This window comes from Coptis chinensis, chromosome 3, assembly GCF_015680905.1.
Source record: "Coptis chinensis isolate HL-2020 chromosome 3, ASM1568090v1, whole genome shotgun sequence".
In the NCBI taxonomy this organism is placed as follows: domain Eukaryota; kingdom Viridiplantae; phylum Streptophyta; class Magnoliopsida; order Ranunculales; family Ranunculaceae; genus Coptis; species Coptis chinensis.
The window spans coordinates 23,190,584-23,262,672 of NC_141458.1; the positions used below are offsets into that span (position 1 = coordinate 23,190,584).

General features: G+C 38.7%; 4 protein-coding genes and 2 long non-coding RNA genes across 9 annotated transcripts in view; 4 read left to right on the top strand and 2 right to left on the bottom strand.

Moving 5' to 3' along the window:
- Positions 1-2,687: 2,687 nt before the first annotated feature.
- On the top strand, positions 2,688-9,417 carry LOC147508687 (glutamate receptor 2.3-like). Its single transcript, XM_086601080.1, has 6 exons — positions 2,688-2,978; positions 4,019-5,301; positions 5,528-5,837; positions 7,734-8,152; positions 8,235-8,582; positions 8,986-9,417. The coding sequence occupies exons 1-6, from the start codon at positions 2,699-2,701 to the stop codon at positions 9,037-9,039; spliced, it is 2,694 nt and encodes an 897-aa protein (XP_086457206.1). The 5' UTR covers positions 2,688-2,698; the 3' UTR covers positions 9,040-9,417.
- LOC147508688 (uncharacterized) lies at positions 8,426-12,110 on the bottom strand. Its single transcript, XR_015218146.1, has 5 exons — positions 11,939-12,110; positions 11,769-11,866; positions 11,258-11,400; positions 11,065-11,178; positions 8,426-8,562 (listed from the first exon to the last, which is right to left on the bottom strand). It is a non-coding gene; the product is annotated as an uncharacterized LOC147508688 (long non-coding RNA).
- A 13,176-nt stretch (positions 12,111-25,286) lies between these two features.
- On the top strand, positions 25,287-26,105 carry LOC147508689 (uncharacterized). Its single transcript, XM_086597530.1, has one exon. The coding sequence runs from the start codon at positions 25,287-25,289 to the stop codon at positions 26,103-26,105; it is 819 nt and encodes a 272-aa protein (XP_086453656.1).
- Positions 26,106-35,772: 9,667 nt separating this feature from the next.
- LOC147508690 (uncharacterized) lies at positions 35,773-41,934 on the bottom strand. 3 transcript variants are annotated; one of them, XR_015218148.1, is made up of 10 exons: positions 41,722-41,934; positions 41,412-41,515; positions 40,339-40,433; positions 39,494-39,592; positions 39,258-39,322; positions 39,001-39,099; positions 36,947-37,416; positions 36,648-36,714; positions 36,262-36,320; positions 35,813-36,120 (listed from the first exon to the last, which is right to left on the bottom strand). It is a non-coding gene; the product is annotated as an uncharacterized LOC147508690 (long non-coding RNA). The 3 variants fall into 3 exon arrangements; XR_015218149.1 differs by lacking the exon at positions 36,648-36,714 and having other exon boundaries at positions 35,773-36,120; XR_015218147.1 differs by lacking the exons at positions 35,813-36,120; positions 36,262-36,320 and having other exon boundaries at positions 36,704-37,416.
- A 2,564-nt stretch (positions 41,935-44,498) lies between these two features.
- On the top strand, positions 44,499-44,945 carry LOC147508691 (uncharacterized). The gene has a single exon (XM_086597531.1). The coding sequence runs from the start codon at positions 44,499-44,501 to the stop codon at positions 44,943-44,945; it is 447 nt and encodes a 148-aa protein (XP_086453657.1).
- A 23,081-nt stretch (positions 44,946-68,026) lies between these two features.
- The window catches only part of LOC147508692 (glutamate receptor 2.2-like), a 5,809-nt gene continuing 1,746 nt past the window's right edge, over positions 68,027-72,089 (top strand). Inside the window, exons 1-2 of one of the 2 annotated variants that reach the window (XM_086601081.1) lie at positions 68,027-68,329; positions 71,066-72,089. The exon at positions 71,066-72,089 is cut by the window's right edge and continues 307 nt beyond it. In XM_086601081.1, coding sequence (XP_086457207.1) covers positions 68,062-68,329; positions 71,066-72,089 — 1,292 coding nt within the window. In that variant the 5' untranslated portion in view covers positions 68,027-68,061. The remainder of the gene's footprint in view (positions 68,330-71,065) is intronic. The other variant, XM_086601082.1, reaches the window with a different exon arrangement.

Here is a 72,089-nt window from a genome sequence, read left to right on the forward strand (position 1 = left end):
TGGTTGTTTTCTTTTCACAATCTTCACCTCTGTCTATAAGTTCCACTGTCGCATCCTTTTTGAACCAGTTTTTGTTATTATTCTTCACCACAAAGAACTAGTTCCATCCGGCAAAGAGGGGGCGGTGTATGTGCCACTATATCTGCACCCTTATAAACAACCATCATTGGGTACCATTATAGTGTCACTCACTACTAGGCACGATGCCCAAAATTATGACATGTCAGCACTGCCCAAAATTATGGCGTGTCGGCCCTGCCCAAAATTATGGCGTGCCTGCGTTGTTCAAAATTATGGCGTGCCTGCGCTGCCCAAAATTATGGCGCCATAAGCTAGATATAGCAGGTTTAGATTTAGAAAACATATTTGTCAAGATATGCTTCCATATTAAGACTTTACATAATTATATAAGATTTTCTAGCAATTAAGGAAATGATATTTCTCATTATTATCCTATAAATACCTTGTTCCTTTGAAACAAAGAACTACGTTCATTTGAGAGACTTGATTTCAGAGAACGATTTGTATACGTAGGCAGTCATTGAAAGTACAGTCTCAACAATTCTACAACCATCTCCCTAACAAAATCATCAGTGTGTTCAGGTGAATTCTTACCCAAACAATGCCTGTATGCCAAACTGCCAAGAGGCAAGCCTCGCGCTCATGGAAGTGCAAGATATTAATTTCTATATCGAAACCCCAAAGGCCAAAGCAACGGTACTGCGTTTGCTCACAAATAAAACATCACTTGGTTAGTCTCTTTCCTTCGAACCGTGTGTTAGGCCTATTCTGAGGTCAGAACTTATAGGACACATGTCCCTACGGGTTTCTGAATGTCGTTTCAATATCTTCGATTTTGAATATCGTGATGTAGTGTTGTGATGTTATCAAGAGCAAGAAGTACATTTGACACTGTACGATCTATCACGTGCTAGAAATCCTTTGGACAAGATAGTTTCTGAATAGAGGAGTGAATAAACAAGCATCCCGAATGCAGGTTAATTTATGAAAAAAATACAAAAATAAGATTTTGCCAAAAGGAATTTGATGATCTCCGTGTTTTGTGAATAAAGACAAAAACAAAAACTGACTGTGTCTTCAAAATTTAAAAAAAAAAAATAGTAGTTGTGGGGTGTTTGTTAATCATTGTCAAGTTGCTTTCAGATATCTTCAACGCACACCATATCTGGAAATATAATTTCAAGGAGGTTGCTGATGTGTTGGTTACTTGGTTTCAGGCACAATCATGATTCCAACGTGGTGTTTTGGGCATATGGTTTTTCACATTCACTGCATAACATCTCTTGAAATTGATGAAGTTTAGAAGTTGTTTGGGCAAGTTTTCTTTCTTCTCAATCTCTTCATGATATCTGCACTATTTTTTTAAAAAAAGATAGAAGAAAAGTAAGAGAAAATCGAATTGCTGATGCAAGTGCAAAGACATTGCTAGGAAACTATAAGGTCTATTGGTTGTCGTACTCTACTAATCTTTCTATTCGATGACCATAGAATGTGTGATGAAATCATTTGATGCCTTATGGTGAATCTTCCAAATGTGCGTCAGAAAATCTCAAGAAGAAGTATATATTTTCATTAAGATAGGATTGATGGATGACCTTAACTACATTTTATTTTTCTTCTTTTTCCGCTCCGCACTTCGGGGGACATCTAGACTCTTTCAAGGTCAATCTGCATTACAGAGATACTGAATTACTTAGCAATGTGTTTTTTAAAGGCTTAATACTAGTATTTCTTTATGAACCGAAATGACTACCATGTTCAGTTGTACATGCATAAAATTCTTGAGCATCAACTTTTCTGACTCATTAAAGTTAATACCAAATTACCAATGACCATGTCCTCATCTGTAGTGGTAAAGGCACCGCATAATCTGCTACTTAAGTACCAACAAAACACCAAATTATGGTTGACCTTGCCTTGATTATATTACATAATTATTTATGTCTACTATAGTACTAAATGATATATTATTCTATTATTTACTAATACTCCGAGAATGTTCTTTGTGTGTGTTATGATCAGTATTATATTAGAACTCCTCTTGGTCAAGGCCTGCAGCTTCTGGGCAATGAGAAGCTGAGTTGCACCAGGGGACTGTAGACGTGTTGCTGTGTTTTTGTGTTCAGAGATTTTCTTAGTCCTTAGTTGGCATCTTTTGGCCTGCGGTGATGATGACCTTAAGTACTACTATTATTTTGCCCTTTAAACCATACATATATTTGGAAAATGTCGGGTCAGCACATTACGGCCTATACTGCGCTTCAAGTTGGTGATATTTAAAATTCGGAGTATTACCTGCTCTATGGCTCATCTAAGTTGAGGATATATTAACAAGCAAACAAAACACTTCAATAGGTAATCCACTGCATGACGATGTCTTCTGCTGTCATGATCAACCTGTGTGCTGCAATGGATCGGAAAAAATAAAAATAATTGACCTACATATCTGCGGTTGACTATGCTTTGATTAGACAGTTACATGTAGAATACTACTAAATTGATGTTTTCTATTGTTCACTGATATTCTGAGGATGTCACAGAATTTTATTTTAAACAACCTACTTGTTAGAACCCAACCTAGATGGTATATGGTCCAATTGTACTCTTATAAGAACTTCAGTGGTTATTCTGTCTTAGTTGTTCTATTTCGATTTTGTTTGGAGGTATAAGCTGAATCATGATTAAGAAAACTTGCGGTCCAAGTCTTAAACTTATGTTTTTCCTATCTTGTTTGCTTTGGATTATTTGCATATATACAGCAGCTCAAACCATTAGTATTACACCAACACCTTTTCAAGTTGGGGTGATGTTGGATTTGGACAGCAGGGTAGGAAAGACGAGCAACACTTGCATGTCCATGGCACTGTCGGACTTTTATGATGTCAACAACCATTACAGCACGAGGCTGACTCTGCATACCATAAATTCGACAGACGTTGTTACTGCTGTCATTTCAGGTTTATTCTATGCTCCTCTTTTTTATTCCGATTAATGGACCTAGACATTCATTCAATTGATCAAGCAATATGTGACATAGATAGTCTATAGTTCGTCCATTATACTTATCTGCAATATATGAAGTCGACTGTTGTTTGATGTACATTTAGTGTTGGCAACAAAACATGACCAAAGAAGATGGTTGCTCCAGTGTGGCCTTAAGGGGGACAGGGCGAAGTTCCTTATGAAGTGGGAGGGCTTTACAATTAGTTCAGGCTGCGCTGAAGAGACGAAAAATTATAATATGGGAAATAGGATCGATGCCTCTTTCAAACCCTTAGACACTAGGTTTTCATATTCCATTCTTATAAATATGGAAAGACGATCTAGTTTCTGTAAGCCCAAAAAAATGGAATACATGAACCCGTATAATTGGGAAATCTCTAGCATGATCAAATGGGCTTAGCTACCAATCTGACGACACTGAGCATATCATGTTCTGTATAAGGCTTTTATGGGAATGTGACGAAAGCAAGAGCCAAAATCCACCTTTATTTATTCAAAAGCTTGAACCATATTAGCTATTGGTACATCGAGCATTAAGAGTATAAGTTTATTGCTCACCAAAGATGATACAGAGGAGAAACCCATTAATAGGCTTTCTTTTGAAGTGGTAGCTCGTTGGGTTCCTTTTTTTTTTTTTTTTTTTTTGAAAGGATTAAAAGGGTTAGGCAGACCCTTACCTGCATTAGAAGATTATAATCTTACATAAACTTCTCCTCTTACATCATTTGCATTTATCTCAATTAGCACACTAGTGAGAGGAGGACCATTACAGATAAAACTCTCACCAACATGTAAAGAAAGCCTTGCTAAAATGATCAGCACTCTTGTTCACTTCTCGATACACGTGTGTATGTTACCTCCTGCAGCTGATCTGTTGTATGCTCGTTGGGTTCCTCCTTTTTGTAGAGCTTCATAACAGCTAGTCTTTCCAATTCATGTTGTTTTTGCCAGCACTTTTACACTATAACTCAGTTTCTTCATCTTATTATTTCAGCTTATGGATTGTTGAAAGATGTGAGGGTGCAAGTGATTGTTGGTCCTCAAAAATCGGAGCAGGCAGAATTCGTAGCAGGACTAGGAAACAAAACTCATGTGCCGGTTGTATCTTTCTCCGCATCCAGTCCTTCACTATCCCATAGTCAAATGCCTTATTTTGTTCGAATGACTCAGAATGACACGTATCAGTTGGAAGCTATTGCTTCCATCGTTCAACTCTTTGGATGGAAGGAAGTTGTTCTCATATATGAAGGAACAGACTATGGACACGGAATCATACCTTATTTCACTGATGCCTTTCAAAGGATTAATGTGCGTGTTCCTCACAGAAGTGTTATTGCTCCTTCTGCAAAGGATGATGAAATTCTCAAAGAACTTCACAAGCTGTCGACAATGAGTACTAGGGTATTCATAGTACACATATCTGCAACCTCTCTTGGTCTTCGCTTTTTTCAGAATGTAAAAGACGTTGAACTGATGAGTGAAGGCAATGCATGGATAATTACAGAAGAATTAACAAATATGTTGGGATCATTGAACAATTCTGTGATTGATTTGATGCGAGGCGTGTTGGGAGTAAAGCCTTATATTCCACGGTCAAGAGACCTTAACAATTTCAGAGCAAGATTGATGAGGATGAACACTTTCCAGGAAAATACAGCTACTGGTCATAATTTGGATTTATTTTGTCTACATGCTTACGATACCATTTGGGCACTTGCGATGGCTGCAGAAAAGGTTTGTGGAAATCACAGTTGCCGAGTGTCAAAAATGGACAAAACCGCAACGTACTTAGCTGAGATTGAAAAATCAGAAATGGGTTCAGAACTTCTGAAAGAAATCTTAAATAGTGAATTCGAAGGCCTGAGTGGAGATATACGCCTAGTTGATGGGCAATTGCAGCCTACAATTTTCCAAATACTGAATGTGGTTGGTACAGGAGAACGTGAAATTGGTTTTTGGATACCAAAGGTTGGAATTCCCCATCTACGACCAATTATGTGGCCAGGGGAAGTAATGGACGCGCCTAATGGTTCGGTGGTTCCAACTAAGAAACTTAAAATAGGTGTTCCGGTAAAATGTAGTTTTACTGAATTCGTAAAAGTTGAAGTGGATCTTAGCAACAATGGAACAAAAGTCACCGGGTATTGCATTGATGTTTTTGATGCAGTGATGAAGTTGTTACCATATGTTGTCCCATACGAATATGTCCCTTTCAGAAAGCCCAATGGTGATAGGGCAGGAAATTACACCAATCTTATCCACCAAGTCTTTCTCCAGGTTAGTCATATTCTAATCTCATTGTACAAAAACACCTAACTGGAAATTCCTCTCCATCATACCTGAAGAGTGATAAATAGGTAAATCCTTGTGTCTGTGTGTGTGTGTGTGGCCGGCCGTCTGTTTTTTCAGGGACGCACTTGTGAATATTATCGAGTGAATGAGCACTCCATACCTTTCTCTCCATGATTTCTACTAATTCCATTTTTTCATGTGGAACTTGCAGAAATATGATGCTGTTGTTGGGGATGTAACTATAACAGCCAAGCGATCGTTGTCAGTAGATTTTTCCCGTCCTTACACTAATGGAGGGATTGCAATGCTTGTCCCTAACGCATATGAGAAGAGCAACATGTTTATGATCTTCTTCGCACCTTTTACTTGGGGAGTATGGTTTACGTCAGGTGCACTATTCATATCCATGGTCTTACTACGTTGGTATTTTCAGGCTGTGATCATGTACGAGATACCTAAGGTTGGACGGATTATCTTCATTGTGACAACCTTTTTTTCATCATTACTACTCGAACCTTTTGGTAATCACTCTTAGTCCTATCTCTTTTTCATCATTTATCTTTCAGGCCTTCCTCTGGAAAATGTAAACTAGTAGCCATGGAACACAAACGTACATTGTTCAAAGCTGTGGGGGCGTGGCACTAGAACCTTGATAGACACTTAAGTATTATTTCACAGTACACAACATAATGATTATTAACTTTTCATCCATTTTTTTTCTTTTATATATTTATTTATTTTTTTGCTAGGCAAGTAAGTATTCTGGTAGTGTATAAAACAGGACATAAGAAAATACAATGGGAAAAATAAAATAATATATATATAGGAACCATACAGTGGCTCCTATTTAGCAGTTCCCAAGGGACCTCCTTACCACCAAAGCATGCACTACAACAGTAATCTCTGCTTCAATCCATAGGTTCAGACATCTCTCACGGCCTCTCTTTCTACACCTCTGAGAGTGGCCTGGCAATCCTGGTATTCAGCTATGAATCCTATAGCTGGTTATACGCCTATACTATGAGCCGCCAGTACTTGTGCATTATGCTCTCTAAAGATGGTATCAATGCCCACAGGCCCAGCATTCCCTTTTACTGACCCGTCTTTGTTCATCTTAGTAAATTGGTAGCCATTTACATTCCTGAATCCGTGGCGCTTTGGGTGGCCTTGGCCTCCGGTTCAGCTTCATAAGAGTTTGGGCATCAGTGTCACAGTTGAATCTAGTACCCTTCGAAAAAATGGAAGTGCAGTGAAGCCATTTGTATATGCCCTTCGCATTTCTGTACTGAGAAGTTTTGCTCTTCACAGACCATGCTATTGCATCCTTTCTCAATTTTTACCACTCCTAGGCATCTAGCATGCCTGCTCCCCACAAGTCCTTGATAACTGAACTTGAAGATGATCCTTTGATAAGAACCTGCTGCATGTTATTGATATTGTTTTGAAAGCTGAAAAACGACACAACCTTGCCCTAACTAACTTATTTGTTGAACAATCCCAGATTAGGTGATGCACATCTTCACTTTCTTTACGACAAAGGTAAGTACATTTGCTTGAGGCCAGTTTAACCTTCTCTGCTGCAAATTATCATCTTTCAATCACTTAATAAAGAACTGGGGAGCCGAGTAATTTCTAATTGTCCAAAATTGTTTGTGCTTGTTCTTTGGGGAGGGGGAGGTTGGGGTTATGATAAGGAAGCTCTTCTTCTTCTTTTATTACGGTTAGTTAGGGATGACCCCCCAGTACCAGTTGCAAATAGAGATCACCCCCTGTTTTCCAAAAATTAGGGATACCCCTACAGTTGCAAGATCCAACGTTAATGCTTCTTGACGTGAACAAATAAAAATTTCATCTTTTAGCCATTGGATCTTGCAACTGTGAGGCTATCCCTAATTATTTTGAAAACCGGTGGCCATTCCGAATTGCAACTAATAATGGGGGATCATCCCTAACTAACCCTTTTCATTATATCTAATATAAGTATGTTTTCCAATCTTATTCAGATTGAGTTCTAGATTTTAAGCATGACATTGATATATTTGTTACTAGATCCATTAAGAACGAAACTCCCACGCTCTCATGCATGATGTTTATTTACAGTATCCCTCATGCATATGTGATGTTTATTTGTAGAAGTATAACCTTGGCTCAAGCATAACCTTGAAAGGACGTGTGGAGTCCAAAGTATTCCTAGGGGTAGAGCACTGAGCACTCTGTATGCTCATTTATAACACTCGAGAATTGAAACAGTAAATTTTTGTAATTTTTCTGTGTATTCCATTTATTCAAATCGAGTTGAAAGTCTATCATCTTGATAGTGTTTCATTCACTGTTGGAATCTTGTAACCATTTAGTTTTTAAGTAAAATCACATATAATACTGCATCTACGACATTTGATGTTTTTACGTTGTTGTAGGTACTAAAGTTGTTGATGGATTGAAGACTGCGCCGAATTTCATTCTGAAAATATTTTTAGCACCCTTTTGCTTTTTTATGATTTGGATCTACTGTGATCTCTATATGAAAAACTTAAATGATGATAGTGGCCAACTTATGGCCGTGGATGTAAAAGATCTTATAAGGAATGGGGATTATGTGGGTTACCAGAAGGATTCCTTGGTGGAAAAAGTCCTAATGGAATTGAACTTTGACGAGTCTAAGCTCAGGATCTATGATTCTCTGGAAGAATATGAAGAGGCGCTAGATAAAGGAAGTAAAAATGGTGGTGTTGCAGCAATTTTCGATGAGATGCCATATATAAAGCTTCTCTTGACAAAATTTGGCTACAAATACAGAACGGTTGGACCGATCTACCAATTAGACGGATTTGGATTTGTTAGTCTTCCTTCCTGAATTTTTAGCTTTGGTTTATTTCGATGATATAGCAAGTGTTCTTAATACTAAAACTTTTTTTCAGGTTTTCCCAAGAGGATCCCATTTGACCGCTGATGTATCAAGGGCAATATTACCAGTACTAGAAGAAAAGTTGGTGCAGATCGAGACGGCGTGGTTGGGAAGTGAAAAGGCTTGGTCGGATCAAAACAAGGATCTTCCACCCAATACTATTCCTTTAAAAAAAATGTGGGGGATATTTGCTATCGTTGGAGTATTGTTAGTTATTGTACTTGTGTTGTTTTTGCTAGCTTCCATAGACAAGCTTTCTGCTACAAATCCACCAGTACCACCAAATGTCGACAATGTTGAAGCTTTGGAAGAGAATGTTATGGCAGTCGATGCACCACAAGCTGAAAGACAGAGACAATACGTAAGTGACAATGATTCAGAAACTCTATATGGAGCCTCATTACCAGCTTTCCTAGAATTGGCCATCGTCTAGGTGCTTAATATATATAGTTCCTTGTCTGGGTAACTAGCTACTAACTAGGAATGTGCTGATATGATGGAAAGATAAAAAGATTTCAGGGATGACAAAAATGACGGGCTTACTTTTCGCCAGAAACTTTAAACACATCCACTGATACTTCTTGCAGTTAATTGACTTTTTAAACCAATGTGTCAAAAAATAGTATATATATATATATTTTTAAAATAACATAAATTTAAAGTAGAGGAATATGAGAAAGTGACTATCATATATTTCTGGTTTCTATATTCTTCTCCAAAGTACTAAAGATATGATCTAAAGCTCATATACATTGTTTTTGCAGTTGAATGCAATGTTAGTGCTGAGACAGCAAGTAGTAGCAGGGCATGGAAATTGAGCTAGCAATGAAGTATCATCAACATACTATATGTTTGATCATCTGTGCTCTGGAGTATTGATGAACAGCCTAAAGATTGCCGACTTGAGTTGTGCTTATATATTTATTGTCTTTAATGACAACATTTTGGAACTCCGAAGCCAACACAAGCTAGGTCGTAGATTTGTTTGGTAACTTTAGTCAATAAAAGAAGTCATCTTTTATTGTCTTATTAGTTGTTATGGACCTACTGTACGGCGTTTTTTGTATAGACTATAGAGTCAGGCAGGGCCGATGGCTGTATACTCATTTGTTACTGGTGCCAACATTCAGACATCACCTGTTTATTTGGGTACTTGTATCAAAGAATTTGTTACTAATATTGTTTACCCGTACAAATTTCCATGTAAATTTGAAGTAGAACGAGAGATTGGTTTGAACCCCTTTAACTAGACTAAAGACGTTTCGAGTTGGTCGATATATATGGTCTCTCCGCTTCTGAATGTTTTGGAAAACATAAGACGAACGGCAGAAAGTCCTTCGCAGTTTTAGCGTGGCAGCTAAGTTTTCAGTTGCTAATTCTTTGTAGTGAACAGTGAGGGACCGACGGAAGTCAATTCTGGGTACTCAATTTATAATCTACACTAGTTTTCGAACCCGTCCTACAAACGGGTGACGGCATAGTAGCGAAAAGGTTTCCTCTTTCCAAGGTATATGTGACAATGGGTAAACACGACAATGGATACCATCTATGTGGGAATTAACATTGATGAAACATTTCTAGCCATACCTGGTTTTAAAACTGAAAAACTCATGACCATGCATGTACACCATTCGATATATTGTACCACAATTGGCTACCAGATTGTTGGTATGATAAAATTATCCTGATATTCTTTCTAGAATAGAGGATTTTATCAACTGATTCCAAAAAGGAATACAAAACAATTGATTTCATATCTATCAAATTTTCGTTGCTACTTTTCTCCAACATACATTATATCTTAAGAAACATGCAACAGGCATCGACACCCACTATATGCACGCTAAAGACAATGCATCATGTAAGAACCAATTATTGATTAAGGGTAGACTACACTAAATGGATAATGTTTCTTGAAAACTATAATGTCATAGCGTGAATTGTTAGTATATTGAAATTGTTAGGATGATGGTGAATGTCTATGCTATTAAGCTATCGATACATTGCTACAAAAAGATCAGAAACCGCTTACACAAATTGCATAAGAATTGCTCTTTTGAAACATCTAGAAAACCAAGTATAAGCAAATGTTCGTAAAAAAAATAACACACAAAAATTGTGATAGTTTCAAATGTATATCCTAACTTTTGGAATTCGCAACTATTTTCATGGTGAGAAATCAATGTTCAAATCCATCTTAACTGTAGATGTAACTAATAGGCCATTGCAAGTAAAATTGCATTCCAAACTTTGGGGCCTTTAAATGCGTCAATTTTAATTGAAACCCCATACAAAAATTAACTAAAAAGTAAACCCCAATCTAGGCCAGGTAGCATTCAAGAATTAAAAGCCCAATCAACGTTGATATGATTCATGGAAAAAAAAAGATTAGAAAATAAATGAGAAAATGGTAGTGAAACATTCCAATTCAATTGCAAGTGATTCTTGCTCTCAACTTGCAATTAGGCTAAAAGAACATCCGATGATATTAAAACTTGTTTGTTTATTGTTGATGATGGTAAATGAAAAGCTCTAAAAGAAGGCTATGTGCCAAGAACTAAAACCTAAAGAATATGGATTAAGAATTGGCTTGAACCAATGCATTTGTACAATCAAAATGGTCACTGATTCTAAGTAAGCTGCTAGAGCTACTATATGACTTAAGGAACCACTGTAGTGTTCTTTGAGTGAAGCAACAAATATGAAAATATAAGTAAAGAACATAGACAAAATAGTTTTCTTGAAACTTTGACACAAAAAATTCAAAAATGATTTCTTACTTGCGCTATTCTAGGGTGTAAGCACTTGAGCTACAATTCCTAAAGTGGGATATCATAACAAACCTTTTAAGAGCACGACTCGTGGTTTCTTCAACTTTTCCATGAGTTTACCAAGACTTTCTGATCCATAGACTCTAACGCCGATATCGATGGCTAATTTTTTATCATTAGTGAAGCCTGCGAAGTCGATACTTGAATACTAAATGCACTTTAAAGAAAAAAATAAATGAACAAAAGCATTAAGCTAGACACTCACATGAAACTATACCACCATAGCACGCCAGTCCTGAGTTTGAGCAGATCTACACATATGAAGAGTTTCATTGTTTGCTTCATGCTCACAAAGGTGGAATTGAATGCAATAGTGCAAACTAAGCTCCCTTTTCACTTACATACAGACTAAAAAACACCACTTATTAGACCTAAAGTTCAAAACTTTATCTAATGTTTGCAAGAAAGGAAAACGAAAAACAAAGAATAGATTAAATGAGTCAAATTGGTTACTTTTGATTTGCCTAAGGTGCTTAGTATCTTGGAATGAACTTATTTATCGATAGCCTTCAAAGGGTCTCTATTTAACAATTACTAATTTAGTTGTGTGACATTAATATGATTTAATATAGTATCCGTTCTTACTCCATCTAACTCGAAAGGGCGATTAAGACATCCATTGTGCTACATGGAATTCCATTATGAGATATGCTGAAACAATTTGTAAGTTCTCTTCAGAGGGAAAATGTATTAAATAAATCAAACAATTAACTAACCTTAGTTTGAAGTTAGCAAAGTTTCATAACGATTCATGTCATGAATATGGCTTTGGCAAAATCTCATATTGACCACAAAACCAATAGCGAAACCAATCCTTCATCACAATATATAAAAAATGAGAATAAATCAAGTGGCGGTTTTAAACTTTGAATAATAGGATGCATACCTGGTTGCTAGTTGCCAGGAAGCTTGTTGAGGATACTAAAAGAGGAGTCCTAAAGAAGGCAAAAGGTGGTGAATTATCATTTGATAAAACAATATTTGTAGATTTATTGTTGAATAAGAAGATGGAGTGATCATTAGGGAGGGAGAGAGAAGAGCATTTTTGGGGTTCTAAAATATCCTTCGTGGAGACAGTTTAAAGTATCAATAATAGAATCCGACATAAATAAAAATTCTTTGTAGGTTGGGTTTTTTGGTGGGGCAAACTTCCTTTTTTGTCTCCTGTTTTTTCATAATCCCCCCGTCGACGTGGACATCCTCACAGCACTCCAAAATGGATTGCTATTATATATATATAAAAATACTTACAAATTGGATGAGGACCTCATTCCACTACGTCAAAAGAGAGAATTTATGACAGGCATGACGTCCCACAGTAGGACGGCTTCTAACTGTCTAAATATAAACCACGGCTAATTTCTTGTATTAGACAGCTGTTACCAGTCGGTTCATATTCGTCGGTCTTTGTCTGTCTACTTCCTCCTTTTAACCCATTGTTGACACTTCTACTTTGAGCCCTAGAAACCATTTCCCACCAAAAAAATTGGGAAACCATTTCCCACCAAAAAAATTGACGAATTTTGTGTTTCCCCCTCAAATTTCATAGCTTACCCAAATACTATTATCTCATCACACTATTTTTTTTCTCACTTGTTTGTTTCTGCAAAGGTATGTACTTTATCTCTCTTAGGTTTTTATTTATTTCTGTTCACTGAAATTGATACTGAAAATCCGTTTTGTAGATTGGGTCGCTTAATCCAGGAATTTAAGGTTTAGGGTTGAAGGGGTATACAAAATTTAATACACTCTCAGTTAAATTGAGGTGATTTTTTATGGGTTTTACTAGTTTGTTCTTCACTTTTTGAGTTTCCATTTTGTGCAAAGTATTCATATGTTGTTCAATGGCCTGATTATGCTGTATTATATCCTCATTATTTCATTAATTAATTAATAATTAATTTGTATGTTAAAACATGAAAAAGATAACTAAAGTTTGTAACGCTTTTTAGCTTTAGGCGTTACAAACTATAATGATAACTTTTGAGCTTGTTACTATATAAATAGAACGTTACCTTGGGCACCTTTGATATATCTGTGCTGCACACAATTCTCTGCTTATCATTTTTAAAACTTCTTAAACTGAAATGGCTACTCTAGTTGTTTCTGATTCTGTTCCTACTCCTCTTGAGGATACTGGCAAGATTAGAAAGGCTGTTCAAGGTTCTTCTTTCTTTGTTGTCTTCACTTTTGTTTGTCATTTTTCCTTTTTTCATCGGGTTTGTAATTTAGCGCCCGATCGACAAACAAGGTATAGTGATCATGTGCTAATGAAAGCTGTTACGATGGTATGATTTTTAGAGTTGTTTGATATAGATCATTAAGAAGTTGAAATTTTTATTTTCATGTAGAACTAGAACCTTATGAAATGATGTTCTTCTTTGTTTCGTAGAAGTTTTGTAAACATTATCAAATTTACATTTACAATTTCTTTTTATCATTTTTCCTTTGATAAACACTGTCTTGGATTTGCCAAAAAGTACAAGGGAAAATCATTTCAATGAGAACTCTATGCAAAATCTAATGTTATTTTGGCTGGTCTGCCTGAGACCCTAAGTTGAATGAGAACTCTGTACCACATATTTTCCCTAAAAAACAGACCGATGATATAGGCATATATCCAATATGCATGAAATGCTCATTCAAGATCCACTATACAAGCAGTCGGGCAGACTTGCCTAATGCGGTTAAAATGGATAGGTATATAACCATGATCTTACAAACTAGTTAAATGCAGTCCAAGCAAATCAATAGCAAGACCAATCCTAAACTATCCAAATTGGTGGTCCAGATACTGTTATAGAACTTATTTTTCAGTTTAACAAGTTTGGGAGATGTTTTGATTTGATAGGTTCTTCTCCAGCTGGAATTTTTCTTCAAGGAAAGGTGAATCTTTCTCACTGCTTCTCCAAGGCAAGGTATAAACGGTTTAACTTTATTTATACTTTACTTATAATAGATGATGATGATTTGGTAAAAGTTGCTATTTTTTTATGTGGTACTTGAAGAAAATGTTATTAAGTGATGATAGAAGTAGATGTAACTTGGAATATATTATTTGGTCTAGGTTGTTGCTGTATTCATTTGTTTATAGTCTCCATTGAGATGAGCTAACTTTATGGGGTGATAATTAATGGTTCATTGTCAAGTTGAATTTTGATATTTCATCATGTATAACAATGATTTTTGTGTTTATTACTTGGTCCTGTTGTTTTTTGACTGTGTGGCATGGTGATGGTTTCTCCCTTCACGAGTGTTTATGTTATATAAGAGTTTTCTGATGCCCTCTTTATATCATGAATTTTTATAATTTTTTCGATAAGGCTCTTTATGTCATGGCATTAGTGGTTGCATTGGGACTGTCTTATTACTATAATAAAACTCACATACATTTGGAACTTGGAAAATTGGTGTGTCGACACCATAAGTGTTATATGCATACTATAACGATACTAATGTTGGGCCTTGTGACTAGCCATGTGCATTTCAGTTTCTTTGTGCTTTGCTCAAAATAGTAACAAGAATTCTCTATCTAAGAACCGGTTTTTGCATGACTTAATTAGCTTGATTTAGAATATATATCTATAGATTTTAGTTTGAGTTGGATTAGTTTATTTCAAACTTTATATTTTCAAGTAACCTGGTTTCTTGTTTGTAAATGATATGACTTCTTTGGCATTAATTAGTCTTGGCTATAGAGAATAAGGAAGTTGCTATTAACATGAAATCACCAAGTGTCCTATATATATATATATATATATATATATATATATATATATATATATTGTTTGCATTGTTACTGTAATTGTTCCAATCTTGAGCAAACCATTTAGACTTGGTAGGTGGGTTGTTGGGGTGCTAAGTGTGTTAGGAGGTAGAAAAGAATTTGAGTGCCACTTTCTATGATATATACCTTTTCTAGGTTTCAAGTTGAATACTCTTTTTGAAATCGTACTAATATTATATATGTTGATGTATTTATCTAGAAAATGTCTTCAATACTTCCAAGCAAAAACTGGATGAAAGCACCGACTTCGTCTACTGAATACCTTCGAGGTGTTAAATCATTCATCCAGTTCACACAAGAGAAATTAGGAAAGGAACTTGACTGGTATTGTTGTCATTGTGCTAATTGTCGTAATTTAGGGGGGAAGTCAACAGCAAAAGATATTGCTGAGCATCTTATCTGTGATGGTATAGACGAGACATATACATCATGGAGAGTCATCTTCCAGAAGTAGTAACTATATTGAAGCTCCCACTAGTTCTTCTACTAGGGGTCCTGAAAATATGTTGCCAAGGATGGAAGAGATGGTCAATGACACATTTGGACGAAGTCATCCTGTTGACTTAGATGCATGTCTTAACGAAGTTGATGATGGAGATTCACCCAATGCCATACCGCATGATGTTCAATACGACAAGTTGATGGAGGATGCTTTAAAACCAATATATCCATTATGTCGGGGTGAAGATTCGAAATTATCGACGACGATTAAGTTGTTGAGCATGAAGGCTAGACACAAGTGGTCTAATAGTAGCTTCACAGAGTTGTTGCAATTCCTTAAAAAGACTTTACCAGAAGAGAATACACTACCTGAGAAGACCTATGCTGCTAAGAACTTGATCAAACCTCTTCGCATGAAGTGCGAAATTATTGATGCATGCCCAAATGATTGTATTACATACTGGGGTGACAAATATAAGGATTTGATTAGTTGTCCCACTTGTGGTGAAAACAGATGGCAACCGTTAAAACCGAAGGCTAAGATTAAACCATGGAAGAAGCTAAGGTATTTTCCTTTGGCTGAGAGATTGCAAAAGATGTATAGCATACCATGGATTGCAGAGAATATGAAATGGAATGCAAATGTAGTTTCTGACCAACGCTATATGCGTTATCCTGTTGATTCTTCCATGTGGAACTCAATTAATCTTAAATGGCCTGAGTTTGCTACGGAGCCATGTAATGTTAGATTAGGGATTGCAACAGATGGATTTAATCCATTTGGGAACAAAAATAGCATTTATAGTTGCTGGCCTGTTAAGATTACTCCATACAATCTGCCTCCATCATTGTGCATGCAGAAAGAGTTTACTTTGTTGACACTTCTAATTCCTGGTCCAAGTAGCCCAGGGGATAACATCGACGCCTTCTTGCAGCCTTTAATCGAAGAGCTAAAACAGTTATGGGGTGCTGGAGTTGAATCATATGACTCCCATGCTAAAGAGACATTCACTATGAAGGCAATTTGCTTGTGGGCGATACACGATTTTCCTGCGTTTCACCATCTTTCTAGACGTAAAACGGCGGGAAGGTATGCATGTCCTATTTGTAGTGAAGATATAGATTCTACTTGGCTGAAGCATGGAAAAAAGTTTGTTTATATAGGTCATCGAAAGTTCCTAGCAGACCCGAATCATCGCTTTAGAGTCCAGAAAGCACAATTTAATGGAAAAGAAGAACATGGTAAGCGTCTTATTTGTTTAAAGGGTTCTCAAGTAAAAATTAAAATGAGCCAAATTCAGAATAAGTTTGGCAAGGTGCCGGATACACCGAAAGGAAGGAAGAAGAAGAGAAAAAGGACTAAAGAACTAGAAAATTCAGCATTTTCAAAGGATTCTATCTTCTTTACATTGCCGTATTGGGAGGTATTTTTAACATTTGTGTAGTAGTATATCATGTAACTTTATGTATACATATCCATATATTCACTTATATATTTAATTCCTACAGTATCTGCCTATTTGCCACAATCTAGATGTGATGCACGTGGAAAAAAATGTTGCGGAGAATCTGTTTGCAACAATCATGGGTACAGGTAAGAGTAAGGATGGACTCGAAGCCCATCTGGACCTTAAAGCTAGGAAGATAAAGAAACACTTGTGGCCGGTAATGAAGAATGACAAGTGGTTTTATCCAATACGTGCTCTTTCTCTTTCACGTGCAGAGAGAGTTTTGCTTTGTAGAATTTTGCACCAATTGAAGGTTCCTATTGGATATAGTGGAAATTGGAAACATAATGTGGACTTGGAGGATTTTTATCTCAAGAACCTAAAATCCCATGACTATCACATCCTTTTACAACATTTATTACCCGTGTTATTGATGCATCTATTCAAAAAACACAAGCCATTGTGTGAAGCTATTCGCCAGTTGTCTATATTCTTTAACGTCCTATGCTCCAAAGTCATTTGTCGTGCGAACCTTTCGAACATGAGAAAATGCATTGTGGAAACTTTGTGTGTCTTTGAAAAATACGTCCCGCCTTCGTTTTTTGTTTCAATGATACACCTTGTTGTGCACTTAGCAGAAGAGGCAAAAATTTGTGGACCTGTTAGATATAGGTGGATGTATCCTTTTGAGAGGTGAGTAAAGTTCTTTATATATATATCTTTCTTGTGATTAGTATGTAGTCATTTTGTATTAATTAATGGCACATGCACAGGATGATGAAAACTTATAAAAGGTATGTGACCAATCAGACTTTTGTCGAGGGTTGCATCCAAGAGCAATACCTTGTGGAAGAGGCAATGATGTACTGTATGGAGTACATTCATGATGGCAACTTAGGAAGCCATAAGAATGGGAGAAGGGTGATCATGAATGAGGGTATTGAAAGTGCACACCCTATGGATAAAAAGGGAAAGCAATATGTTCTTCCAAATATAGAGTATCAACAAGTTTGCAAGTGGGTTTTGACGCATTCTTCGGAAAATGCCGAGTGGGAAGAGTAAGTCATGCATTTACCATTGTTTTGGTAGTCAATACTTGAGTTATGCATGTCAACTGTCCTGAATTTTTATTATTTTCATAGGAAGTACCAAGTATACCTCCAAAGTCAGAAATCAAGGGGTAAAAATTGTTGGGGCAGTCAAGCAAAATAGTTGGACTACATTCCTTGGTTAAGACTACAACTACAAAATGAAAAAGTGTCTCCTTTCAAGAGGATTGTTGATGGTCCATCTTTTACAGCGGTGTCATATAACAGATACACAACAAATGGGTATGTTTTTTATATGTCGGATTCCGAATCAACGACTATAACACAGAATAGTGGGGTTTCCATGAAGGTTGTGACTAGTTTTAGGGCAGGCGCCAAGGATAGGAACCTTGTTGATGACGAAGTCACTTACTATGGAGTTGTCAAAAGAATTCTTGAACTTGATTATGTAGAATTTAAACAAACTGTGTTCTACTTTGATTGGGTGCGCATTGAGGATAAAACAAATGGTTGCACAGTTGATCCTGATACGAACTTGGTATTTGTAAATCTTGGGAGGTTAATGAGGAATACAAGTGAGGTTGACGAGCCCTTTATTCTCGCTTCTGAAGCTAAACAAATCTTTTACTGCCGGGATTTGAGTAGAGATAATTGGCATGTTGTCTTGGATGCTCCAAAGAGGTTGAGTCAAGAGATAGATGCTTATGAAGACCCATTGGTCTTCGAGGCCAGAACAAGTGCTAATGATCTTCATCAACAACTCTATTTGAAAACGTTCTAGAAGTTGCAGAATACTGGATTTAATCTTAATGAATAATCTTTTTTTTTTTTTTTTTTTTTTTTTTTTTTTTTTTTTTTTTTTAATGTTGATGAATAATCTTAATTGAGGACGTTCTTAGGAAACTTATCAATGAATAATCTTTTTTTTTTGTATGGTTGCTGTTTCTGGGAAAGCTTTTTTGAGTTGGGTATCTTTTGTTTCTGTTCATCTTTTCCAATTCTCAACATGGTACAGGTGAGTTAAACAGTATGGCTTGAACATCTTGGGTGTTCTCAGTCTAGTGGGTTTTTCTGTTTTTAGTTTTTTCTTCGAGTGGTGCAACATATGATACATGCTACATCTATTCCATGTTTTGTTTAATTTCGTTGCCTTAGATTTTAACCATTTTGTTGAACTTTATATTTAGGTAAAAAGAAGTCATGTCAGAAGCATTTGAAGCAAGTGGATTTGAAGCAAATGAATCTGAAGCAAGTGAGACGACGACAAAACCAAAAGGTAAAGTAACATTTTTTATTTGATTATTAATTTTTTATTTAATAACGTAAGTTTGGCAGCATGCGAAAAATGAATAGATCCGTGTGTCAGATACATCTCACAAAATGTTTTGAAGTATGGAGTGTCAATGCTACATAGTTCCCAGTCCTTCGAACTGCCCTCCTTGAAAATCAAGAAAACTTTGTCTTGCTCCCCTATCTGGAATCCACTCCATTGAGGTCAAACATCCTGAGGTAACACAGTTGTGGACTGATCCCTCTGAAACCAAACTAAAATTTTCCAGATTCAGGTCCTCCTCCATATGTGTGGCAAGGATTGTTATAATGTTATCTCGACCTCATTAAATGATTCTTTCATGGCAGAATTAGCCTATAGGTCCATCTTACACTCATAGAAACTCACTTGAGAGGAATTCCTTTTGCACTGGCCCTGTGTCTGCAGCTTTCACTATTTCTGGTGACATGCATCTTCTCCAGCAGGAACTAGCATGATGTAGTATGCTAAGAAACACCACCTTGTCCCTCAAACTTTCCACTCTGACCCATTTATTCTCTGATAGATCCAACTTAAAACAGTAATGGGCTTATTTACAGGTACAAAGACTAACAAAATTTCACTTGAGCAGTGCAGAGTTAACTTGAATGCTATGGAGGAAGATAAGAATGCAACAGAATTACAGAACTCAAAATTCTTAATCAAATACTACAGAACACAAAACTATAGGTAGTTGACTTTAGCCCAGCACCGAAGTTTAAGTAGAAAAATAAAAGACCCAATAGAAAGTCAAAATACAACCAGAGGAGTTCAGGTTTCAAGTATTATGTAAAGAATTACAGCAACATCACGTAGAAACATTTGCAGCTAAGACAAAAGTGCAGTCGAAAATTTCACTTGAGTCAATCCACTTTGCACAAGGATCTCTGCTCCCAAAATAACTATAGCTGCCTGACGCCAAAGAATAATACACATTGTCTTGCCCATGTAGTTTCAGAAGATAAATTCTGTTCTCTATCCCTTTCAATCTTGCAGGTACAAGCACAGATGTAGTGTGGCTAAGAAACATCACTTTGTCCCCCAAACTTATGTAGTGTGCCTTTTGTGAAAAAAACCTTAGCAATCCTGGCAATTCACGGCATCCCTGATTAGAACATCTTTATTACAATGCCCACACTTGTAGTAATCAGATAGCTTCGTTAGACATTTTGGACTACAAGTAGCTAGAGTTTATAGCTATCTATTGTCATTTTTCTAGTAGTGAAGCTTTTCTACATCCTATTTGTACTTAATCGGTTGCTAATTAATCCACTTAGGTTCAAGATTCCAAGTGGAGTTTATTGATGATGGACAAGCTACTGGACAATATCGAGCAAAGTATGCCACTATAGTCGGGCAGGTGGCTAGGACACACTGCCCACCTATGTACAAGGACTGGGCAGAGGTTCCAAAATTAACAAAGGATGCTTTGTGGAAGAATGTATTGGTAAGTGCAAGTCACTCCACCTGATTTTATTTCAGTAAACATTTTAATTTGTATTGTATCCAAATTTGTTTAATTACTAATGATTTTGACATGTCCAATTTACAGGAAGAAATTGATCTTCCACTCATCCGAAAAGAATGCACTTTTCGTAAGCTTAATACAGCTTGGAAGCAGAAAAAATATTAACTTCGTCAGGTGTATGATAAATTTCCGACAGATGCAGAGCGAAAAAGAAATGTTCCTGTCAAGGTGAAAAAGGAAGAATGGAGGCATTCGTCGACATCTGCTCAATAGAAGAGGATAAAACCAAGCGATTCAATGGAAAGTTAGCAAGGGAACAAATGAAGAACCCACATACAACTGGTAGAATGGGAGCAGTTCCAGTTATTGAGCAGTTGGTAAACATCTATTTAATGCTATAAAATTATCGTATGCACTCAACTATTATTACTCTTTATCTACACATTCGTTTAATATGTTACAGAAAAAAAAATAGCCCAACTAGTGAGGTTTCAAGGACAGAAGGATATGTGGCCATCCATACGAGGAGAGATGGGAGTTGCATCAATTTTGAAACGAAGCAATCTCTTGTAAGAGACAACGAGACATTTATATAGTAATTGCTTATGTTTGTATGACTAGGTATTACGTACTTAAGAAATGGTGACTTTGATTTCTTTTGTAGGAGGAAATTAACAAACTTGTTAGCAATGAGCCTGACATAGTGGAAAGGGATCTAAACAATGACCCCGTTGCAATGGTGTGATGCTTCTCATCTTGTTTTGGTTTTGCAAATGGGTTTTGTTCAAAGTTCTACCTAAACTTTTGTTTGCTTAATAGGTTATTGGTCGTGATGGAAGGGGACGTGTTCGTGCTCTAGGTGGTGGTGTCACAAAGACTATTTACCATGCTTCAACTCCTTATAAGGAGATTGCTCAAAGAGAGAAGAGAGCGCATGAAAGCAGTGAGTCAGGTTATGAGGCAGTCATGGCAAGACTTGATGAAGCAGACAAGGCTCGCAAGATACTTGAGGATGAAGTTGCAGACCTTAAGCGACAATCTTCAGGGCTTGGAAATGCATCTCAGGTAATAATTTGTTAATTTAATTATGTCTAGACTAAGAATATGAACATAGCATATGTCCCTTATTAAGTTAGGAGGAAGTGGATGTGGTTTCACCAAGTTCTCTCGCATTGATTATGTTAGATGGAAGGCAGAGAACGTGATTGTGCCTGGTGTTAATGCCAAGCTTCTTGGATGCCAAGAGCCATGATATTTTTACTTAGGCACTTTATTTGTTTTGGCATTAACAAACCTAATATCAGGAGGACGCCATCTGACTTCCATTATACAACTTGTGTCCATCGACCAAATGAAGTTTGTTATATTTGGGTCTGGCTTTCGTTAGTGGGAGTTGTTCCTGTTACAGCAAGTCAGAACAGTCTTCTTCGATCTTCTAATGTGAATAACACAATAGATTCTCCTGACTAAATCACATGACTATAACATTGAAGCCCATATAACATCACTGTTTGTCGGCATACTTTTCTTTTCATCCTTTGGTGTCTTTTCTGGATCTTTCCCTTGGATGCTAGTTGGAGTATGGGACTCAACTCTAGTTAGACTCTTATCATTTGTCCAACTACAGTACACAACGATTCTAATTCTCTTGTTTTGATAGGGTCTATTTAGTCGAAGGAATACTTACAACATAGTTCTGTATGGCCTGAGCTTGAACATAGTTTATTATGATTTAGGACTAACTTAAGAAAATAAACTGAGCTTTAACGCAACGAAACTTGGCTGTTTGAACTCAATCAATACCATCTCTTAATGCATAGAGATTTCTTTCTGCTCTGACATGAAGAACTGCTTGTTTGCATGCACCAAACTTTACTTTGTTTGTATCGTGTTCCCTTTCTTTGCTTTAGCCTTTCATTCTTTGCTCGAGAGCGTACTGTCCCCAACTCTTTGCTCACAAAAGAAGCAACATACATCTTATTTGACTAAAGTGATTTTGACTAAAGAGAAATGGCCATAGAAAGGGTATCTCAAAAGAGCTATTGTTACTCTAAGAGATCACTCTTAGGAATAGAAATGCTTCCACACCCTTTCGATTGGCTTAGAAGTGAATTTCCCTTGGGCAACCAGTTGCTAGTCATGTTCCTATTTTGAGTGTCGGGCATTGAGTCTATCCGAAAGCCCAAATTTGAAAGCTGACATTGAACTCAGAAAAAAGCAAGCTAAGCTACTCTGATTTGAAATATGCATTTGCTTAACACATCGATATTGACTCTCTAAGTATATCATTACTCCTACTATTTTATGCCTAAGAGTAAATAACCTAAGTCAAGTACAATAGAATTAAGAAAGCCGAAGGTCAAGAACTCATGTATATTTCTGAAAGTTAAAACACATTGGTTCACTCGGTCACAACCTCTCAATGTATTCCTTCCTTCGCCTTTTTGGGGCTATGGAAGGAATACTTGGAGTCAGTTCCCTCATTCGCTAGAATCGATGTGTCAATGCTCCCCGTTCTGCACCTTTTTTGAAGGGTACCTCACTAGATTAAGCAAGGTCAAGTAATTTCATATAAGATGAAAACAGTTTATCATTGAGGAGAAAGAGCAACATGTCATAGCCCCACAAGGGCGAGTCTAGACGCTTGCTAGATACAACATATGCTTCTTTCTCTAAAACAGGCTAGTGTTGGAGGTTTTCCTAACTAGATGTGCTTCTGGTGCTTTCGTTCCCTTCTTCTTTTCCTCCTTTTGTCAAGTTCTTGGTCCGTGCGCACCTTGGCAGAGACTAATTTTGAAAATAGCATTCATCTTGAGAATGATCTCAAGTAGTCATTTTTATATTATGTTCCTTCATTCCAAATATAATCTATTATGTATCCGACCTACTATTCCGAACTCACTCAAGAAAGAATACGGGGCTGGATCAGCTATTCTTGCAGCTTTTCTTGCTTTGGTAGGAGCAACATGGTCTTTGGATTTGCCTGACATTCTTTGTTTTAATCTTTTTGGTGCTCTTTATTGGTTATTCATTTATCTATCTATCTATATAGAGATTAGGTGGGGGGTATATGATAGAACGAAAGAATGGATTAAGAAAACATGGCTTTATTGGTTATTCATTTCTAGGCCATTTACCCGAGCAGGGTATAGATGGCCATTTACCCTTTGAATGACGATTGTAGCTCAAGGAGGAAAAGTAGGGAACAAATATGACATCAACCTCACTTGAGTTGAGGACTCTTACGACACTAGAACCACTATTCTGGTCACGAAAACTCGAAGAGAGAAGATCCAATGTGAGCCAATATTCAATACCGTGCTGCAAATTTAGACCCCCGGGGTAATCAGGGATTTTTTTTTTTTTTTTATATCAGGCCACACACTGTCTCCTTGGGCTTTCTAATCTAGGAAAGCGAAATGGAACTCGGGAGGCATATCATACATAAACACTTTCAAAGACACCTTAGTCGATTTACATATCACCCCTGGGCTTTCTTGAGGATCAACTTCTCTATCATCTACTTTGTAATAGTCTGTTGTTTGTTTTCAGCCATCTATACCCTCAAACAGATTTTCCCACCTACTACATCCAAAGGTGAGTTAGCTTTGGAAAACAATTGGGGGAACAATAAACAATAACCAACACCCTTCGACACATTGTCTGCTCTGAGAATTTTGTGGACTATACTCTACAACAAGAACCTTGAAAGTATGTATAATATGCAGGTGCTAACACAAAATGAGCACTTTCTTGTCTGAACCTGCCTACGAATTATAAAAGACAGTCACATGCTTGTAAGGAAAAATACTTGCTCAAAGAAGATTAACAAATTTGGCTCACATTGGATCTTCTCTCTTCGAGTTTTCGTGACCAGAATAGTGGTTCTAGTGCCGTAAGAGTTCTCAACTCAAGTGAGGCTGATGCCATATTTGTTCCCTACTTTTCCTCCTTGAGCTACAATCGTCATTCAAAGGTGAAGCCACCCGAAAAGATGAGCCAAAATAAAATGTTACAAGAGAAGCTTGTAAGGTATTTGACTTCTCAAGAGGAGTGGAAAAGGTTAGGCGAGACCATGTAGTCATGGCGCATCATCCAAATAGCATGTTAGATGCAAGAGTAAAATTATGGCTTGCCATGTTCATACTTTCAGACTTTGGAAGGTATCCTCCAATTGTTGCTAATGTTGAGAAGGATGTGATTTCTCCTTACAAGCATGTAATTAGAACCTTTGTCCACGATTTGTCAGGTTTTGAGAACCGTCCAACTTTGTTGAATTTCCAGGGAGCCATATATAGAAAAGATGTAAGTAAATTCTTCTTTCTCCATGCAGTTCAACCTTTATTTATGCTTGTTGTCTTGCATGTTTCTCTGCTTGTTTCCATGTCAGGATAAAGACGTCTGAATTGTTTAACGGCATGATTGAACTTAAATCGTAATAGGAATTATTAATATATCTGTACACTCCAACAAACTAGGAAAATACTTTATAAGAGTTGGACTCTGTACTCTTTCATTCAGTTCTCGTTAGATAAGTAGAGATATAGATAAGTAGAGAGAATATCTCAACTCAGTTGTAATCTCCTATTCCTATTTAAATACCTATAAATCAATAAAGGAAAAAAGATCTTTGAGGAACTTAACCTACGTGTTTTCACATGGTATCGGAGCAACAATTTTATTCAAGTTAAAACACTTTTTTTTCTAGCTTCCTCCCTATTTACTTTGTTCAATGGATGTACCACCAACTCCTGGAACACCAGTGTCTAATGCAACTCAGGTTTCCTCAAATGGTCCTTTTTTTGTGCATCACTCAGACAATCCATCCACTGTGTTGGTTGCTCCTTCTTTATCAGGTGACAATTACAACACATGGATTCGTGCCATAACTATGGCCTTACAAGCGAAGAACAAATTTGGTTTTGTTAATGGTACGATTGACAAACCAACTGATGCTGCTGAAATTCTTCAATGGCAACGATGTAATGATCTTGTTTCCTGCTGGATACTCAATTTTGTGAATCCTAAAATTCATGGAAGCATTGCATACTCTGAATCTGCAAGAGAAATCTGGAAGGACCTTGCGGAACGCTACTCTCAATCAAATGCTCCATTAGTCTTTCAACTTAAGGAATATATTAAAGACACAAAACAAGATGACTTGTCTATCTCTGGTTATTTTACCAAGCTCAAGTCCTTGTGGAATGAACTTGATTCTCTCGCTATAATTCAGCCATGTACTTGTGGTTATGGCAAGCTTCTTGCAGTTCAAATCCTTGACGATCGAGTAATGAAATTTCTTCAAGGTCTCCATGATAGGTACAAACCACTTCGCAGCCAAATACTTCTCATGGAGCCCTTTCCTGCCATTACCAAGATTTACTCTCTTGTTCGTCAAGAAGAAAAACAGCAAGAGATACATTCTTTTCATCTCCTATTCCGTATAAATGACTTGCTGCAAAGCCCGCGCATCGTGGAAACCATTTCAATCATGGCAATCAAAAACCACGTTTTCATTGCGATCATTGTGGAAGAGATAACCACACTATAGATCGTTGTTTCAAGCTCCATGGCTATCCTCCAAAGAAATCTGATGTACACCAGAACGCAACAAAGAACAAAGAACAAGAAATGGTCACAACTCCTAGCGTCACTAAGGAACAGTATAACAAATTACTTGCCATGCTTTCTTCAGGTAGTGCAGATTTCAATGCAAATCTAGCAGGCATTGCCCTTACCGTTCCCACCAATTCAGTGTGGATTATTGATACAGGAGCCTCTAATCACATGTGTTATAGTTTATCACTTTTTTCCTCTTACAAACCATGTCCACATCCTTTTTCCGGTGGTCTTCCTGATGGCTCAAATGCATTTGTAACTCATGTTGGTACTGTACAGTTGTCCCAATTCATTAAACTTGAAAATGTTTTCTTTATTTCATCTTTCAAGTTTAACCTTTTATCAGTCAGCCAACTTACCAAATCAAATGATTGTGTATTAACATTTTTTCCTCACGAATGTGTTTTTCAGGACCAATCAATGAAGAGGACGATTGGGAAGGGTAACATTCATGAAGGTTTGTATTATTTTCAAGCAGCTTCAGCAATGGCCGTCATCAAACCACCTACCATTGATTTATGGCATTGGCGCCTTGGCCATGTTTCTTATCGCACTCTCCATCGTCTAGTTAACAAGGTTCCATTTATTTCTTGTTCTGAAAATAAAACTTGTAATATTTGCCCTCAAGCAAAACAAGCTCGTTTATCTTTTCCTTTGAGTTCAATTAATACTACTAGACCTTTTGCTTTGATTCATTGCAATATATGGGGCCCCTTTTCTCAACCTTCATTAAATGGTTCTCGTTATTTTTTAACCATTGTAGATGATTTTAGCCGTTACACTTGGCTCTATCTTATGCATTTTAAATCTGACACAAAACAAGTTTTGCAATATTTTTTTTTCCATGGTTCACACTCAATTTCAGCATCACATACATCGTATTTTTTCTAACAACGGTGCTGAAAATTTTCCAACAATACAAGGTGTACGTTCCGATAATGGAACTGAATTTTTATCTAAAGATATGCAAATATTTTTTTTAGACAATGGTGTCATTCACCAACGAAGTTGCGTTAAACTCCCCAACAAAACGGGGTTGTAGAACGGAAACACCGTCATCTTCTTGAAGTAGCTAGAGCTCTTCGATTTCAGGCACATTTACCTTTAAAATTCTGGGGTGAATGCGTTCTCACAGCCACATACATCATTAACAAACTGCCAACTCCTCTTTTATCACACAAATCCCCACAAGAAATTTTGTTTGGTTCAAAACCTGATTATTCTCGCTTACGAGTTTTCGGCAGCTTATGTTTTATGCACAATAATAACATTCAACATAAATTTGATCAGAGGGCTAAACCTGTGGTGTTTATTGGCTATCCACATGCACAAAAAGGTTATCGCATTTTTGACATTACAACTAATGCTATATCTACTTCTCGCCATGTTACTTTTCATGAAGGTATTTTCCCCTTTCGTGACATACCCATATCACCAATACAATCCTCTCCTGTTTTACCATTATCCTTAGATGACAATCCTTCATATGATGATAGTCCAACAGATATTCCACATTCCCTCCCAAGTAATTATGGAATCACAATTCCTTTACTCAATGAATCCTACCCCACACCTCCTTCACAAAATACACGTGTCACTGAAACTTCCAATACCAGTCCATCCTTGGCTGCTCCACCAACAACTATACCATCTAATTCCACACAAACTTCTCCATCTACCAGTACACCACCTCCTGATAAGATAGAAAGAATTCGGCGCCCTCCTCCTTATTTGGTTAAGCACTACATATGCTCTACAGCTAGTCATGAATGTTCCCCTTCTTCATCTAACTCCAAGTTGAAAGGTACACCATATCCTCTTAACCAATATACTTCTAATGTTAATTTTTCCGCTGCACACAAGTCGTTTCTTTCCACTATTTGTTCTACAGATGAACCAAAATCATATTCCCAAGCTGTTACAATACCTCAATGGAAAGATGCTATGACAAAGGAAATTGAAGCCCTGGAAAAGAACAACACATGGACACTTATATCTCTCCCTCCCAACAAACAGGCAATCCCTTGCAAATGGGTTTTCAGAAACAAGTATCAATCTGACGGTACTCTTGAGCGTCCTAAAGCACGATTAGTTGCTAAGGGCTTTACTAAGATTCATGGGCTAGATTACCATGATACTTTCGCACCAGTTGCCAAATTGGTCACCGTTCGTGTTTTACTATCTATTGCAGCTGTTAAACGTTGGTCTCTACACCAACTTGATGTTAACAATGCTTTTCTACAAGGTGATCTACATGAAGAGGTTTATATGACACTTCCACCCGGTTTTGCTCGAAAGGGGGACACTCGTGTTTGTAAGCTCAACAAATCAATTTATGGTTTGAAACAAGCTTCTCGCCAATGGTTTGCCAAGTTCTCTTCTACACTACTTGCTGCAGGCTTTTCTCAATCCAAGTCTGATTATTCTCTTTTCATTTATCATAAAGGCAGTTCTTCGATTTTTCTTCTCGTCTATGTGGATGATATTATTATCACTGGCAATGATGACTATGCTATTAAACAATTCAAACAATTTCTCGAAGCAAAGTTTTACATCAAAGACTTGGGGAAATTGAAATATTTCCTTGGCATTGAGGTAGCTCACTCACACAAGGGCCTTTTCATCTCTCAAAGGAAATATATTTTAGACATTCTCAAAGATACCGGTTTTCTTGGTGGACGGGTTGCTGATTTTCCTATGGAGCAGAAACTCAGATTATCTAAAGAGAGTGGTACATTGCTTCCTGAACCGACTACATATCGTCGCTTAGTGGGCCGCCTTATTTATCTAACGGTGACACGCCCAAATATTAATTATTCAGTTAACATTCTAAGCCAGTTTATGCAATCCCCTCGCTACTACATCTTGATGCACGCTCACCGAAAGTGATTAAGCTATTTGAAAGGCTCTCTTGATAAAGGGATATTTTTATCCTCTTCTAGCAAACTTCAATTACGTGGTTACTGTGACTCTGATTGGGCAGGATGCCCAGATACTAGACGATCAACCACTGGTTATTGTACTTTTTTGGGATCTAATATTGTTTCATGGAAAACTAAGAAACAAGTCACAATATCCCGTTCTTCTGCCGAAGCTGAGTATAGGGCTATGGCAACTCTCACTTGTGAATTACAGTGGTTACAATACTTGTTACGTGATTTTGGAATTTCTCATCCATCTCCCATCAGTATGTTCTTCTTGATAACAAAGTCGCGACCGCATATTGCCAACAACCCTGTTTTTCACGAGTGCAGTAAACACATAGAACTTGATTGTCACTTCATTAGAGAGAAGATTCAGTCCAAACTTTTAGCTCCTCAATTTATATCTTCGATTCCAAAGGTGCTTCATGACATTTTACAAAACCATTGGGCAGAGATCAATTTGACAATTTGATTGGCAAGCTGTGCGTTCAGTCCTTGAACGCTCCACCTTGAGGGGGACTATTAATATATCTGTACACTCCAACAAATCAGGAAAATACTTGATAAGAGTTGGACTCTGTACTCTTTCATTCAGTTCTCGTTAGATAAGTAGAGATATAGATAAGTAGAGAGAATCTCTCAACTCAGTTGTAATCTCCTATTCCTATTTAAATACCTCTAAATCAATAAAGGAAAAAAGATCTTTGAGGAACTTAACCTACGTGTTTTCACAGGAATTCACCCTTTTTTGTATGACAAGAACTTAATGTTCGTCTTCTTGTGTCTCAAAATTATGAGTTAGCTAGAAGCCTAGAAGTGCACACAAATATCAAGCTATACAATTATGATGATACTATCTTTGCTGAGACTTATACTAGCCTTTACTCATTGGAAATCGCATTTATGGATTTAATGGATGGATTGGTCAAAATCTTAAATGACTTCTATTATTGTATTAGTTTCTGTTCCTTTTTTACTTTTAACAATATTTCTTTGTTGAACTAGCTATACTGTAGTTCTTTTGCACTAAATTATCAGATGTGTTCGTTACAGGTTCCTAATGTTTAGCCACTTAATCACTTCACCGATACAACTATATTTGTTGAGTTTTCTCGCATGCTTCGTAACTCTAATTACTCAATTGAGACGTCCTAGTGTCCTACCAAACTACCAAGTATGTAATTTGTAATGTCGGCGAGAGATTTCCACTAGGAAAGTAGAGACATTGTCAATTTTTTTGAATTTCCATAGTTATGAACTGCCAACAGCTCAATCCTAACTGTTATATTCCTGATAACATTTCTTACCATGTATTATAGTGAACATTAAGTGACAAACTTTCGGAAATGCATACTGAAGATCATTTCAACAATGATTGAACTCTAAAAAGTGAGACAAATCTATGCATGCTTGTGCTTATAATGCTATTGGTCAAACTTGAGTGCTTTTGGTTCTTGTGTTCAGTAAGCTATTTAAAGTCTCTAACGCTACATTAATTTCATTGTTTTTTTTAGGAAATACAACAATCACCAGTTCGTGATGATTCCCGTAATATCCGACCTCAATCTACAACTTGTCACTTGAAGAGTTTCATAACAAAGACTGTGGTTGCACTTGGAGAAGTCTGCACCAATTTAACGACACCTCCAAGTTCGTATAATGTCTGAATCGATGAGATACTTGATGATTTTGCACCGTTGTATGAAGGAGATGGAAGACTTGGAGATATCGTGCTTGGTGACGTGATTACTTGGCCAAAAAATTACGTGGTTTTTCATTGATCGGTGAAGCTTTTAAATCGACAAAAACTTATCTTCTTTTGACATGCCTTGTAAATCCAAGTACATAGTTGTTTTTTGGTCTTTGGATAGTGTTTCTAGCTAATTATTGAATACTTGAGCAACAAGATCGAGTTCAAATATTTTGGTATTTTGTCAGACTTCAAGTTTTATAGTATATGGAATTGCAATGTAAATATTTTGGATGGAATGATAAATATAAAGATGTTTTGGTATTTAAGTTTGATTATGGTTTCTTAATTATAGTGTAGTTTGAATTTAAATTATTTGGGTAGCCAATCATATTGAAGCAGCAGGTGCATCCGATAAATTAGATTTTCAAATACTCTACTGTCATTAGCCGTCTGCAATAAGGGATTGAAACTATTCAGTTTCGTGTTTTGATCGAGCAGGACGCAGCTCTAGACAGTGCGAAGCTGTTGTTTTAAACCCTAAACCACGGCTATTAGCCGTCCACAAAACTAATTTCTCGACGGCTAGTAGCTGTCTTTGTATTTCAAATAATGGACAACCACTAACCGTCGAGAATAAATACCACGACATTTTTAACAATGGCTTATGAGATAGTTAGTAGCCATCGAGATTGACCAATCTCGACAGATCTAAGCCATCCTAAATCAGCTGTTTTGACATAGTGTTTCTACGAATTGGCTCTTTTCGGAAGATTCAATTTTCATAGACTTGATAGTAATATCTTTTCTAAACTTCAAACACTACAGATAAAAATTAAATTAATGACATAAAGGCATACCTACAAACACTTGGAGAACTGTCAATATGGCCCATAATCACCACCAATTCAATTGATCATCTACCACACTTACAATAAATGAAACAAAGAGCTCCCATTTGTTCCTAATATAATAATCTATTGTAGATTGGAAAAACGGTCAATATGGAAAAGTAGACCTTCATCTCAATCAATTCCAAAAATATTTTGTCCGCTTTCTACCTGATACCTTACTGTGGCGCTTCATGGTATAATCTGAAGAACAATTGAAGGATAGGAACTTACCTTGGGTGTTAAGGTAGTGTTGAAAAGACTATCTCGTATAGTTGCAATCCCATTAACCCCCGTTCAGATTTCGAGAGACCTAGATTGCATGTCTAGAATTTTCATGTCGCGGGTGTTCCGCTTATTTGTTTTTGAATATGAGATTGAACCCATTGAAATTATTATTATCCCTTTTTAAATAAATATAACTCTACCACAAACTTAATAATTCCTCAAACATAGTGAAAAAGATAAACACAATTCAATGTTTTGTAAGGAAATTTTTCGTACCTAAACTCGGGTATTGAGGTTTGCAACTTATTAGGCTGATGATTGTGATGAAAATCTGTATCAGATTTATAGAAGTGACGAAGGTTTTGGACGGGGAAAAAAGGGTTTTTTATGCGATTTTCTTTTGGGTTTGGGTTTAAGTGTTTAACTTTATGAGGTCTACGTAAAATCCCATTTTTCTCCCTACTTTTTTCGTAATCCCCCTAGTGACATGGATAGCTTTAGAGAGCAGGAAAAGGGACTGCTATTATATATAAAGATATAAAGATAAATCCTAGAATAACTTACGGTGACATTCCCCAACATTATTGCAAGTTCAGTTGCTGGCAATCATGTTTGTGGAGGAGGTACCATAAGTATAAAACTTCAGATATAAACAACAACAGATTCAATTCAATTGAAAAACATGGATGATAAACCAAAACCCTCATGGATGATGTCATTTCTTGCGAAATTCATGAAGAAGACCCTCGCTTGAATCAAAACCCTAACTTCTTAAACCCAAACCTCGTTTTTCAATTGGGAACTTGCAAAAAACCAAAACTTCTAAATATTTGTGTGATTGACTGTCCCTAATATTTGTGTTGATAGTTTCTTTATCGACAGAGAAGATGAGTGTTGAGACAATAGGGTAGATTAGGTAGTGTTGCAGTTGCGGGTTTTTTGTTTCCAAAATAAGTAAAATACATCAAAGTTGGGGTCTCTTTTCAAAGGGTTTGCACCTAAACCCCCTGTCCATGTGGACAGCCTCAATGAGCTTGAAAAGGGACTGTTACTATATATATCTACACTAAACAATCAATTATTAGCATAAACTAAAGCACATTTTAAATATTTAAATAGGAGAAAAAAAAGGTTGTTTCATATGTTTTTAAGCTGTGGCCTGGGTAAAGTAATATGAATGAAGGAGCACTAAGTAAACTAATTAATATGTAGACAATTACTATAGGGCATACGAAAGAAAAACAAATGTGGGAAAGTATGTAGAAGGAGCACTGTTTCCTTTGAAAAGAATATGGTGAAAACTGATAATAACATTCCTTTTAGCAGCAAAAGTAAGAATACGTTGGTGAGAGCGACCTTCCTCATCCACACCCATTACACTGTTGATCAGATCTATGGCCACGTTGTTTTGGACCATATATTGTTGGTGATTGTTATCTTGATTGAAACGAAATCCAAAACCAACTATTATAACATGACACAACAGATATAAAGCAATCACAAAAAAAATGGTGTTCATAATGCTCAAATATTTGAATGGAATGGAAGATGCAGAAATCTAATTAGAAAAGGAACATGTGTGGAGAGGTGGCATCACGACTTTCAATAGAACTTTGTTGAATAAATTCTTAAAACTAAAGTGCATAATATGCTCAACTAATCAAATTTATGCATAAATATCTTAATATTGGTGAGAATTTATGGGATGAGAGAGGACGAAAGATGATGGGTTTTGGGAAGAGGTATGGTGGGTTATAGAATAGGGTTTGTTTGGGTTTTCTTTGTGAAGAAGAAAGTCGGGTTTTGTGGAGTCAAGTTAAACTTCCTTTTTTTTCTCCAACTTTTTCGTACCCCTATGACGTGGATAGCCTCAGAGCGTTGGAAAAGGGACTGCTATTATATATATTCACATCTCATAGTTGTACATAATCACTATGTAGAGCTATGAGTTATGAATATTATATTTATCATTCATCTAAATTTTATCCAACTTGAAATCCCCACTATCCATAAAAAGAAAAAACCCCCATTTGATAAATCTCTTGGATTTATTTTTGTTGTTTAATAATAGAATTTTGATTGAAGTCATGTGAAAATGTTCAACGAAGCGAAGATGATATTGCCACTATTTTCAATACAAAACTATACTTGGCGAGACATCCCCACTACATTTAATACATTTATGTATATATTTTATGAAAGCCCAAACTTTGGCCCATAGTCTATTAATTCATTAGGCTTTTGTGATGGTGTAGTCGTCTAAACATCGAATTATCCATAAAACCGTTTGGGCCTCATTATTTATTTTTTTAAAAAGCCCAACACTACGTGTTTTGTACTCTTGTCTATTGAGTGTTGACACATGTTATGAAGTAGATAAAGTTCAGTTGACTTGAGGAAATGTTATCTTTTTTTTTTTTTTCTTACTACGTCAACATTATCCAGTTTTTTGTCCTGGATTCATGTGAAAACAATACTCACGGGCATCAAACTACACCGCCCATAAAAAGATGAAATTCATTTCTAATTCGATCTAGCAGCAGACGTATAGACGTATAGTTGGTTTCATGATTCCAAATGTACGTCCTTTTGGCCATGGGTTAACCTAGATTACGCATACATTGAACTATAATTGCTTAAAATACAGTATTCATAATCAGTTTAAACTTTTACAACATATATTGTACTACAAAAAGTCATACACGGGATTATCATTCCATTTATGACAGAGTAGTATATTTGGTTATGGAAATAAGTTAATCTATCTAGTTATGCTTGATTAATAAAAATGCATATGTATAGAATTAATGAAGAGTAAGTTGATTTTATGTATTTTTTTTTATTGTTTTATAGGTATTCTTGAAATATTTTTCATGGAAGAGTAAGTTGATTTTTTTTTATCAAAGTATACTGAAGTAAATTTTTAATTTTTAGTAATGTATTTGTCTCGATTTTTTTTTTTGTTTTGTAGGGATTGTTCTTGTAAATTTATGATGTTTTTTAATTGTCCAAAAGATATGTGGTTGGCAAATAAGTATGTTTTTGATAACAGAGAAAGGATTTATGTGTTTGATTATTTTGAATATATGATTAAAAGAGTGAAGCAGAAGAGGTGTTGTAGACACCGTGGTGGCAGTAACCGATATATAAATAATGAAACTCAAAAGTTGGTTCTAAGTATGAGAAGCCAATTGAATGAGTATGTATTTTTTTTTTAAATCTAATTTTATAATTTAATTTTTTTTTAATTATAATGTTACTATTTTTTTTTTCTTAAAGTGATTGTGTTGGCTGGATTCCTGCTGTAATGTTGTTTTCCAAAAAAGTTCAAGTGGAGAATATACAAAAGTATTATGATAAGAACTTTGATAGAATCAATTTTCTGGAGTGTGAATTTTTTGGTTGAAGTTATTAGGAAAGAAGAACATCATTTTAAAACAAAAAGCATTGAAGAATTTTATGATAAAGAAAGTTGTAGTGGTCGGAATGTGAAGACTAAAAAAAGATAAAGAAGTTGTTGATATGTAATTTTGTTTTATCACATATTTTTTGCTTTGTTTACAGTTTAATTAATATGTTATCATTTTTTTATTATTATGTTGCTCTTTCACTTGATTCTGACATGAACCCTATGTGCCAAAGCAACCCATCATCATGCTGCCTCATGCATGTACTGAAGTACGGTATAGTGACACCACCCCATGTGCCCATGAAACCTCCCGTGGTGAAGCCACAATATATGTGCCAAAACATCCTTTAGTGAAGTTGTGTCCACTACCTCTAGTATATCTAGTATATAAGACACTTCAAATAGTGAAGCCGTCGAACGTGGGCAAGCTTTAGGGGTACCCTCAAGTGTACCCAATCTTCTGGCAATACTCATCCTATTGCATCTGACATATTCATATATGAAATTTTTATCCTTGCTTCTTAGACGTCCTCTTAAAATTACATCTTAACAGTCAACCCAAAAATAGCTGAAGTGATGCAAACTTTCAACTTTCTGTCGGCCTAAATTCTAAATACTTGTAGTAGTTGCTTTCTTGTTATTGTATGGGCTGCAGTCCCCCATTCTTTCAGCTCGTATATTGCTCCTGGTGCTGAACTCTGTTTAAGCTCATTTTTGACTTTGACCAAAGGCACCTTAACTGCTTTTTCTTCTTAATATCAATCCATTCATTATATAATATTCCCCGAGCATAAGCATAGTAGTTCCTTCACAACTCAGAGTAGGAAAACTTGTTAGTTCCATACTCTCGCTAGATGCAGTACAAATAATATCAAACACAATATCAGTACACTTAGATATTGAAATAGTGAAATTGTTTGAAGTCTTAAAAGAATTTAAACACGAACCGGCTTGATTGCCATCCTTATAAATTTTGTCAGACATATATTTCCTTTGGTATATTGGCCTGCAAAGGTGACCATCACATAAGCATACATATAAAAGTTTCAAGCCTAAAAGTCAATATTAAGCTTTCATATCCCCCATTCAATTTTCTAATAATACAAAGTACTAAAAGGTCACATACCATTATCATCAAATTGAAATAACAAAGTAACCAACAATGATCATCACAAAGTTGCTTCAATACTATAACAGAAATACCCCCAAACTTGGTGGTGTTGACGAATATCAGAAATGCATAAAAAAAACAAAGAAAACTTATACCAGAACTTAGCAATGGAAAATTTTCAACCAATCATGAAGCTGATCAGTTAAAATTTAAGCAACCAACCTTTAAGCGAGGTTACTTTTGAAGAAGTTTTCTACTCTTGAAGTGAACCCATGCCATTGCAGAAAGGCTGATCCGTTGCAAGTTTCATATTATAAATCAGTCAGAATTTGGAGAAGTTGGTACAATCTTAGAATGAAAGGAAACGATATAGAAGGCAATACATAAAACACCCTAAAGTTTCGTAAACAACAAATTGATGTAAAAGAACGATATCTATAAACAAAATCCTATAACCTCTTTCGTACATTGCTCGAAATTTATGCACTTAAACTAAGAATATGTGCTAGCTAGCATCCTACCTTCCTATCTTGACTGGTAGGCACAATCCCTTGAGTCTAGTTCTTGAGCGAAGGAATCGTTTTCAATGACAATTTCTCTTTAGAAATCAGCCCTCTTCAAGCTGTCGAATATAGATAGGAGATCCACTTCAAGTTCAATGCTGGCAGCAAGCGTAAGTGCAATCCTTATGAATATCATTAATCAATATCTCTCCAGCCCTTTAGCACTCTGTTATGGCGCAATCACTTACTCTAGTTTTGGAATTCTAGGTCCCCTAGCTAATAGTGCTGGTATATAGCTCTCTCGTCTGGTAATGCATTATAGGTTGTCTTCCTTCCACCTCACTCTATCGCCTTGGCTGCTGTTGAAATTGAAAACATCCTTTTAGCGCCATCTTTCTTAAGAAAAAACACGTGACTTTCATAGGCCTTAATATTTCAAGCAGCATCATATCCCACTATTCTAGCTTCTAGATAGACCATCTTCCCATCTTCAACATAACACGGTGAACATATGATCATAAATTGTATTAGTATAATAAGCTAGTTCATAAAAAAAATGTCTATAACATAATGATTAAATACATCTAGAAATTCAAAAATGTATCTTGTGAAGTCTAGTTCACAAAAATAACACAAATATGCATTCAAATTGGAATGAGCATTTTCTTACACCATGAAGTGTTGTCCATACAATATTAGTATTTAGTAATGATTTTTTTTTTTAATACATCCTATATGTTGTTCACACACTCAAGAACCATGAGTTATCGATTGCATTGTTACCAACATTATCACAGTGGCGTATCATTTAAAAAAGATATGAAACACTACTCATGTATAAGTAACACAGAGATGGGAATCTATTGAAGGCCTTTGACACGAAAAAGTGGAAGAACCTTTTGCTTATGTTGAAGAAAATGTACAAAAGTGGAACTTGTAAATATGTCGCAGAGATTGGGAGACTTTCAACCAAGAGTCAGAAAATTTTCACCAAAAATTGAAAATAATTTAATTAAAATTTGTCTAATTAATAAGTTCTTCAAATAATGTTTTCTGTAATTACTATAATCAATCAATAACTTAAGACTTCCACTATATAACCTATAATTAAAGATTTAAGAAAAACAGTAACTTTCATAAGTCTGTTTCCTTAGTTGTTGAACAATTTCATAGTGCTCCATATTCAAAGCATTGGGGGACATTAGATAATATATGCCTCAAGTCAACTTCTTAGCATCTTACTACTTTGAAAGGGATAGATATTTTTTGCATGCTAGTAAAGAGATAGATAAGTGTTGCTTCACCTCACCTCATCCTAAAAATAAGACACTAATGCACCTATTACTAACTTATTTTCCAAGACTCATCCTTGGGGATTTGTTTTCAAGTCACGTTATGAAATTCAGCCATTCACTCATTTAGTGGCACCAACATTCAAAGACAAAATTACAGCCATGTATCCTAGCACAAATGCATTGAGTAGAATTTAGGCAACAGTAAGTGGCTAAGCTTTGCCTTTGTAAACTTGTTTGAAAGAGGTGGGCTAAACCTCATAATTGAAGCAATGGAAGTAGTATATCCTTAGGCAGGACTGGATACAGGCAAATGTGCGCAGTGATGGATTCACGGGGGGTAATCAAAATTAACCAATGCTCAAAGACAAAATTAGTTTTATTAGTACTTTATATCTAATTACTTTGAATTAATTCCTCTCTGTATGAAGTTAGTGAAAACAAACCCAAGCGTAAAGTAAGTAGTTCTCATGTAGCATATAAACTTTAACATTTCAGGAATTTGAAATCAACATTTATGTTAAAATTGCTAGGACGGTTTGAAAGCAGGTTTTAGTTTGAAAATCAAATTGAGTGAAAGTTGTTGTATGTGAAAAGTTGTCTTTCAAAAGTTCGGATGGCGAAAATGAGCAAACCAAACTACCATTGGTTGATATTTAATAGTCGAAAAGCTTAAAGTGAAATTCTACATTGTTTTCTACAACCAAAAAAAAAACATAATGAACAGTCCCAAAAATCAAAACCATGATAAAACTATAAAGTGGTACATATAAAATTTACCTATAAACAGGAATTTCTCAATGAAACTTGTATAAAGAAATTAAATTGAGTTGAAGCAGTCACACGAAGTCCTCTATTATCATCCTCTTCTTTTTACACCTAAAAAAACCATCAAAACAAATCAACATCAATCTGATCAACACGTCTAAACACCTTTATAAACGTTCCACACCTATTTCATCACATATCTTCATAGCAAATTAAACTATAAGCACTGGGAAATCAAAAAATAAAAGATTGAAGTTGTAAAGTCTCACCTTATTTCTTCTTCTTTTTTAAGGAAATCCAAGAATGAGTCAAAAAGCAAGAAAGCTCCACTTAACTATAGTCCAGCGAGATGTAGAACCGAAAAAAAAAAACAGTTGGCGGTCAATCCATTAGCAATGGAGAGATTAGGAAGTCGGAGGAGTTCAAATAAGTAGTGTGAATAAAGGATTCCATGAATATGCTTCATACATATATAAGCAACATAGAGAGAAGAAATTTTACGCACTTATGAAAGTGTAGCACAAAACTATCTCAAATCTTAAAATTGCGGGTTATATCTGCTCTAAGAAGAGTGGATGTTGATGCTAAAACTTTCCGTAATGGCCTGATCCAAAAGAAAAACACAATCACAATTATATAATTGATCTAAAGGCATTCAAAATGACATTGTTAATACAATCTATTTTCACTATTGATTAAAAGTGGTGCATGAATAGAGTTTTGAGGAGGCTTTGTATCGCACCCCAAGTATCAAAGTTGAAGACTCGATACAAATTGTAAGCTCGCAATATTAATTAGCTCACTGAAGCAGAACATTGGTTTTAGCCAATTCTCAAACAAAACGATTTTACAAAGCTGAAGCTTACATCATCAGCAAAAGTACTTATTTAACGAAAAGAGAGATACACAATTTTTCTACATTTTATAGTCTTACAGGGTGATATATGAAATTAGAACTTGATTTTAGCATTCAACGTACATATAAGTAATGAAAAAAAGATTACAAAATTTTAGAAGAACCTAGTTTTTGTTTCTCATGTACACATCTAATTCATTTTAGTGGATATACTAAAAACATATGAAAACCGGAAAAAAAAAAAAAAAAAAAAAAAAAAAAAAGATTAATATCTAAAAGCATATAGTATTGTAAGTGAGAAGACGTCTTTCAAAAGTTCAATATCTGGATGGTGAAAATGAGCAAACCAAACAACTAGTGGTTGATATTTAATAATAGTCTAAAAGCTTAAAGTGATATTCTACAATGTCATCTACAACTAAAAAAAAACATAATGAAAATTCCCAAAAATCAAAACCATGATAACACTGTAAAGTGGTATATAGAAAATTTACCTACAAGCAGGAAATTCTCGATGAAACTTTTATCAAGAAAATTGAGCTGGAATAGTTACACGAAGTCCTCTATTATCATCTTCTTCCTTTTACACCTACAGAAACCATAAAAAACAAGTCAACATCAATCTGATCTACGCATCTAAACACCTTCATAAACGTTCCACACCCATTATCACATATTTTGATAGCAAATTACCATTTCTTTTTTGTTGTTAAGTGTTAGAGAGAGAGAGGAGGAGGAGGAATGAATTGATTTTTAAGTATTTGGAAGAATGGAGGCTTTTGCTTGTGGAGAGGCAAACTCATGAGAGTTTTGTGTGTGTGTGTGTGTGTGTGTGTGTGTGTGTGTGTGTGTCTTATGTTTTTTTTTTTTTTTTTTTTTTTTTTTCGTGAAGGTATAAACCCTTTTCTTTCTTGGGAAGAAAGATTTTTTTTATGCGAGGAATTGTTTTTTCTTCTATGTAAAATTATATTTTTCTCTCCTCTTTTTTCGTAATCCCCCTGCTGACTTTGTTAAAGATCCTTTTGGGATATATAGAACCATAAGATAGATCAAGTCCAACAAAAAGCCTTTTCTACAAACAAAAAGTACTAATAAAGTAAAGTCTAGGTACGTTATTTCTTATAAACTTGCTACTTTTCAAACCCAGTGTTGAGTAGCTTATCTAGACCACACACTAAAAAATGTATATTGTGGTTTTCCTTAGTTCTACTTCTTTAGTCAATCTGCTCCAAAACTTAAAATATCTAAATGATATTTTAATCCAAAAATATTTTAAACTATCAAGAACTATAACTCTTATCAAACTATTTGAGTGAAGATAAACCTGTAAGCATTGATTTTGTAGTAAGTCAAAGTTATTAACTTTGCATAGTACTAAATCAAAAAGATATTTGTTAACCTGATTATCAGCATACATATTCGAAGTATTAAGCATAGAATTTGGTATTCAGTAATTCTTCAAGATAGGGCCAATGGTATTCATTTAACATTGACCATCTTTATTTAAAGTATGTGATTCTAACCAAATATACACATTTAGAAAAAACAGGAAGAAGAAGAGAAATACCTTATTAATTGGAGAATGTTAAATCAATGATTGTGGCTTGTGCAGAAATCCCAAAAAGATGGAGGTACCCGTTCATAATTGCTAATCACCGTGAGATTGAAGCCCTACAATTGCATAAAAGATCATATTCAAACAATTCATATATCTAAGATCAAATCAAAAAGTTTGGTAATGGCATCTCAAATTTGTAGAATACCGTTCTAGGACCAAGTTACATACTGTGACCTTAAGCATAAATGCATAATGCAATAGCTAAAAACCATAGTAGAACTCAGCTATATTCCAACTTAAAAATAAAATATACACCTACCTTTCATTTGTTTAAGGTCACCAGTAACAAAAGAAACATGATTGTAAACATCCTTCCGCTATTGTTTTACGTCACACGAAATCCTATAAAAAAATGGAATCATAGAAAACTTCCCAATTTTACAAAGTTATTGGAGAAATAGGGAGCGCCAATCAATAAAGCTCTATGATTGGAGGGAGTTAAGAGTGTGTGAATGAAGAATCAAGAGATGGTATTCATTTTGTACTTGTGAAGGGAATATATGAAAGGTGAAAGGTGTGGGTCATGCAAGGAATCTCATTTTTGTGTGAGTGTGAAAGATTTTTTCTCATTTAGTTTTTATTAGTCTTTATCCGACAGAGAGATAGATAGATAGGTGTATGGAACAGAATTAAGATAGGGGGCGGTGTTTGTTTGGACTAAAGGAATATTGAACAAAGTGAATTTGCTTTGGGATGGATGGCCTTCTATAATTGAGATGTGTTTATATATGTAAACTGTGAAGTGAGAATATCCATAGTAGGCCAAATATTTTTTTTGAAGTGACAGTATGATTATATAATCCCCTTAGTAAAAAAAAAATCAAAGTAGCTTTTGGTGAAGGTTATCCACTGTCAAAACATCCTTTGGTTGCACGAAATCTAAATAATTCAAAAAAAATGTGGCTCTTGTTTCTAATGAAATTAAGCAAGGGTGATATTACAAATGTTTCAATGGTGGATGCTTTCTTCAGTTTATGTTAATAAGGAGTGATGGATACTGGTTGCTTTTACATATTGAAATGGTCTAAAGAGCTGATGCAATAAGAGAACTGTAGTGGTGGTTTCTAGGATGAAAGGGGGGCCATGGGCAGAGTGATCCGATGCACACTGTGGTAAGGCAGCCGCGGAGTAGGGGATCGGTGCCAATCTGGGTCCGAGGCAAAATACGGGGATAACTCATGAGCACATACAGTATCAGATCGCGGTCATGTGGTGCATGAACAAAACCCTACACGTGGATGAAGGGAGAGCGAGAGATGAAGTAACAGGTGGACGGTTGGGATGGAAGCTAGGCGAGTATATAAGGAATAGTGAAAGAGAGAGAAAGAGGAGGTGAGCAGCCAAGAAAGAGGAAAAAGAAAGAAAGAAGGGGTGAGTGCAAGAGAGACACACAACATTTGGCGCCGTCTGTAGGGAAGAGAGCTAGACAACTGAGGAAATGGCCACAAAAATGAAGAGAGGAGTAGGAAGGCCAAGGAATGTGGCGGTTGCAGAGGAGGAGGGCGAATCGGTGAGGAATGATAGGGGACAACAAGGCGGAGAAGATACCACCGCGTCGGTGTCAGAAGGGACAAGACTGTTGCATGAGGAGATAGCAAGGTTGAGGGAGGAGAATGATGGACTGCGAAGGGAGAAAGAAACCATAGAAGAGTCAGAGAGAGGGGCGTCTGAGTCAGAGGGAAAGGAAGAGAGGAGGTCCAACTTGGCTGACGACTTGGTGCCTGAGCTCACGAGGGAGCAGGTGAGGGAAATGATAGCAAGTGACTTGAAAGCAAATCTAGAACAAGCTAAGAGCATTGGTGGGGCAGCAAACCAGGTGGTGGCGGGGTTGAACCGCAACCCATTAGTTGACGCGATCGGGAAGGCTGAGGTGTCAAAGCGGTTCAACCAGCCTAGATTTCAGAGGTATGATGGTACAGGAGATCCGGCGGACCATATCCACCACTTCCGGTAACAGATGTCGTTGTGGCAAGAGCCTAGGTATGATGGACTGCGGTGCATGATATTTCCAGCGACTTTGGAAGGGGGAGCTTTAGACTGGTATTACCGACTGTCGTCAAAGAGCATAAACAACTTTCAAGAGTTAGAACAAGCTTTCGTGGATCACTTCATACACCAGAAAAAGCGGGTAGTAGAGACGCGGCCCTGTTTAATGTCAGACAGAGGACTGCGGAGTCAGTGAGGGAATTCTTATGCAGATTTAAGGCGGAGATGCTGAAGGTGGAGAACTTGGATGAAAGAACTGCAGTGATTGCATTTGAGAGGGGATTGCGACCGGGGACCAGGGTACATGAGTCTGTGGCCAAAAATGAGATCGCAACGTTACAAGAGTTGTACCCAAGGGTAGAGAAATATATAAGATATGAAGACACTATGCAGAAAGAGATGAAAAGGCCGTGTAAAGCCGTGTTGTCATCGGAGAGGAGCGAAGACCGCGGAAGGTCTGAGGCATCAAACAAAGGAAGCAGTGGGTATCGGGGATACTATTCATGGCCCGAGAGGGAGAGAAACAAGGTCAAAAGGGAATACAGAGAGAGGAAACCGTGTCGGGAAACAGAACATACACCGTTGAATTGGCCGTTGAGTGAAATATTGTCGCTGATTCGAAATGTGTCGGGCTATGAGGAGCCGCGAAACAAACCAGATGAGATACCAGGAAAGTTTTATTGTGCCTGCCATCAAGTACAAAACCATGAGGTGAATGAATGCTATGCGCTTAAGTGGCTGGTACAGAGGATGATAGGGAAGGGTTTACTGAAGGAGTTTACAACGGGGAAAGGGAAAGAGGAGCAAGAGCCCAACCAAGGGAGGATACTGGGGATGATCAATGTCATTTTCAGTGGGGAGATTTTGAGTCATAATGCTCACCGGGATATAATAAGATGAACTGGGAGCATACAACAAGTTAATGAAACATCGAGATAGTTGCAGCCTGCCCCGCTGTCAACAACTGAACGGGGAAACATTGTGTTTACTGACGCATACTTGAAAGTGGTTGACTCCCCACATGAGGACATACTGGTGATCACCGTGGCAATGGGAAATTACATGGTGAAAAGAGTGTTGGTTGATTGCAGCAGCGTCGTGGACTTGTTATTCCGGGGAACAATGGAGAAGATGAAGATCGACAGGAAACAGTTGAGACCATCGTACACAAATTTGTACGGGTTCAATAGAAGCATGAATGAACCTTTAGGAGAACTCTTGCTCCCCGTAATAACTGGTCCGGTGATAGTGTTCTCTCGGTTTAAGGTGGTGGACATCGGGTCACAGTATAACGCCATTCTAGGAATGCGGTGGATTCACGAGATGAGGGCAGTGCCTTCCACCTACTACCAGGTGATCCGATTCCCTACTCCAGTAGGGATGTACGAGGTTCGTGGTGATCAGGTGATGGTGAGGAATAGTCATCAGGGGACGGTGAAGAGGATGATTCGAGGCGATGAAGGAGAGACCTTGAACCAGAGGAAGAGGCAGGCATAGCAATTACAGTGTGCCTCTACGAAAGGGGAAAAGGAGTCGACAGCGGTAGCAAAGACTCTAGATGAGATTGAGATAGTGAATGTGGGGATGGGAGAGGAAGAGAAGTTTACATCAATAGGGTCTAGTTTGCCTGAAGAGTGGAAAAATAAGCTGATAATGTTTCTTTATGAAAATAAGGATGTCTTTGCTTGGGCAATCGAAGACATCACCGGACTGGACCCTGATTTTGCATGTCACCGCTTACACATGAGGGAGGACACAAAACCTGTGAGGCAAAAGATGAGAAGCGTTAGGCCGAAGTATGCAGAAAAAATTCGCGAGGAGGTTGCAAGGTTGAGAGAAGTTGGAATAATACGGGAAGTTGAGTTCGCAGAGTGGTTATCGAACATTGTCGCGGTAGCAAAAAAGAATGGTAAGGTCCACATGTATGTCGATTTCACAGATGTCAATTCGGTGTGCCCTAAAGACAGTTATCCTATACTGCGGGTGGACGAGCTAGTGGACAGGACAACGAGATTCAAGATATTCTCCTTCATGGACTCGTTTATGGGATATAACCAGGTCACGATGTATGGACCTAATCAGGAGAAGACGTCGTTCATAGTGGAAGGAGGTACCTATTGTTATATAAGGATGCCTTTCGGTTTGAAGGACGCCGGGGCCACTTTCCAACGACTGGGAGAAAAAAATGTTCAAGAGCAAGATTCGAAAGGGAATCGAAATATATATAGATGACATGGTGGAAAAGAGTATGTCAAAGGAAGAACACATAGAGGGAGTAAGGGAGACTTTTAGCATACTGTGGGCACACAACCTAAAGCTCAACCCAGAGAAGTGCACCTTTGGGGTGACCACCGGGAAGTTCCTGGGATACATTGTGACTCATCGAGGAATAGAAGCCAACCCTGAGCAAATACCAGCATTGATAGAGATGTTTTCTCCTCAGAATGTTAAGGAAGTGCAGCGGCTGGCTGGAAGATTCGCGACATTGAACAGATTCGTTTCAAAGTCATCAGACAAGTGTAGGCCACTATATAGGCTGTTAAGGAAGACTCCGAATTTTGCTTGGACGGCTGAGTGCGAGGAGGCCTTTCAAGAACTAAAATGTTATTTGGGCAAGGCCCCCCTGCTGTCTCGGCCAGAACCAGGAGAGAAGTTATACCTATAGTTGGGGGTTACTGAGTACGCAGTTAGCTCGATCCTCGTCCGAGTGGTTGACAAGGTAGAAAAGTCAGTGTACTTCCAAAGTAAAACCTTGTTAAATGCAAAGACAAGGTATAGTAGAGTAGAGAAATATGCTTTGGCATTGATATTCTTGGCACTGAAATTGAAACCTTACTTCGAGGCACATTCGGTGGTGGTAGTGACAAACCTGCCCCTAAAGCAAGCATTGAAACAAAGAATTCTGGAAGGATGTGATAAGAGCCCAAAACTATAGTTTTAACTCATTAATAATATTATATTTAGATTAATTATGTGTATAATAAATAAGAGTTAGTACTGTTTATGTGTTTTTGTGTATTTTAGGTCTTAGAGTCAAATATGTGAAGAAATATGTCACTTTTGTAAGAGAAAGGAGCAAAGGTTGGTTTCTAAGAAGTTCTATGGTTAAAGCCCAAGTTTCGAGAAGAAAAAGCCTTTTTAAAGCCTAGTCAAAGCTGAAAAGTCAAAGTCAATGCGGGTAGAAAAAGAGCAGAAAAGTCAACAGAACTACCGCAAGCCGTATCTTTGGACCAGACCTCAGAATTGGGTCTGTTATATGTCAAAACGACTGGCTCGGAAAGAGCTTTCTAATAGTCAAAGCCTTGACCCAATCAGAGTAATAAAAGTGGATAAAAAGGGTGTTGAAGTAATTTCACACAGAGAAACCTTTTTGGACATATGCAATTAGGTTTTGGGCTTGATTTCATGGCCCAAAACATGGCTCTAAATCCCATGCACGAAATTGTAAACCTAAACCTCTCCTATATAAAGAGATTTAAGGCTAAACAAAAGTTGGCTACTCCCCTATTTAGTTTTGTTTTAAATTAGGGTTCTCTCTCCCCCTTTTTAGCTTAAGTAATTAGGTTTAGTTAATTAGTTTAGTTTGCAGCCTCCATTAGAACCTTTTAATAAAAGCTTTGATTTATTTAATTTAAGTATCTTTAATAAAGTAGTTCTTCATGATGTCTTATTCTATTTATTATTTTGTTCATGATAGTCCCATGAATCAAAGCTAAACTCCCATTAGAGGGAGTCTGAATGAAACTTTAAGAGGACTTGCTTTGTTAGTATAGATTTGTTATTTAGGGTTTCAAGTTTAGGTTTTTCTTGACTTAGAGATAATAAGAGTTTAACCTAAACTAGAGAATAGTGAGTTTGCCATGAGAATGGGAACAAGCTTTCTCTCATGCTAATTAGTTTATGACTAGAGATAGTATAAAATAATTAGGGATCATTAAAGGTCTAGTATTTATATTTTAACTTTGTGTAAGAATATCTAAACTAGAGTTTTCTATACAAATCTATGCTAGCATGTTAAGAAATTACAAAGTGGATTTCAATCTCTCTCTAGTTTTCTCCATATTTGATTCACCTATAAATAATTACTTTAGTTAATATTAGTATAAGATCAATTGATAGTCTTATCTCGTAGTATAAATTCTCAACATAATATTACTCTCACCATTGTTTCTTGTGTTTGATTAATTGGATTCTATTATGTCTTGGTAGTTTAGGAGTGGAACGAATCATGACTCTTTATATATTGCTTCATTATATATGAGAGTAGGAAATAAATAAATTGATACCGTAAGAATAAAGTTAGAGTATTCTAGTTGAGTTTTTATGGGTTATTAGGATGCTGAAATGGGCCGTGATGTTGAGTGCTTATGAAGTTCAATATCAAATAAGGACTGCGGAAAAGGCACATGCCATGGCCAAGTTCTTGGCAGAGTTCCCAGCATAGGATCCTACGTGGGGGGAGGAGATGGTTATGGAGCCTGAATGTGAGGTGAGCCAGATCTGCTAGATCCATGGGATAAGAGGAATAGGTGGAAAGTGTTAGCGGATGGGTCGGCCACTGATACATGCAGCGGAGTGGGCGTTGTAGTGGTTACACCGGATAATGACAGGATTGAGTTGTCTATGAAATTGGGGTTCGCGGCAACCAATAATGAGTTAGAATATGAAGCAGTGTTAGCGGGGTTAGGGATGGCAGAGGATCTGGGGGTGAGTGAGTTGACGGTGTACTCAGACTCAAATTTGGTGGTGTGTCAGGCGAATGGAGGATTTGTGGCTAGGTACGACCGAATGTCGAGGTATTTGGAAGTAGTGCACGAGAAAGCGGCGCATTTTAAAAAGATCAGGTTCATACATTTGGGCCGTGGTAAGAACAGGCATGCGGATGCCCTAGCTTACGTCGCGGCTGCAATACCCGGTCAGAAGAGAGAACCATAAAAGTAAGGAGGCTGGAGAAACCAAGTATTGAAAAGGTGGACAAGGTACACCAGACCGCGGAAGAAATAGGAGGATGGATGAACCTAATCAAGCACTTTCTATTAGGAGGCGAGGTGAGTGATCACAAAGAAAGAAGAAGATGGGAGCAAACTTCGCGGAGGTACATGTTGATAGAAGGGGAGATGTACTGAAAAAATTTCAACGGACCGCTGTTGAGATGCCTAGGGCCAGACCGGGCGTAGGAAGTTTTGGCAGAATTGCATGCAGGGGACTGTGGGAGTCACTCCGCGGGAAGGACGACAGCCCATCGGTTGCTGACACAAGGGTATTTCTGGCCTCATATGAAAAGTGATGCAGTAGAGTTTGCAAAGAGGTGTGGAAAATGTCAGAGGTTTTCCTAATTAATATTTTCCCTGGCGGAGCCACTGCACAAGGTGTCAAGTTCGTGGCCATTCGCTATGTGGGCCATGGACATTGTGGATCTGTTGCCTATGGCCAGTGGGAAAAGAAGGTTCATGCTAGCCGCCACAGATTATTTTACCAAATGGATAGAGGCGGTGGCACTGCAGCAGGTCAAGGAGGAGCAAATGATTAAGTTTCTATGGGAAAACATCATATGCCGGTTCGGATTACCGCACTCCGTCATAGTGGATAATGGAACACAGCTCACGGGATCAAAGGTAAAATAGTTCTTGCAGGCGTATCATGTGAAACAGGGGTTCTCGGCTCCCTACACTCCCGAGGGGAATGGACAGGCTGAATCATCTAACAAGACCATAATGAACAATCTCAAGCGAAAATTAGAAGATAGAAAAGGGGCATGGGCCGACGAATTGAGCAAGGTACTTTGGGCCTATTGAACCACACCACGAACTTCAACCAGAGAGACTCCGTTCTCATTAGCATACGGCATAGAGGCTGTGATTCCATCAGAGATGGTGGCATCCACGACCCGCACCATGGCTGTGGAAGGGGGTTTGAACTGGGGCATACTGGCTAGAGACTTGAACTTGGCTGAGGAGAGGAGGGACACCGCGCGTATCAGACTAGAGGAATATCACTGATGCCTGCAAAGACAATACAACAAGCGATTGAAGCCGCGACAATTTCAAATGGGCGATTTGGTGCTCCGAAGAGTGACTCCAAGCACCAAGAAAGTAAATGACAGAAAGCTGGGGCCTAATTGGGAAGGACCCTACATGGTGGTGGAGGTCGGAGGGGCTGGCACATATAAGCTGCGGACCATGGAAGGAAAGCTGATAGAGAGACCTTGGAATGTAAGAATGTTGAAAAGGTTTTATGTTTGAATGTACTACCAGTCCGGGGCAAAGAACTTGGGCTGTTTGCACATATATAATACAATGACACTTTTGAGAAATGAACATGATGAATTAACAAAGATCAGTCAAACTTAGGGGCAAGGTCCCAGCAGGCTCATAGGGGCAAGGCGGTGCCCCAGCAGGCTCATCAGCCTCAGAGGAACAACGGGGGGGAGGAGCCCTTCGTGGACATCATGTCCAAATCAAACTTGGGGGCAAGGTGATGCCCCCAGTAGGCTCATTAGCCTCCGGGAGATAGCAGGGGGGAGGAGCCCTTCGCGGACATCACGTCCAAATCAAACTTAGGGGCAAGGCGGTGCCCCAAAGAGCTCGAGACACATCGGGGGAGGAGCCCTTTGCAAACATCACGTCTGAATCAAACTTAGGGGTAAGGTGGTGCCCCCAAAGAGCTCATCAGCCCTTCGGGAGACAGGGCGGAGGATCCCTTCGCAGACACCATGTCCAAATCAAACTTAAGGGGCAAGGCGCTTCCAATAGGCTCATCGGAGAGAGACAAAGCCCTTTATGGACATCACGTCCGAATCAAACTTAGGGGCATGGTGGCGCCCCCAGTGGGCTCGTCAGCCTCTAAGAGACAACAGGTTCAGTACTCAAGAGAGAGTCGGCCTAAGGGCTTAACAGGGAAGAAAAGGCATATAAGAATATGAAATAGAGGACTGCAATGAGACAATAGTCAGAGAGTGAAAGAGTAAACAGATTCCAAAATCGGTCAACAGGTAGTTGGACAAGACCAGAAATAACAAAGGACATAATTAAACACAGCACTGGAAAAGAAAGCAGCCACAATATCAGTTACATATCAGGAGCAATGTCACATAAAACATCAAAACTCCTTCTAAGAGGAGAAAAACTAGAATGTAAGTTACACAAGATATTCAACAATCAAACTGAGAGGTATTAGTTGGGTCCTCAGCATTGATATCTTCCGTAGGGGTGTTAGCAGCTTCAGTGATGATATCTTCCGCAACCTCCTCAGAAGGCTCCTCTGCTTCAGTCAGTCCCTCAGGCCTAGCAAGGTCTTCGGTGCGCACATCAGCGGGGTCCTTAGCAATGATCGACGGCTCCTCAAGAAGGAGGCGACCCTCCTTGAGAAGTCGCGTGTTCTTCCTGTATCTTCTTGGCCACCTTCTTATCAGCTAAGGACCTGAAATGGGTTTGAAGGGTGGCCATGTCCGCCTTATGTTGATCTAGAAGGGCCGCTGTATTGTCCTGATGCGGTTGAAGGAGAGTGGTACGATGCTGGCTCAAACGCTCATTGACAGAATCCATATACAGCTGGTAGTAATATTCTGCTCTCATTGACGATGCTAGATTTTGGCTAGGTCCATGGCTTCGAGTTCTTGCTAGAGTCGGGCGCAAGTAGCTCTCAGGCCATCAAGACCGCTTACTTTCTTATTCAAGGAATCCATCTTGGTCCGAACGCTGAATAAACCGCGGATTATGTATGAGATATCAAGACTCACCTAAATACAAAAAGAACAGCAAGTCAGAAATGAAAGATGAGAGAGCAAGAGTAGAGGTAAAAGAGGGTACCTTCTCCCAGTTGGTATATAGGGAGGTGCGATGATGTTCAAAGGTATCACCATCGGCATAGGCCAGATCATTCGGCAGATGGGAGCCGTAGAAGATGAAGGAGGCCATAGCAGGATTCTCGAGAGCCGAGTCCGCAATATTAACTTGACGGTTGCACACCTTGAAAGTAGAGGCAAACACGGCAGGGGTGTTATCTTGGCCAGTGGGGGGAGCAGCTTCCTTACCTGGTCGACGGAGGAGGGTAGGAGGGGCTTCATTTTCGGTTGCTCGGGTGATGGGAGCCGGTTCCTCGGACATCGTGGTCCTCTGTCGCTTACTCGGCGGCCCATCAGCAGGAGGAGAAACTTCTGCCACTTCGTCATCATCATTATCAAACAACTTCATTTTGGAAAGGTCCATGTTCGCGGAGGGTGAAAGTGGAGGGGTATATTGGTCTTCCCAGGTAGAGATAGATCTGTAGGAAGGTAAAGGTGCGGGAGCCAGGGGGAAGGGGGACACTGGATGCAGGGGCAGTGGAAGAGGGTGAAGAATTGCGGATAGAGTGGCGGCGATGAGCGGGGGGGACGGGAACGTTTCTTGGGGGGAGGCGATGCTCAGGGTCTCCGTTCCTTGGGAGGAGGTGGACGGTAAAAGGGGGCAGAAAAGCCCGCGATGTGGTGAAGTAAGGGAGATTCGAGCAGAGGGGTGCCGGTGGTTGGATGGATGTTTAAAAGATCTGCCTGAGTGGGTCCAAGACTGCGGAGCCTTGCGAAGATGGGACAGATAGTTCCTGAGTATATACGCGATTTGGAGTCAGGTCGCCAACCTGCCAACAAATACAAACATGAGAACATTAATAATGCGGATCAAAGACAAAAAGAGACAGAGGCCATTGCAAAACTCACCACTGGATAGGAAGGCGAGATGGTTAAGTGTTAGCCCGGTGGGTAGGTCTGAGGGCAAGAAATTCCCTGATACATACAATGGATAGTGGTGCCACTGTTTGTCAGAGGTGGTGACACGAATTACAAAAGATTGCTTTTGAGGGCGGACGCAAAAGGATTGATAGCCCACACTTACGTCCTTGGTGCTTGTTTTTAGGAAGTATTGGGAGACTATGTCGCGCAGGTCAGTTTGGGATCACTAGATCTATTGTAATAGTTTGCGGCATACATCAGCCGCCAGAAGTTGCTGATACCTTGGCAGGGAGGGATGTTGAAGTGGTTACACACCTTGACGTCCAGTAAAGTAAGAGGAAGCCGCAGTTCGGCGACTATCTGACCAACAGTAACTACAAGGGACCCCGGTTGCCGGGGTACCAGGTGAGGGTAGTGGGTGACAGAGGACACGTGCTCTATGGTGATGTCAGTGGGGATTCCATAAGCAGCCCTAATCGCATTCAGATTAGGTCTGCGACTACAAGGAGGGCGGCAAGGGGAGAAGAACCCTTCCAGAGGTGGATGGGACCGCAGTAGCGGTCACCGAAGGGGGAGAAGCCACCTCCATAGATCGGGAAGATGAAGAGCCCCCGGATACGGATGCCAACATTGGAGGAAGAAGAGAAACAATTTTGAAAAAGGAAGAAGATACGAAAAGTGCTCAAAAGAGGGGAGAATGTAGAAATGAACGTTAAAACAAAAGGAAAGAGGAAATGACAAACCTGAATCTGTCTTCCAATATAGAAAAGAAGGGCCGGAGCAACCACCAAGCGGCTGTGGGAATCAGAGAGTGAAGAAAGAGGAGGAGACGCTGGAACAAGAAGGGAGATAGATGAGAGAAAAATGGAGTGAAATAAATGGAGAAGGAAGAATGAGCGGGACGTTAAATATAGAGGAGGGGCAGAAGAGTAAAATCCGTACGGGGAGAAATCGAGGAGTCGGTGAGCGAGCCAGCGGATGAGCGACACGTGGGGGCCCGGAATATGAAGGGGCAGCGAAAAGACGTGCGTGATGAGTGATCATTGCAACGCGCGCTTATCAACGATGAGTCAGAAAAAGGGGGCGGCAAGGCACCACCAAGATAAGAAGGACAGTATTCTTGACCCCGGGCCTACAAACGGCCGCGGCGTCAAGAAAGGGCATCTGTAGTGGTGGTTTCTAGTATGAAAGGGGGGCCATGGGAAGAGTGATCCGATGCACACTGTGGTAAGGCATCCGCAGAGTAGGGGATCGGTGCCAATCTGGTCCCGAGGCAAAATACGGGGATAACTCATGAGCATAGTATCATACTGCGGTCATGTGGTGCATGAACAAAACCCTACACGTGGATGAAAGGAGGGCGAGAGATGAAGAAACAGGTGGACGGTTGGGATGGAAGCTAGGCGAGTATATAAGGAACAGTGAAAGAGATAGAAAAAGGAGGTGAGCGGCCAAGAAAGAGGAAAAAGAAAGAAAGAAGGGGTGAGTGCAAGAGAGACACACAACAAGAACCAATGACGACAATTTAATGTGACTCAGATTTTTGTATGAGGATAAAAGCGTATGAAAAGTAATCATACCTTTAAGCCCTTAAATCAATGCCAAAGAAAGAAACTTTCATCTCTGTGTCTTCTTCAGTTCAACAATGGTTCATTTGAGTTCTTAAAAAAGTGGGAGATTGATCGAGTCAAAAGCGCGTATGGTCGTCGTCATTTCAGATTGGATATTCAGTTTCGGAGAAGATCAACAGAGGGAAGAGATGGAGTAAACCCAAAAGATAGTTTCGGTGCGGCTCCATAACAGCACAGACTTTTGTCTGCCCAATGAAGATTGAGGTTTTGACATTTTGTGAACTTACCCAACTGTAGAAGCCATCATAGAGCTAATAGCGTCGCACTTGATATAGATGAAGAGTCCGAGTATAAACATTTAAAAACAACTGAGCTACCATACTTGAAAAACGAATCGAGAATGAGAGCTTGTAACAAATCGAGAGTTGTAGAATATTTGTAGATTTATTGTTAAATAAGAAGATGGGGAGGGAGAGAGAATAGCGTTTTTAGGAATTTCTGTTTCTTTCACATTTTTAAAAACAAAAGGGGAACCATAGCAACCTTCATACCTCTATTTCACTTCACAAAGAATCTTTTGAGTATCAACAACACTACTCTCAACAACAATAATTGGTTCCCAATGTATTAAATTTACTGTCTGTTAAAAACTTATAATAATATTGTGTTGTTGTTGCACCAATATATTGTAATTTGCATTCGCAAAGAAGTGTGTTTAACAAAGACTCCCAACTTTCCTCACAAAGTTAAAGATGGATATTATCAATAAAGAGAATTATTATTGCTCAGTGGCGTACAAATCGTTAATCTTGTCAGTTCCTTCCCACAATCGCCTAATCCAATTTCAAATCATAATTGAAAAAATCTATAAACAATTGATTTAACTCAGAAAAACCATACCTGACGAAGGGATTGCTAGAGCATGTTGGATTTCAAAGAGAATGTGGAGAAGGAGCAGCCGTGCAAAGACCCTTTCGACTTTATGAGTTCCTTTTTTTTCCCCTCTCAATTGGAAAAAGTAGATATCTACCGCCAATGTAGACTGAATGTGAGAGGAACTTAGGGTGACTGAGCAACCACTAAAAACTCAACTCAGGAGGGGAAAAAAATTGAAACTTCAATGTTTTCTTTTTTATATTCTAAAGAACTCAAAAACTTGTAGCAAGATTTTGTACCTTGCTTAAAAATTGGTAGGCTTGGTCCATTGATTCTATATCACCTCTCTTTGAACCTTCTATGCTTAGGAGGGTCTACGAAGATTATGCTGGCTACGTGAAAAAAAAAATCCATCACTATCATCGAATGGGGGTGGGTAATTGGAGTTGGCAGTTAGTGTTTTGAGGTTTTGTGGGTTTTGCTAATATGAAGAGAGACATATTTTTAAGAATTGGAAGAGATATCTCGGACGAACATAAGGGTTCGGAGATGAAAGGGAAGAGAGGGTGTAAACCCAAAAGATAGTGATATCAAAACTGACCCAAATATGAAATTTTACAACTCTTGGTGTTTTCTAACTGCTCAATAGCTTATAGAGCGGAATTAGTAACTTGTACCAAACATTGATATTTTACTTATTGGCAATTTTACCCTTATAACGTGAAATTTAAAGTTGGACATTGATATTTTACTTATTGGCAATTTTTCCCTTATAACGTGAAACTTAAAGTTTTAAAACACCCCAAAGTTAACCATATTCTTTGTATACCCACCCCACCCCCCATTTTTTACACGTGTCTTTGACCATTAACCAAACTTATCTACGCCAGTGAAACAAAAGAGATGAAGGTATGAAGGAAGATGAATTATATTAGACATAAAAGTAGAAAGATCATGTTGGAGAATACAATAGTTTTGAGAGTAAGAGTTTGGTCTAACTTTAGTGTAAAAAAACCAAAAATAAAAATTTGCAACTGCTATTTTATAAGGGTAAAATTGCCAATATGTAAACTATCTACGTGGGGTGCAATCTGTAATGATTTCCAAAATGGAGAGTTTTCACAAAAGGGATATATACTTTTGGAAGGGAGGGGGGAGATCGTGTTTTAAAGTGTTTTAAAGAATGAAGAAGATAAAATAGGCTTATTTTGAGAAGCAATGAATAGTTAGCATAGACACTGTAGCATTGTTGATGATGATCCAAATAGATGGTATATTTGGCAATTATGTAAATCAAGAAATTGACCTAAAATCCCATGTTCCGACTTTAAATAGGGTCTAGACTCCAGCGGTCCAGCCCACTTTCAAAATGAAAAACCAAAATTCAGAGGTTAATAACCAAAAAGGACGAACTTAAATATTTTATTGTTGACATTTCCAGCTCTGCACTTATCTCTCTCTCTCACTCATCTCTTTCTATGATTTCTCTCTCTCCCTCAAAACCACAATTTCAAATGATTCAAAATGACACTGCCACCTGCTTTGTGTCACCAATCAAAGTCCCATCATCTATGTACCAGACTTGGAGCTTTAACTGAGATTTAGATTGAATACATGTAACCGCCCCCATGCTCAACACCAATGCAAAGAGAAGAGGTCCCAAAGAGGTAGCTCCAAATATAATTTCCCCCTAAATATAATCTCATGGGTTGAATATACAAGAATTCGACCCAAGAGGCAATAGCTGGATATTGGAGGCGAACCTCTTTTAACATTGTTGTTCGGTCAACCAAATGAAAAACATTCTGAAAATCAACTAGCGGTATAGTCAATGAGCAACTATCTTTATTGGTTGTGTACCCCTCTCCTTATGGGAAAGGTTGCAAGTTCGAATCACACAAAGTGTTGGTGCATTAGGATTTCTTTCTTGTGTAATTATGTGATGGGCCTTTGGGTCAGGTAAGCCTTCGAGCTAGAGACAAGTGTTGTTACGATAGGTAGACCAATGAGCGAAAGCAAGTCTTCATGAACAAGGTGAAAGCGGTTGGGTCTACTCAAAAGTGGCATATTGGCGAGAGCTTTCGAGCTAGGTTTCCTTCGGGATTGGTAAGCCTTCGGGCTATGGTCTTTCAATGTAACCGGAATGGGTGTCTGCCTTGACTCTCTAAAAAACTATCTTTGTTAGCATGGATCATATGGTTGACAACATGTAAAATAGCCCCTGCTCCCCAGTTACACCAACCCCATACTAGAAGTCCAATAAATAACCGATCACATCTTTGGCATCTCTTTTCATATCAATTTTTGAAACTAGGCACGACCAAATAAATCATGCCCACTAATGTTGTTGTCTGGCTTAATCAGTGGGGTAAGTGGAGTAATATGAATTCTGGCAAAACCTGATAGCGCCGACCTTTTAACTAAATATTCACCACAGGTTTCAATGCATCCAAGAGGTCTATTGCTATAGCTGCCGCAACTCCACTCATAACAAAACTCTATCTCTCTCAACTGACAAAAGGGGTCCAACTAAAGTAGTATGGTTGAGGTGGCGGTTTGCCTAAGGAGGGATTGTCGTTGTAAGTACCATCCGTTCTGCACTACAGTACACGTGTCCACACACCAGGTCGTACCAATCCATCAGCTCGTACCTATCTATCAGAACGTACCAACGACCCAAACCCAGGTCGTCCCCAGCATTAGTTACAACCATTTATGGAAGCAAATCAACTAGCGCAATCCTGGAGCTCAGTCAACGCAACAATCAAGGAGACATTTACTTTGTAACATCAGAATAATGGCGAATCATCAAGATAGCACACAAGGTGGATCTACACTTCATAATGGCCTGGGGCAAATATGGAAAGTCAACTCAAACATCTATAAGTAGAGAGAGATGAACTATGTAAGGCTTGATTCAAGTTTACCCTAAGAAACTTGATACGTAGGCAACTCTTATCCCAAGAAGAGTGCAGCCATTCCCTATCAAATAGATCATCAGGTCGTTGTCCCCTAAACACCAAACCTCTACATTGGCGCCATCTGCCGGTTCATTTTCTTAAGAAAAGAACACTCACTCTTTTCTCAAGCCCACGAAGCTAGTCAGAAAAACCACCACGGACCCCTCACTTCAGATGTTAGCAGATCAGATGAAGACGCTCTAGGAGGCCTTCATCACGTTACAACAAGAAAATCAAACAATGCGCGAGCAAGCCACCTCCAACGCCAACAATGGCACTCCAGACACAGTGGAGAACAACGCCGTCATTGCCCTCACCACCACCACCAATCAAAGGTTAGAAGACTTCACACAAAGGTTGAAGAAGTCAAACGACAAGACAAGCGCGATCCAGATCGCTCAGAAGATACTCTAGACGTACAAGGCGTCACCATTCATAACTAAAATCAGGGACAAGCAACCTCCTTAAGAGTTCATCCAACCAAAGTTCCTGCTGTACGACGGTAGATCGTGTCCAGGCTAACACGTAGCTCGTTTCAGCCAGACTCTCACACTCTACAGCACTCCAGAGTACGACTATATGAAGTACAAGCTCTTTCCAACCAGCCTGAAGGATGGAACTTTAGAATGGTTCTACACGCTCACTCCTGACTCAATCAACAACTTCGACAAGCTAGCTGAGACATTCGCAACAGAGTTCATCCACAACAGAAATAAGCAAGTTGACCATGACTCCTTGTTTCAACTAAAGCAAGCACATGGCAAGACGATCCACGTTTTCCTAGGACGTTTCAACAAGGAACTCCTCTCAATGGAGCCAAGCTTAAAGGATAGCTTTGCAACTTCTACATTCACCAACGCTCTCCTAGATGACTCCGACCTAGCAGGATCTCTGATGCGCAACAAACCAAAATGCTTAGACTCCCTGTATCACAGAATTGATAAGTACATCAAGTATAAAGAATAGCTAGCCCAGTGTGAGGGCAAAAAAATTCTCGCAGTAAGCGACAAGCGAGAACCCAAATAAAACAATCACTACTCGGGCAGCAGCAGCAACAACAACAACAACAAGGGCTCCAACTCCCACAAGCCTTCTTACACAAAAAGGGAATTCTCTAACTTCTCCAGGATGCCGAGCCAGATCCTAAAGAAGATATATATAGCACCATACTTCAAACCCAACATCAACAAGGTGATCGCCATACCAGAATGTCCATACTGGCATTTTCACAAGCTCCACCACCATGACACCAATGAATATTGGAGCCTCAAGCACTACCTCCAAGACTTAGTCGAGGAGGGCAAATTGAAAGAGTTCTTGCCAAAAAACAACCTCAGGCATAAGTTGGATGCCAAACGCCACAGAAGCAGGAGCAGAACGACAATCTAAATCTCCAGGTTGGTCGAGGCACTCCTCCGACCATGATGAGGAAAAGGTAATCAATATGATTACAGACACCTCCAATGACGAAACCTCAAGTCGGGAAAAGCGCAAATGGGCAGGTGCGCTACAAGAAATCTACCACCTCTCCCACAAAGCTGAAGTCATCACTCCTACCAGCTCTCAGTCAACGAACTCCATAGCATTCACGGAGGACAACCTAGATAAGGTGTGCCTACCCCACAATGATTCCCTAGTAGTGCACGTCAAAATCAATGGGTAGACAGTCAAAAGAGTCCTCATTGATCCAGGTAGCTCTTGCGACATACTCTTCTATCAAACATACGAGGACATGCACCTGCCAGACTCGGTGATGATAGGATCAAATGCACCGCTCTATGGGTTCAACAGAGATCGCACAGATGTCATTGGAGATGTCATCCTACCAGTCTCCATTGGAGAAAAAGAGGACATGGTGAAAACTTCAACACGCTTCAGTGTGATCGATGTCAAGTCGTCCTACACTGCCATTCTAGGACGCCGATGGATTCACAAGATCCAAGCAATTCCATCAACCCTACACCAGGTCCTGCGATTCCCCAGACCCCGAGGCATCATGGAGCTCAGAAGCAACCAACTAGAAGCTCACCGATGCAATCACGTCAGCACAACAACCACACCCAAGCCTCAAGTAGTCGAAGGCAAAGACGTCCCAAAGAAGCAAGATCCTAAAGCTTCCAGCCCTCAACCAGCAGCAGCAGACAAGCTCAAAGGGAAACAAGCACAAATAGAACCAGGAGAAAAAGTCAATCTGGGCACAGATGATGACCCAAAGTTTGTCTATGTAGGGGCTGATTTAGACCCCAAGCTCAAGGAGCAACTTGTCAAATTTTTATCTCTCAATAAAGATGTTTTTGCTTGGTCGTATATCGATATGCCAGAAATCGACCCTCAGGTCGCTTGCCACAAATTGAATGTCAATCCAAATATAAAGGCCATCAAACAACGACCTAGGAAGCTAGCACTCAAATTTCAAAAAGCCATCAATGAAGAGATAGAAAAGCTCAAAAATATTGGATCCATCAGAGAAGTCGAATACCCGACCTGGCTAGCTAACATCGTAGCCGTTCCCAAGAAGAACGACCAAGTACGACTCTGCATAGATTTTACTAACGTCAACAAGCACTTCCCCAAAGACTGCTTCCCCCTGCCAAGAATTGACATACTGGTAAATCAAACTTGCGGTCACGAACTCCTATCGTTCATGGATGCATACAGTGGATACAATCAAATACCACTTGCAGAGGAAGACCAGGAAAAGACGTCCTTCATAACCGAACATGGAACGTTCTGCTACAACGTTCTACCATTCGGTTTGAAGAACGCAGGCGCGACCTACCAAAGACTGGTCACAAAGATGTTCAAAGACTTGTTGGGCAACACTATGGAAGTCTACATAGACGATATTGTAGTCAAAAGCGAAAAGGCTAAAGATCACATTTCTCACCTACAAGAAGCCTTTGAAAGACTGCGCCAAAACAAAATGAAGCTCAACCCCGCAAAATGTGTATTTGGGGTAGCTTCAGGGAAATTCCTAGGATACCTCGTTTCACAAAGGCACATCGAAGCAAACCCAGAACAGATACAAGCTCTCCTTGAGATGCCAGAACCAACTTCCAAGCAACAAATCTACAAGTTATATGGCATGGTCTCAGCCTTCAACAGATTCATCTCATGTGCATCTGACAAGTGCGGACCATTCCTGCAAATACTAAAGAAGGGTGCAACATTCACATGGACAGACGAATGCCACAAAGCTTTCAACGACCTGAAAGCTTACCTGTCAACTCAACCCGTCTTGTCCAAACCAACTGAAGGAGAAACACTGGGGCTTTACCTTGCAACTACTGACTTTGCTATCAGCTCGGTTCTCTTTCGCGAACACGAAGGAATCGAAAAGCCAGTCTACTTCACCAGCAAGACGTTAGCAGATTCAGAAAAGTATTACTCTCAAATGGAGAAAACGATGTTGTCTTTACTGTACTCAGCTCGAAAGTTCTGACCTTACTTCCAAGCTCACAACATCAAAGTCATCATAGATGTACCAATTAAACAGGTTTTGAGTTCTAGCAACAAAACAGCCCGCATGGCCAAATAGGCTGAAGAACTCGAAGAGCACCACATTAACTTCGTTCCCCAAACGTCTCGCAAGGGACAGGTCATTGCTGATTTCTTGGCAGACTTCTCCGTCAAAGATGTCAACTGGGAACCCGAGCCAATCAGTTCATTCTATCAACCAACCACCCCAGACACATGACACCTCTACGTAGATGGAGCATGCAACAATAGTGGTAGTGGACTAGGGGCTGTGTTAACTTCACCAGAAGGAACACAGCTACAAAAGTCAGTCAAGATCGATTTCGCAACATCCAACAATGAAGCGGAGTACGAAGCATTAATCACAGGCCTCCGCATGGCACAGCAGCTACAAGTCCAGAAGCTCAAAGCTCATAGTGACTCACAACTAATCGTCAAGCAGATCACCAAGGAGTATGTAACAAACGGAGCAAATCTTGCCAAATACGTTCAGGTCGTCAATAACATCATCAGCTCGTTCAAAAAATTCTCCTTGGAACACATTCCTTGAGAGGATAACAGGCATGCAGACAACCTAGCTTTCTTAGCCTCGAAGACCCAAGAGACATGTCCAACCACAGTCTACATTGACATCCTGGAGAGACCTGCATACCTACAAAAAAGTGTCAACAGTCTCACAGACTTTCAACCCTCATCCGAAGAAGAGATCACTCAATCTTGGATAGGCCCATTTCTGAAATTTCTCTTACATGGTGAGCTCCCAGCAGAAGCAAAGACCACTCTTGCGATAAAATTTCGAGCTCCCAGATACACCGTAATTAACAAACGATTGTTCCGTAAATCCGCAGGAGGACCCCACCTAAGGTGTATAACTCCACGCGAGGGCCAACTCATCTTCAATGAAATTTACAAAGGTGAATGTGGCAATCATGCAGGAGCAAGATCTCTGGCTCATAAAGCAATCGCCTAAGGGTATTATTGGCCAGGCATGCACATCGAGGCCAAGAAGTACGTTCTCAGATGCTACCAATGTCAAATATTTGGACATAACTATCTAAGTCTGGCACGAGAATTGATCAACATAGCCAGTCCATGGCCCTTTCATATGTGGGGGCTAGACATCATGGGACCATTCATCCCACAAAAGAAAACAGGACTCAAATACGTCCTAGCAGCCACAAATTACTTCACCAAATAGGTTGAAGCAATCCCACTAGTTCAAGAAGTCCACGCCCTTAACTTCATATGGACCAATATCATCACAAGATTTGGTCTACCCCACACCCTTGTCATGGACAACGTAACTCAATTTGCTGGCTCACAAGTCAAGGCATTTCTACAAAAATGGCACATCATTCAAGCATTTTCTACACCTAGATATGCACAAAGCAATGGTCAAGCAGAGGCTAACAACAAAGCAATCAAGAAAAATCTCCAAAAGAAGTTAGAGAGCAAGAAAAGGCAATGGCCAGAACAACTCAAGAACATTCTATGGGTATACAGAACAACAGCCAGAGCCAGTACCAATGAGTCTCATTTCACACTTTGCTTCGGAACAGAAGCAGTCATACCATTAGAACTCAAAGTCACAACCACACGTTCTGACATCGTCGAATCAGGAGAAAATGACAACATCTTGGCAAAAGAAGTCGATCTCCTAGAAGAGCTAATGGAAACAACTGCAATATCCCTAGCTCGGTACCACCAAACAATCCAACGATTTTACAACAAGAAGGTCGTACCAAGATCTTTCCAAGCTGGCGACCTAGTCCTCAAGAAGACATTAGCTCTAGCCAAGCTCGACCCAATATGGGAAAGCCCCTACATTGTTGACAAATTCGTTGGAAATGGAGCATATTGGATCAAAACGTAGCTCAGTGATATGCTTCCCCAACCTTGGAATACATCTCTCCTCAAGTGTTTTTATCAATAAGTTTTCTCCAGATGTATCAGCCAATATGAATACAATTTCATCAGCATTTCGCGTACAAATGTCATCTTTACATTACATAAGTACCACACATCTTGCAATAGCTACCCGATCTGGGATGAAAAACGTCAAGTCGGACACCAAAGACGGAGTCAAGAGCAACTCACCTACAATTACCACGTAGTGGTTAATTACCAATCAAATCCAACCCAAGGTCCCCCAAAAGGATCCTAAATCAACTTAACACCAACTCCAGGGTTAAGCATGATTCAACTGTAAATTCCACGCAATTATCAGTCAAATACAAATATATGGGACCCCCAAAAGGACCCAAAGTCAACTTAATCCTTTGAACAGGGTTAAGCTTGGCTAAACTATAACTACCACTCAAGGGCTAGTTATCAGTCAATAGGAGTTCCCCCAAAAGGAAAACCCAATCAAACATGCACAAGGAGACATAGGTGACGACTAAGCTCATCTAGTCAGGTCGTGAACCAAACGATTACGACCTTCGAACATTAGACGGTTTATCATATTCCAACAAATCATCAAGACTGCCACTATGCAACACAAGTCATACAATCACATTCAAACAAAATTCAAAGACAATATTAATGAAGAACAGGTAAGTAATTTAAATATTTTACTACTTACACAATTTGGTTAGATGCTAAGGCCCCCAGGTTATCCTAAGAAAATGACCTCAGTACCCCCATCAAAGATCAAAAGTCATCAATATCAGTATCAGTATCAACTACAGCAAGAAATAGAATATTGTTCAAACATTTCATCCATCATCAAAATGGCTAACAAAGACAAGAGGATCAATTAACACAAGAAAGATTCTCCACATTCAAGGGCTCCAGTGGTCCACTCTCTTCACCAACAGGGCCACCAGCTGGATCACCACTTGCATTTACAACTTCTGTGGAGACCTTCTTGTTAGGCGAGCGGCAAAGACACAAAAGTCGGATGGTATATCAGGTCGTCTACTAGCATCTGCAATAGCACTATCCACAGCTACTGTTGCAGCCCCACTTTCGACCAACCTCTTCAGGGTTTTGTACTTACGTTCTAGCTCCAAGAAGCCATCCACCAGAACGTAAGTATCCCCTCTCTCTACCAAGTCAACCAGGTCGTTATATTCAAATGGGCTCGTTCAAAGAATGCCTTGCGGCGTTTTGCATTCAATCGACCCGATCTTTGAACCTCCAGCCTTGAAGCATCAAGAGATGGTTGCAATAGTGCCACATTCCCAGCCAGCTCGTGCACCTAAACCCTTAACCTTACAACTTCAGCCCTCTCCACCTATTGCACAGCCAAAAGCTTGTCATAGGCCTCCTTGGCAGCATCCAGCTCCTTCTTGTATAGGTCGGAGATAAGGCCCATCTCTTTCAGCTTCATATACATAGCCAGGACCTGACAACAAGCAAATCAGAAAGCAGTAACATCAAAGAACAAAATAAGGCTCAGGTCGGAGAGATACTTACAAAGCAAAAGGAGAGATCCATATATCTCAGGTTCACCCGCAAGTCCTTCCTGGTCTCCAGCTGGTGCCTATCTCCATCCAAGGTAATGCTCTCCAGCAGCCCTCCAGCAACTAAGGAGGACTTAAAACTACTGTCTCTATTCTTCACAAACTTCCTCAGCCCACTCACTAGGTCCTCATAGGTGACAAGCCTATCTAGGACGTCATCGCCACTCTTATCACTTGGGGCCGCACTCTTCGACCCCTTGCACTTTTGGGCAACTGGCTCACTCTCACCAGACTTCTTCTTTCCCCGGCATCAGCTACCCCCACATCAACCTCCAGCTCCTTCAGATTCATCCTCTTCAAAAGAGCCCGACCTGAAGAAGTACGACCTTCCCCAGCACTAGGTCGTTCCTCAGACTCAGTTCGGGACCTCTTCGCCCCCTCAGGCTCAGCCACCTCAGAGCGCCTCTTCAGTTGAGGCATCCGGAAAGGCACAGGAGCATCACTAGCTCCCCCACCACTTCCACCAGTACGGCCACCATCACCTCCCTCAGAACGTCTAGGAGTAGAACGGCTATCAGCAACTCCGATCCTCCAGCCGTTCTCACTCCAAAAACAGGTTGTACCTTTTGGCTCTCCCTCTCCATCTCAGCGTCTGAGCTAGAATCAGAGATATTAAGAGCAAGCTTACGAGCCCTTTTCTTCTGCTCAGCTTTCTTCTTGTTAATTTTCACACCACCACACTTCTTAAAGTAGTGGACAACCTCCCCCAAGATAACTCGTTTCTCCTCCCAACTCAAACAAACAAATTTTTCTATAACGTCAAGCTGAGGACAACCCCGAATGGAAACCTCTGCACAAAAGGAAACAAAAATATCATAATGTACAACATATCAAACACAATACTTACATACGACCTACAAAATAGCTACCTACCCCCACTTTTCACAGTGAGCGGGGGTTCATTCACACCCGAGAGGTGTAATTACCAACAACCAACAACGGCCTACGCCCCCATTCCTCCTTACTCACCCCTACAATCACAGCAGACTTCCCCCTTACGACCTGCAAACTAAAATTCAGTGCAGAAGATTTCTTCACAGAAAAATGTTCTAACACATCTCCTAAGTGGATGTTATAATCCTTTTCATTTAACAAATCCAACACATGGAACACCCTCCAACTATTCCCTACGAACTGACAAGGGATTTTTCCACAAAAATTCAAAACCTCCACAGTAAGACGGGAAAATGGCAACCTCATCCAAGTCTTCAACTGCCCATAACAAACCACCACTCCCCCATCCGGAGGAACATAGTCACTGTTATACAACCTCTTCTCTCCACTCAGGTCGTACATGGTCAGGTCGGCATTTACCCAACCAAACTCTTTCTTCAGATCAACATAAAGCAACCTAAGCCCCAACTCGTCAGCCATCGTCTTCGCTGAAGAAGACGATGAAGCCCCAACTCCACTATAAGTTCTAACGTCATCATCCCCATCACTTACTGCTCTCTCCACTGATCTACCTCCACTTCCCCACTCAAACTATCACTGGTCATAGACATTATGAAATAAAAAAGAAACAAATATCAAGTTTTTCAAAGAAATGCACCTGGAAAACAAAAGGACGAGAAAGGTTGGTTTGTTTTTCCTTTTTTTCTCTCTGCTTTTTCTTCACGTGGATTGGTAGAATGAAGAACTGAAAGGCCTTTCCCACACGAAAACCCTTTGGCTGCGCAAACCTCAAGAAAAACAAACCTTTTTGTATTCCCACAAATGGAATGATAACTTGCCCACAAACCATCGCGATTTTGGGCCCACGAATCCAGCCTAACAGTTCCCGAATATTTTTCAAAAGCCAATTAAACCAACTAGCTGTCCGACACGTATTTTAAAGCTTTATTTTACCCTTCCTTTTTTCACACCACAACTGTCCAAAGAACGGATAAAATAGAGGGGGTTGTGTACCCTCCATTTTGTACTACAGTACACGTGTCCACACACCAGGTCGTACTAATCCATCAGCTCATACCTATCCATCAGAACGTACCAACGACCCAAATTCAGGTCGTCCCCAGCATCAGATACAGCCATTTATGGAAGCAAATCAACTAGCACAATCCAAGAGCTCAGTCAACGTAACAATCAATGAGACATTTGCTTTGTAACATCAGAATAATGTCGAATCATCAAAATAGCACACATGGTGGATCTACATTTCATAACGGCCTGGAGCAAATATGGAAAGTCAGCTCAAACATCTATAAGTATAAAAAGATGAACTACGTAAGACTTGATTCAAATTTACCCCAAGAAACTTGATACATAGACAACTCTTATCCCAAGAAGAGTGCAGCCATTCCCTATCAAATAGATCATCAGGTCGTTGTCCCTTAAACACCAAACCTCTACAGTTGTGTTGGTGTGAGAGATGGAGAATCCATTGCTGCCTCTAAGAGACGAATTGAAAGATACCACGGGACTCTTGCCTTGTTGTTAATGCATGGAGAATCTGACTTCGTTAAAGATTCTTCCTATTACCGAACCGACCCTCCTGATTTTTTATTTTTATTTTTTTTTGTATGATACATACTCCCGAATAATTTGGAGATGATTATTAAATTGATATAGTTATTGGGGTGTTCCCATAATTAAATTAATTGTTACGGTATGTTGTTTTTTTGTTGGGTGTAATCAAAATCACTCTTAATCACAAGTCAAGTGGATATATTAAAGCCTTACTTGAGCTTATATCTGAAACTAATCAATCTGTTAGATGTTTTTCTCAACGTCCTGCACCGCTTTGTTTTTTTCCTTTAGATTAATGTTATATTCATTGATTTCACAATAGAAAACCATAAAAACTGACATGTTGCTCGAAGAAAAACGAAATGTGATTGGCGGATCCCTGGGCGTTAGTCACCACTCACCAATAGCATCTCTATCTCAAAATCAACAACGATGACAGAGTCAACTCCATGTATATAAGCAAAACAAAATGTTCCTGGTAAGATATAGAGTTGACAATTACTTCCATAGATATTGCGAGACGGTGCACTAATCTAAGTAACCTATATGTGCAAGTGGTATTTAATAAAGTTCCATGTGTAATATGAGATTATATATTGATGAGTGATAACAATTATACGATCTGAAAATATAAAACCAAAAGTGCCCGCTCGGTTAGTCAAGTTCAAATGAAATATAAACTCAAAAATGCTATTCGAACTAGCTGACCTAACCCCAGCCAACGACACCCAACTTAGGCTTGTATGAACTGGTACCGACGCCCTCGACTACCTGCTTACATTGAGGACAAATTAATGTTGGGCAAAATAAGTGCTTCTCCAATGCAGCTGATAAACACACGGAAACGAAAACAGACAAATAAAATGATAGTTTCTATTTGATAATTTACTTTCTTTAAGAAGAACTCTCTTTCGGCAATAAACTTGAATATAACTAGAAATACTGACGAGTGATGAATATTGCCAAGCCAAGGTAATATTCGTAGAAAGTCAAGTCTTTACTTGGTCATGGAACGCAAAGAGGTATTTATAATCGAGTATGTAGTTGTTGCATACTTGTATCATTACAAAATTCTATTTCCTCCATAGAATGAAGAATCATAATCCTACACATGTTCTTTTCTTTCTGATCATAGTACTATCATGTATACAACTTGCAAAAGCTCAGCCAAATGACGCTGTCACACCGGTTAACGTTGGCGTTGTTCTTGATATGGAGACATGGGTTGGCAAGGTGAGCACCAGCTGTATGTACATGGCCATTTCAGATTTTTATGCTATTCATGATGACTACAAAACCAGGCTTGTTCTTCATACAAGGGATTCAAAATTGGATGTTATCCACGCTGCATTTGCAGGTACAAGTCATGCTTCCCTTGTCAATTTGTATTACAGTTTTTGTGCAATCTGAGAAATTAAACCAATCTTCTACAAACGGTCCAAAGACCACTTATTGGTTAGAAACAAAACAATTCTTCTCACAAAGCAGTACATTTGGTGTTCTTCCAATTTCTTGCTTTAGTCTCTCGTATTGTGTAATGAAAATCAGAAGTCGAGGAGTAAGAAGTTCACTGATGATATTATAATTAATGTTCTATAGATGATGACAAATCATTTTAAGAGCAGCGTAAAACCAAAAATTCCTGTTTTGGGCACTGCCTGAATTGTGTTGGGCAGACTCCAAGAAAATCAAAATATTACAAGTATGCCACAATTTGTTTTGTGGAAGGCACCTCCCAACATACTTCCAGTCGACTCCTCCTCTCTCTCTCTCTCTCCTCCATTAAAACATCTCTTCCAAATCATACAATCACCTCCAACACCAATTCACATAAGAAATCATCTCTCATGCTAAACCTCAAATCCATTATTCTTAACTCGAAATATCCAATCAATGAAAATTGATAATGAAGAAGATTGAGTTGATTGAAAAAAAAATTTGGTTTACTTCAAAGACTTCAAAGAATGTTTGATTCCGAAGTACCGACCCATTTTTTTTCTTGTCTTTCTCTATTGTAAGATTGCAGTATGACCCAAGAGTTTCTTATGAACGACTTGGCCTCTTTATATTCTCCCATATGACTTGGTGGTGACGAATGGACCAAACCATCCGGTTGTGTCGCTCTAGTGTGTCTTACGAGCGATTTTGTGGTGTCGTCCCAAACTCTTGAAGACTTGAACGAGTTGATGGTGTCGTCCAAACTCTTGAACCGTCTGATCGCGTCGTTGGAGTTTCTTAAGGACGATTTGGTAGAGTCGCCCAAAAAAACGGAGTGGCAACACAAAACATGGTTGTGGCATACGTGTAATATTTCGTTTTTCTTCTTCTTCGGCTGGAGTCTGCCCAAGACAATTTGGTAGGTGCCCAATGAATCTACCTAAACAAACCAGTCAATTCTGCCCATAAAAACCTGTAAATATAATTGTATAAGTAAGCTCTGCGCCTTATATATTGAAAATATATAGTTGTACTATGGCTATAGTTGTCCTGGTAGATGATCCCATTGCCAAACTTTCTAGCAAAGTGACTAAAATTCCTTAATACTACCAGGCGAGTTCTTCCCCGCTGTATAATGATATGCAGGAAACTAATTGCGACTACTTCTAAGTTCTAACCTTCCTTGACCATCTTTTTCTGAAGGACCACCAGGAGCAACTTGTTAAATTTAATCAGCTTTTATTCACATTAACTTGTTCAAATCTGTCACGACACATTTTCTTAAAAGAACCGAAAAGTCTACCTATATTCTATATTCTTTCAATATTGATGTTTCACAAAAAAGTATATGCTGACATAGTACAAAATATCTCGATATATTGCGATATTTGAAAATATCTATCTAGATTTTAGAAAAAGATATATAAATATCATGATATATTTAGAAATATATATAACTGTAAATATCGGTGATATTTCAACTATATTTGCGATATTTGAGATATTTGAAGATATTTAGCGATATTTTGTGTATATAACAATTTTATTTAATATTTACTATTATATTTCAAATAAATATAAGTCATGTATCATGATATATCAAGAAAGATCCACAATATCTACGATATTTGTTGATATTTTAGATATATCTACGATATTTGCATGTAAAACAATGTCAAATATCTCCGAAATGGAGAATATATCCACAATACATATCTAGAAATTGAATATCGATAAATACTCATATCCTGATATTTTGTACTATGTCTGCTAGTATAACTGCAAAAGCAAGAACATTCACCAACTCTACGGAAAAGCTTTTAAAAGGCATCTCAGTATCTCACAGATCAACTATACACAACATAACTCAAGAGAGAGAGAGATTAACATAAAATTTTCCGAAATGTCATAGGCCATCACCTTTTCAACAATCTAACACCCCAATAGTTCAATACACAAAGTATCCCGAAAGAAAATAAGAAAAAAAAATATGCTATTTACTTTTTGAAAAAACTATGGGGTTAAGGCAGCCCCTACCTGTTGATTAAACTTCAAAGACTTTCATACCTCTCTAAAAGTATGATCATTAGAGGGAGGATCCTCACTACAATGACACCTAGTCTATAAGCCTTACAGTCACGAATACTCACGAACATAAGCCAAGCAGGAACAACATTACATAACCATCTATTGTCTGCTACCAAACAAAAGTTTATCCCTTAAGACCAGATAGTCTTTCCTTAGATATTTTTGTGCATTCACAGCAAGTGTATGCTAAACCAAGAGTATCGTAGTTAATTAAGACTATTTTGGTCTTTTGGACAAGGTAAGCAGAAGTTTTGTTAATGGACCAACTCAAAATCTCTTCCACACCATTAGATGAGGGCTCAGAACTACTGCAATAGTTTGTAATCTTAGTTCCAAACGTGGGGCAAAGTAAAGCTGCAACAGTTGGTACATTTCAAATATGTTATGTGAGCAGTGGCTCTGTTACTTTATCCAAAATATGAGTAATTTCAAGAATCTAAAGACTGAGCAAGCTAGTCTCATATTTTATTCACCAAGTGATCAGATTACCAGAGCCTTTTCCCATTTTTATTTACAATCTGAATACTATAGTCTATTACTTGATAACAGTATGTTATCTATATTACAGCCGTGGATCTCCTAGAAAGTTCCAAAGTGCAAGTGATCATAGGGCCTCAAAAGTCTGACCACACTGAGTTCATCGTTGAGCTTGGGGACAGAATCCATCTACCAATCATTTCATTCTCGGCAACAATTCCTTCCATTTACTCTCGAAGTCCTTACTTCATTCGAACTACTCCTGATGATCATACTCAAGTAAAAGCGATTGCCTCCATCACTCAAGCATTCGATTGGAGAAATATCATCCTCATCCACGAAGACACTGACTATGGAAATAGATTGGTACCAAATTTGATCGATGCCTTCCAAGACATAAATACCAATATCCACTATAGAAGTGCCATTCCTCCTCTTGCTACAAATGACCAGATCGTTATGGAGTTGCATAAATTAATGATAATGCCGACTAGTGTTTTGATAGTGCATATGTCTGCATCTTTTGGTACCAAGTTTTTTTTGAATGCGGAAAAGGAGGGAATGATGGCAAAAGGGTACGTCTGGATAATCACGAACGGGCTAATGAACGTCTTAGAGTCCTTGGAACCTATTATCATTGCTTCCATGCAAGGTGTATTGGGAGTAAATCCTCACATAGCAACATCAAGAAACCTTGAAAGTTTCACCACAAGATGGAAAAGAAAGTTCATTGAAGAGAATCCGCACATCCAAACTCCCGAAATGGTCAATTTCGGGTTATGGGCATATGACACTATCTGGGCACTGGCACTGGCAGCTGAGAGAGTGGGGGATATGAAACCCAACTTCTTTAAGCTGAATATGGATGGAAACTCTACTGAACTCCTTGGCATGGGAGTCTCTGAAACAGGCCCCAAGCTTCTTAATGAGATCTTAAAATCCAAATTTACAGGGTTAAGTGGTGAATTCCATCTTGTTAACGGGCAGTTACCACCATCAGCCTTCCAAATACTCAATGTTATTGGGAAAGGAGGGAAGGAAGTCGGTTTCTGGACATCAAAGCATGGAATTTCAAGGGGCTTGAACCTTCCCAGTGAAAGAGCATACTCGGCATC

Coding starts and splice junctions, on each gene's coding strand:
- LOC147508687 (XM_086601080.1), top strand. CDS start 2,699: ATGATTAAGAAAACTTGCGGTCCAAGTCTTAAACTTATGTTTTTCCTA. Junction 5,838..7,733: donor ATTACTACTCGAACCTTTTG/GTAATCACTCTT, acceptor ACGTTGTTGTAG/GTACTAAAGTTGTTGATGGA. Junction 8,583..8,985: donor CTGAAAGACAGAGACAATAC/GTAAGTGACAAT, acceptor TTGTTTTTGCAG/TTGAATGCAATGTTAGTGCT.
- LOC147508689 (XM_086597530.1), top strand. CDS start 25,287: ATGGATGTACCACCAACTCCTGGAACACCAGTGTCTAATGCAACTCAG.
- LOC147508691 (XM_086597531.1), top strand. CDS start 44,499: ATGGGAAATTACATGGTGAAAAGAGTGTTGGTTGATTGCAGCAGCGTC.